Raw genomic sequence first — 72,089 nt, 5'->3', positions numbered from 1 at the left:
TGCAGTATTTGTCCTATTGTGACTGGTTTATTTCACTTAGCATAATCTCTCCAGGTTCACTGCTATAACTCAACAGCAAAACAAACAAACAAAACTAATAAAGACCTTAAATAGACATTTCTCCAAAAAAGGACACAGAAATGACCAATAGATATATGAAAGGATGTTCAACATTACTAATCACCAGGGAAAGACAAATCAAAACCACAGTGAGATATCATCTCATACCAGTTAAGTCGGCTATTACTAAAACAACAAGACAGCAAGTATTAATAAGGATGTGGAGAAACTGGAACCCTTTTCATGTTTAAGGGCTCTTTTTATTGTGAATGATCTATGTATGTCTTCTTCCAATTTCTACTAGATTTTTAAAATTTTTCCCTCTAAGTTTAAGAGTTTATTATGTATTAGGGATATTAATCCTGTATATGCAATATATATTAAAAATATTTTCTCCAAGCTTATCAAATGCCTTTGATTTGGTTTACAATTTTTTCATGCATTTAAAAACATTTTGTATAGACAAAGTCACCCATTTTTTCTTATTGCCTGTCATTTTACAATTGTTGGACTACTAGTATATACTCTGTTGGACAGAAGACAGGGTACTATGCTTGACAGCTTAACCAAAACTGTTAGGTAGAAAAAGAGCAAGTACCCAAATAAAAATATGCTGGGCAGACAATAGCAGCGAATAACTGCAAATTATACAGAATAATCCCAGACTGGGGAGCTCCTGCTTATCTCTTCCTTTCTAACCCACACCCATTCTAGTCTCTGTGCTTATTCCACTCTTCACAAATGCAGGTTTCTCAAACCAACCTCCCTTTGTGCCAAATGGCAACATAGTATTTACACAGCTGTACAAAGAGATTCTTCAGTCCCTAGAGCAAAACTTCAACAGAGAACAAAACCAACTCAGAATTTATGTTGCTGCTTTAATACTCGAAGTGTTACAAAAACAAACAGCCAGTGAAACCACAGCTTTTGTTCTTTCTCAGTATCCATGACATGAAACTTCTGTCAATGCCAAATCATCTAGGCCCCATTCTCATGTCCCTTGCACACTTTTATGATCTCAAAAATTGCCTCCAGGAGAGAAGATGGCACAAGATCAGTTTGACATCTGAAAGTTGGAAGAGATATCAGGGTTACAATGGCTAATGCATTCTGAAAAGTGAAATAGTGTGTGTGTGTGTGTGTGTGTGTGTGTGTGTGTGTGAAAACTTGACCTTTCAATATTTTGACTTGTTCGCATTTCTTCTTGCCCTTCGTCTCTAGAAAATAAGACGATAAACAAAAACAATGAGTAATGAGTGTGCAATACAGCAAGGCAGATAAGATATTTAATAGAAAATTCACAACTTATAATCAGCAATATGCCCATTACAGTAAACCAAAGTAGGAATAGATTGGTTTTCACCTTGCAGCTTTTCAAATCTGATAAAAAGGAAAATTAGGTTGCACATTAATTTTTAGTAAGAAATTGCCATAAAATGATATTTTTCTTTGTTCATATAGTTTTCATTTTACCTTAACGTAAATGCCAAAGTTTTTCGTGAAAGCCAATATTCTTTATTTAATCTAATGGAATTTTACATCACTTTATTCCATTTTTACACTGTTGATATCAATCAGCATCTGTCTGTAGTTTGCATTCGAAAAGAAAGAAACAGGGACGCCTGTGTGGCTCAGCTGGTTGAGCGTCTGGCTCTTGGCTTCAGCCCAGGTCATGATGTCAGGGTAGTGGGATGGAGCCCCACGTTGGGCTCCGTGTTTAGTGGGGAGTCTGCCTGAGATTCTCTTCCTCTGCCCCTCACCCTCTCGCTCTCTCTCTCTCTAAAATAAATAAATACATCTTTAAAAAAAAAATGGCAGAGGAATTGAGTAGACATCCTTCCAAAGAAGACATACAAATGGCCAACAGGTACATGTAAAAATGCTCAACATCACTCATCATCAGGAAACTGCAAATAGATAGAGAAAACAGATTGGTAGTTTCCAGTGGCGGGGGGCTGGAGTTGTTCTGAGGGGCAATGGGTGAATGTAATCAAAAGGTACAAACCTCTGGTTACAAGATGAATACGTTCTGAGGATGGAATGTACAGGATTGTGACCATAGTTAATAATACTGTACTACATATTTCAAAGTTACTAAGAGTACATTTTAAAAATTCTCATCACGGGGCGCCTGGGTGGCTCAGTCATTAAGCGTCTGCCTTTGGCTCAGGGCATGATCCTGGCATTCTGGGATCGAGCCCCACATCAGGCTCCTCCACTGGAAGCCAGCTTCTTCCTCTCCCACTCCCCCTGCTTGTGTCCCCTCTCTCGCTGGCTGTCTCTCTCTCTGTCAAATAAATAAAAACTCTTTAAAAAAAAATTTGTCTTTAAATAAATAAATAAATAAATAAAATAAAAATTCTCATCACAAGAAAAAATATAACTATATAAGGTGATAGATGTTAACTAACTTGTAGTGATCACTTCACAATATATACATGTCAAATCATTATGATTTACACCTAAAACGAATGCAATGCTATATAACCATTGTATCTCAATAAAACTGGAAATAGAAAAGCAAACACTATTTTTAGTAAGCATTACAGGTCATGATGGAAACTTGGTCATAATCAGAGGCTGTTTTTGTCAATATATTACATCCTGTATGATTGGATGAATCTTTGAGACCTGAATCAAACCCTTGAATTCACTAAAATAGATGTTATTGCTGAGGACACATCAGCTGTCAAGGTTGAAGAGAAATCACCATCATCACATCCACAGCCAACTAGATCCCTCCCAAATAAGGATTTCCACACTTTCTTGTCTCAAATCCCAAATCTTCCAATACTAGCTGTGTGTGATAAAAGGCATGTAAAGGCTTTTACTCTCTGAACCTCGGTTCCTCACCTAAATAATGCCGAAAATAATTAAAGCCTCTTAATTTTGTCATGAGGAGGAAACGATAACTTTCATCAGATACTTTTGGTTTGACTTATACTTCATTGTCCATTCCTTTTCATATCTTTATCATTTCTATCTCCTCTCTCCAATTCCTTAATATTGGATTGCCCCAGAGTTCAGTCTTTTCTTCTCTTATTATTCCCTTGGTGATTTCATCCAATATGATTACTTGAAATACCACCTAGATCAGCACTATCCAGCAGAACTTTCTTCCATGGTGGAAATATTCTATATGTGTATTATCCAATACAGTAACCACTAACCTCGTGAGGCTGCTTGAGCACTTTCAATATGCCAGTGCACGTGGCGAGAAGCTGTTGTGTTGGACAGTGCAGATCTGCATAATGACTCCCAATGTATTATTCCAGATCATATATCTGTCAGCCTACTTGAAATTTCCGATTGGAGATAGCAAATATACATCTCAAATTCTGCATGTCCAAAACTGAAATAATCTTCCCTCTCACTGCCCCTGAAGTGATACAAGTTCACTTTCCAGTAAGCTAAGACACAAAATTTGGAGTCATCTTTTACCCCTCTTGTTCTCTCATACACCAAAGTATATCCAGGTTCTGACCACTTTGCACCATCCTCTCTGATATCGTCAGGGTTTAAAGTCACTATCGTCTTCCAAGAAGACTACTGTGATCAAATCCAATCTGCAATCCCCTCCCCCTACCTACAGCTATTCTTAACTTAGTATGCAAAACTATCCTATTAAAATATGTCAGATCATGGCACTCCTCTGTTCAATACTGTGCAGTGACTCCTTGTTTCAGAACAAAGCCATATTTTTTACACTGGCTTCTAGTTTCTGTATGGTCTTTGATATTCTACTAACACAAGCCAATTTATTCACTGTGTTCCAGACATACTGTCTTTTTGTTTTCTTAAACATAACAGGACACACCATTCTTAGCACATTACCTGTAGTAAGCCTGAAATGATCTTATCCCAGATATCCACTTGAATAATGCCTTCATGTCCTTCCAGTTTTTGCTTAAATGTCTCATTTTAATAAAACCCAACTAACCATCCTATTTAATACTGCAAATTATCCTCTCACTTCTGACAATATTGATCTCTGTTACCATGCTTTATTTTTTTTTAACCTTTATCAGTTAACATCAGCCAAGGTTGGTAGAAAGCCAATGGTATGATCAAATGAAGGAGACTGGAGGTGTCACTAGGCAAATAAAAGGAAAATTAATAATGGTGAAGCATACTGGAGCTAGAACATCAGGATTCTGGCACCACTCTAGGCTAAAAGGGCAAGGGAAGGAACAGCAGTTTTCTTGACCCTGAGAAACCTATAGGAGTTCTACAGAGGTTGCGTTAGTTGCTAGAAAGCCCAGCGATTATCAACACTTAGACCAGTAGGAAGACAGAAAAACTTTCATGCTCCTACCAGTCTCTGATCTCTTTTCATTTCTTCTTATTGGGTGAACTTAACTGGAGGCCAGAAGACAACAGAGCCTTTGATTCATCTGTAAAAGTCAGACTCTCAGAGCTCTGGGAAGGAAGAGGAAAAGATGAAATAAATTTAGAGAAGCAAACAGAATGTCAATCACATTCACTTCTAATGTACTATATATTTTACTTATGTGCTATTGTTATTTCTTTTTCTTGTTTATCATCTGTATTCAATCTTAAAATATAAACTATACAGGGCAGGAATCTTTGCTTTGTTCACAAATACATCCCAAACACAGAGGACACTGTGGGCTCATAGTAGGTGTTCAATAAATTTTTTATTTTTTTGGTTTTGTTTGTTTGGGGTTTTTTTTTAAAGATTTTTATTTATTTGACAGAGATAGAGACAGCCAGAGAGAGAGGGAACACAAGCAGGGGGAGTGGGAGAGGAAGAAGCAGGCTTCCAGCGGAGGAGCCTGACGTGGGGCTCGATCCCAGAACGCCGGGATCACGCCCTGAGCCGAAGGCAGACGCCCAATGATTGAGCCACCCAGGCGCCCCTCAATAAATATTTTTGAATGATTGAACACCTAGAAATGAAAACATCTAGAAATTTCCTAAAATATGGTAAAAGCTTAAAATTCTGTTTTTCCCCTTCCCCCATTGTCTAATACTTCATCTGCCAAATATCCTTACCTGATATTTACAGTTAGTTATGAAGACATATAAATTTTACCTGTGTAATAACTTATGCATCTAATTCCTCTTTTCCACCCCTCCTGCTCCTTCCATTTTCCTAGGCCCTCAGGATATCATCCCTGTGTCATAATAGCTTCCTAACTGGACTCTCTACCTCTTGCCCTCATCCCTTTAGCCCGTCTTAATAAATCTGCCTGGAATTCAATGCAAAAGAAAAAAACAGAAGGGAAAAGCATCAAAATTCAATTATTTTTAAAAAATTGTTGAACTCATGATAGATATAATTGAAAACTTAAAAATAGAAAAATGCACTAGGAAGAATAAATGTCAAATACAACTTTTACAAAGAGATAATATCTACATGATAATGGAAAATTCACATCGATTAGTAATGAGAGCTTTAATCCAGGGAGAAATCAATGGACAAAATTCAAGAATATATATATACACAAATTTATATATAAATTTATATATGTAAATATATATAAATTGACAACTAAATGCACTTATCAATAAATATTTATATTTACACATATATTTATATAAAATTTATATATATATGTTCATATATTTTATATATATATATATATATATATAAGTTTACACCTAAATGCACTTATCCAATAAATATTTTCACTCTTCAACCTTGAAGAGCACTGGTTGTCCTTTGCCTTTATATTTTCCCCTGTCTGTATCTTCCTTCTCCTCCTGCCTTATTTCTCAACCCTCTGTTTTTGGCCCTCTCTCATTCTATATAATCTCCCTTGTTGATGCCATCCATTCAAATATTTTAAATACCATATATATAATTAACTTTAAAGTCTTTAGTTCTCTCCTGAGTCTGTCAACATGTAAAACTCAATATGGCCAAAGTTCCTTTCACTTCCTCCCTGAACTATCATCATAAGTGCAGGTTTCTCTACCTCCAGTAATCAGTCACTCTCAAATCTCTCCTCCTTAAGGCTGACAAAAGATTTTTTCTAAAGTAGAAATGGCATTGCATCTCACATTTGCTTCAAACCCTTCAATGACACAATGGTTGCCTCCACGACAAAATCTAATTCCCAAACTGGGCATCCAAGACCCTTCATTATCTGCCCCATCTTAGCCTTAAAGCTGAGCTTCCTTCACACTGACTTCCAGTTGGTTCTCTTGACCAGCAGTTCCCAGGACTTACCAGACCTCCATGCCTTTGCGCCTGCTCTTCCCTTTGACTGTAATTTCTTCTGCTTTCACACACTTGGTTATAATCTACACATTCTCAAGATTCTGTAACAGCGTTGCTTCTTTCATATATTGAAAAAAACTTCTGAGCTATGAGGAATTCACCGTTGTCATTTCCTCACTGTACTCAGCTGCTATGGCAACTGTTACCCACTTGTTTTATTTCCTGTCTAGCTCCACTAAAATATAAATTTCTTTAGGCAAGGGATCATCTCTATGCTGTGCTGCTTTTAGAAGAAGGAAAAAATCACATGTTACCTCACTCGTCTCCGTTGTTTTAATAGCAGAAAAACTTGGAAACTCTCTAAATAAGCATCAAACAATAGAACAAGTCTTAAGATGTAACACATTCACCAAAAGAAGATAGCCACTAATATGATGACTTATGAAAATTATTCATCATGGAAAATACACATAACATCAATTTTGGCGTAAAATGGAAAACATAATTCTATCCACATCTTGGTTAACACTATATAGTATTGGTATGAAGAGAGAGTCTATATGAAAAACGTGAAAACATTTTCTGTAATTGAGCACTGATATTTTAGACAACTTCTGTCTTTCTTCTTTATGTGTGAGTTGTTATTTTATTCTATTTGCTTGATAAAATAAAGAAAAAAATGCTGAAGACCACAAAAACATTTCATGCGGGTAGAGCAGGGAGAGAGGGATTACAAAATGTCTTTTTGTCTGTAAAGACACCATCTTCCTCAGATGGCAGTTCTAAAAGCATTTTTCAAGTTCCTAAAAGTCAGCGAACCCAGGAAAATTACTTACTGCTCTCCAAAGCCACACATTCAATGGTAGATTGCCCTTTCAATATCCAAAATCCATAATGTCTTGGTGTCCTCTCCCCACAACTACACAGAGCCAGGAAAAGAAAAGAAAATCCGTTTTGAAAGTTCTGGTGTAAACTCTCCAATCCAGAACACACTTGGGCATCTGTTTCATATTGATAAGTTACTCTCTTAAAAATATCCTTCCTTCCCTCATTACTGTCCAAAAAGATTAGCACAGGAAACATTTTCTGAGGTGCTGAGCAGAAAGATATTGACTGAGTCAAGTTGGCCCCAGGTCTGTGTCTCATGTTTCTGCTGCCACAGCCATCCCAGCTCCTGCCCAGGCTACCAGCAGGAGCAGAGCTGGGAAAATTGTATCTTTGGCAGCCATCCCATGGGGTGAAATCTAATACACTCTCTAGAGTGGATAGGAAGCCACAATTAACTCTGTGCCACTGACTTGTCATTGCTTTTCACCAGCTCGTTTAGAGAATTAAAGCTCTTTACCGTACCAAAGAACAGCATTTGTTTTGTCCAACAACTATTTGTCAAGAACTCACTGTGTGCAAGGCCTTATGCTGAACATTGATTATTCCATTTCGTTGAAATGAGAGGGCAGGAGTCAATGGCTGCTGAATACCCTGTACGTTGCCAAACGACTTCTTAATATGCAGGCAGAGAGCTCTTCCTGGAATGTCAGAGCTCAAGCACTCCCACACAGCTACTCTCTGCCCCAAGGTAAAGCCTTTCTGGGCAAATGATGTTTTTGGCTCAGTGCTTTCCACTCGGAGGAACACAGGGATCCCGTGAGCAGGTGGGATTCTCTCTAAGCTCAACTCCACTTTCACCTGACTCACATAATGGGCTTCTTTCCATTTGCACAGGAGGTTGGCAACCAAGCATACACACGCGCACGCACACACACGCACACACCTGGATCTAGGTTATTTCCAAATAATATCTTTCACAAATACAGGTCCATCTTTTTCCCCCGGAAGTGTCTTCTACAGTTTCCATTAGGAAATTGTTTCTACCTCACCCAAATCTTCACAGTACCATGCAAGTATATTTGTTCTTTTTATGCCTTTAGTCAACAGTACATGTTGATCATCACAATTCTTGCTGTGAAAGCCATTTATACCCTTCAGTGCAGCTAGCTATAAAGTCTTTCATTAGCCACTTTTTGTCCAGGCTAAATACTTACACATTCCAATTCTAATTTTCAGTCTTTTGGTCTTCTCTGGGCTCCTTCTGCTTTAGGTTCTCCTTAAATTCACCATGATAGAGTAAAACTCATCAGACTGAGAGTCACAAAAGCCAAGTTCTGATAAGAGTTTTGATACAGGGGCGCCTGGGTGGCACAGCGGTTAGGCGTCTGCCTTCGGCTCAGGGCGTGATCCCGGCGTTATGGGATCGAGCCCCACATCAGGCTCCTCCGCTGTGAGCCTGCTTCTTCCTCTCCCACTCCCCCTGCTTGTGTTCCCTCTCTCGCTGGCTGTCTCTATCTCTGTCGAATAAATAAATAAAATATTTTAAAAAAAAAAGAGTTTTGATACAAATTTGGTATTTGGCAATTTAAAACCTCTTTGACCTCAGCTTTCCTACCTGCTAAGTAAAGGAAGACTCCTGAGATTATTTTAACTCAATCTTCTCATTGGCTGTAAATACCAAGGAGGCTATGTATCTACCCATAGATAGTGAGTTCTAAGACCAATAATTTAGCCATCTCCTAACTAATACCAAATTCCCTTAGCAAAATCCAGTACCTCTATGCTCAAATAAGACTTCAAAGTCATTACCTCTGGAAGAGAAAGAAGTAAAGTTGGCTTCAATTCACACTTGGAAACATATGACTCATTACACCACCTTCTTTAAGAGCAGTCTGAGAAAGCTACAAGGCCAACCCAAGATTGTACCAAGATTGTACTTGGTACATTATAGATACTCAAATAAATACTTGCTCATGAGTAATGAACCCAAAAGAGGGGCAAAAGACAAGGGAATGATGGCAATGAATGAAAATAAGCTTATAAGGAAGTTGGCATAACAGATGTCTCTGTTCACTGATGTATGCCAATGACTTGGAAGGGGCCCTGTTGAATGAATAAAAGAAATACAAAGATAAAGATTTTAAATGGAAATTTCTAGAACTTTCCAATTTTGTTAAGGGGATGCCTTGCTCCTACTAAACCTTTTCCTCTCCCAGAAATAGAGTCATAAAACTTCTAAATAAAGAGACTTCTATAAAAAAATCGAATTGTCTGATCTAAACAATTTACAGTGACAAATACGTGCTGCCTAGACTAGGGCCCCACTTTAGATTGCCAAATAGCTAAGTGAAACTGGATATTCAGAGGTTTGAAAGATAAGGCACCAAATAGTCTCCTCACAACAGTAAAATTCAAAACAATAGCACTAATACAGACAGGTATTAGTGATAAGATATCATCACAGAGCAAAGTTTTGCTATAAAAGATTGGTTTTGAGTATAAGGTAAATGGAACTTTTCAGTTGCCATAATAAAAGAGACCTATTTCTAGCTTTTAAACATGAAGCAAGGTCAACAAATTCTTTGAAATAAGTTTAACCCCTGACCGAGCTTGTCAGAGATAATTTATATGAAACGCCCCAGGAATAAAAGTTTACTGCCCTAAGAAATAATAGGTAATTTTTATTTCTTGACTTCAATTGGAATGGCAAAAAATCGAGTGCAGTTTAAAGGGTTAAAAGTGTGTATTTCCTTGGAACAATCACATGATGCTATTTGTCTTAGTAAATATCAAACTGGGATCATTTGGGGGATGTTTTATATTTTTTGGCCTCCTATAAACCTGTGGTCAGGTAAACACAAGTGCATAGCAGGGTAGGCGTCTGCTAACTGGTAATTATAGAACTGCTATAGGGCTCAGGTAGGATCCCAAGATGAAGTCAGAGAGCTTAATTTTTATATGAGAGAGGTCCACTACATGTTGAATTTTGTTGTTGCAAGGACAGTATACAAAGAGCTGTGTAAGCCTGGAAATTGGAAACAAGATTTTTCATTAGAATCTTGGTTTGACCAGGAGGCATCTTGAACAGCATTTTTGAAGAACAGTATTCCTTTTCCGTGGCCTAAAACATTTTTGTTTACTTTTTCCGATGGTAACTAAGTAGGTCTGCCTAATTGAATGTGGGGCTTGATCCCACATTCTGTCCTCCATGTATGGGAACATTGTACTGTCATCATGGGGCCACACTTTGATAGGCACAAGTACTTCCGTGTCAATGGCTTCATCATGTCCAACTCCCTTAGCATGATGGCCTGCTTGAGTTATCCTGGTGGCTACACAGGCCCTGCAGCATCTTTTCACTCCCTTGCTATTGGTTAGCACATATGTATGACAATGTGATAGGAAAAAACATAAGAATAGAAGGGGAATATAATAGAAAAGTCAAGAAAATAGGTTATAAGACTACACAGAAATGCAATCGCCATCAAGACTTGTGGGCCTTACCAAAACAGAAAGCAGACTTCAGGTACTCACCAAAGGTGCTAACTGGCCCTAAACCACATCAGTCATCAGAAATAGGAAAGGAGAACTTGGAAGAACAATAAGAGGACAATATTCTGTCATTAGGATTATAAACATAAGACATCCAGAAGCTACAGAGGTGCTCTTTGTTAATTCTTTCCATTTCTCCAAAATGCCCATGAGGTTGAGAAGAGCTTTGTAGAAATATGTAGAAACTCTGACATTCCCTTCCTTCTGCATACACTGGCTGGAAGGCATCATGGAACCACATATACTCCTCACCTGTCCATGCACCCTGTTACCTGTATGCCATGTCCATATTGAGTTAGCTAAATAGGTATTCACATCCACCTAAATGTAAAAAATGCAAGGATACCTGGGTGGCTCGGTCAGTTAAGTGTCAGCTCTTGATTTCAGTTCAGGTCATGATCTCAGGGTCATAGAATCAAGCCCTGTGTCAGGCTCTGTGCTTGGTGTGGAGCCTGCTTAAGATTCTCTCTCTCTCTCACCTCCTGCCCCTCCCCCACTCCCACTCCCCCCTACACATGCTGTCTCTCTCTCTCTTTCTCTCATTCTGACTATTAAAAAAAAAAAGAAAAAAAAGCAGCCAAGCTATAGCAAAGCAACCTTTAGTGTGGGCGCTAGAACCAGACTGCCTGGGTTTGAATCCACTTACTAGCCATGTATCTTTGAATAAGTTCTTTGAACTTCTTTAAGCTTTAGTTTCCTCAACTATACAACCTTCCTTACAGAGTTCAGTAGAGTATTTTGCAAGCAGTAGATTCCTAACTTCTAACTGTTACTGTCATTGATGAAATGTTCTCACTGTATGCAGACATTACCATACCTTCTAAGACTTTTAAAAGTAGTTGAATCAATGGAGTGCCTGGGTGCAGTCTGATTAAGCCTTGGACTCTTGGTTTCAGCTTAGGTCCTGATTTCAGGGTTGTAAGATCAAGCCCTGCATCAGGCTTGCTCAGTATAGAGTCTGCTTAAGATTCTCTCTCCCACGGGGTGCCTGGGTGGCTCAGTCAGTTAAGCGTTTGCCGTTGGCTCAGGTCATGATCCCACGGTCCTGGGATCAAGCTCCACATTGAGCTCCTTGCTCAGCAGGGAGTCTGTTTCTCCCTCTCCCCCTCCTCCCCACCCCTGCACTCGAGATCTCTCTTTCAAATAAGTGAATAAAATTAAAAAAAAAATGACTCTCTTTCCCTCTGCCCTTCCCCCACACTCTTTCTGTCAAATAAATAAAAAAAAGGGGAGGTGAATCAAAACTGAGAAGGGTTCAGATAAAATCTGCCTCACTGACATTGTGAAAGTGAGACTAAATATAATCTAGTATTTTTTAAATTGTAGCTATTTAGAGCTAGGGAAAAAAAAGAAAAAGAAAATAGAGGACTTTAGGGGCATGTAAAAACTGATTTTCCCTGAACTAAGGAAAAAGAATGTTAAGTCAGAAGCTGAGTTTGTGTCACTCAGTAATAACAACACTTTCAGACTCTCTTAGGCAAATCATTTGAATTATCTAGAATACAAACCATTTGAAAGAAAAATATCTTTGGGGCACCTGGGTGGCTCAGTTGGTTGACCATCTGACTCTTGGTTTTGGCTCAGGTCATGATCTTAGGGTCATGGGGCGGGATCAAGCCCTGAGGCAGGCTCTATGCTCCACGGGGAGTCTACTCGAGATTCTCTCTCCCTCTGCCTCTGCCCTTCCCCCAGCTCTGGAGAGCACACACACTCTCTAAATAAATAAATAAATAAATAAGTACTTAAAAAAAAAAGAAAAAGAAAAATATCTTCATATTCACCTAAAGAGATAGTTTGAGAACAAAATGAAGTGTATGACATTTATCAGAATGAACAATGCTTTAAAAACTCACAGTAGAAATATTATGAAAGCCTTTCATTGATGATTAGGCAAAGAAAAGAAAAACACAAGCAAGTGATTTCAGAAGGGAAGATACATAAATCTGCCAGGTCACAGAAGAAACCCTGCTGGTTTTCCATTGCTTATCATTTGCAAGTCATTTTGGATTGGGAGACCTTCTATTTTTTTGAGCCACATGGAAGCATCACTTTGGCATTAACACTATGCAAATTTGATCTCATCTAGGTGTGCCACACTAATTGCCACAGTTGTAGGCTTTTGGTGTTTTGTGCAAAATGATTATTGCTTTGCTTGCTTCCATAATTACATGTTTTCCAGATTGTAATTTCAGAGTTTATTGAGTAAAATTGTACATAAAAACAAACCTAGTGCATTCATCCTTCAAGAAAAACAGAACAAGGGAGAACAACAAAGGACTCAGAAGATGTTGATGGACCCCTGAGGTGGGAACAAGAGAAATCTAAAGCAAAATGGTTTTGCTTTACAGTAAATGACTAACCTGGCACAGTGATTCTTACTCGGATGTCCTGGAAATGCAATGAAGCTTTCCAGGTTTCTCATCTATTCTCGGTGCTTATTTGTGGATATACACTGGCCACAGTACTCTCTGGTTCAAGAAATAGTGGAAGACGGGAAGGATAACAACACATTTCTGGAAATAAACCAGAAGAAATCAATAAACAATCAGGAAATAGCTTTAGGTTATTTGAGACTATCAAATCATTTGATTATAATACTTCACACTCCTGGTCAAGACGCATAATATTAGAACTCCAGTTCATCTTCAATAATAAAAAAAAAACGTAAAATAGAAAATGTAATCCTATGTTGAGCAGATCAATGAGCCATTCTGCTATGCTAAACTGTACGTTTAGCTACGTAAATAATAATATTTTGTTAGGGAGCTGAGCATTCGCCACAGTCAATAAACTCGGTGACCCTACTATCTAGTCATTTCATAAATACATTCTGAGCACATCATTCCCCTTTAAGAAATGATTATGGTATTGAAATATTTCATGGATCTCTGTCATTTTTTTATTCTTCTCATAAAAATCTTCGGAGGCTAATACGGTCAGTAAATCCCTTGTATTTACTATCCACTGTGTGAAAACGCTACCTATCCATTGTTACTGCAGTGTTTGCAGGTCTTTTACCAGCTGCTGAGTTTTCCTGCGGCTGGCCCCGGCCGATGTCGGGCTCCATGGCTCGGTCACTACCATCCCAAATCCAGATCCTCACTGCCTCAGTGGGACTCCCACAAGATATGACGCAGGATTCAAATCAGCCAATGTGTGGTTATGACCGCAGCTAGGGCTTCCGTTCTAAACACTCACCTGCTCCTTACCCACCCAAACCGAAGAGCACAGAATTCCAAAAGCCCTGCGTCCCGACCCAGAGATAGTCAAGCTGCCCTCCTTGCTTCCTCCCACTGAGGCTTCACGCTGGCCCAGGTTATCCCTCCATTAAGCCCTGCCTGGCAAAAGACACACTCAGAACTCACCACTGCCACAGAAAGACAGCGTCAAAAATGTAGGAGCAAGTAGCCTTTTCTCATCTCTTCACAAAGGCAGAGGCCTCTAGAGCGCCAGCGCGTAGCATATGTTCTTCTTGGAACCCTGCTTTCTACGTAATTTGTAGGTAACTCTGGCCTTCTGTTTTGCTGTACTGACCTTTCCAGAATCACTTAGGGAGAGCAGGCATTCCGATTTGAACTCACAAATACTGTCCCCACCACATACAAGCTGTGTGACTTTTCAAAAATCATTAAGCTTCTTTGCTGTAATTTCTTTACCTGTAAAAAGGGGACGAGAATAGCATAACCACTCACAGGGTTGTTGTAAAGAATAAATAAGCACTTAACACTAAGCATGGTGCCTAAGAGATAGTAAGCAAATCTCAATGCTGCTGGTGCTTTTAAAAATGACACTGAGTACTTAGATGCCAGGTACAGTGCCAGGCACTTGAGATTTACAGACGACAAAACAGTCTCAACCTCTCAAGGACTTATAGTCTAGCACAGGTGTAAGCAAACATTTCCTGTTAAAGGTCAGATAGTAAATCTTTGGGCTTTGCAGTCCATACGGTCTTTGTTACAACTACTCAGTCTGCCACTGCAGCACAGAGACAACAATAGACAATACATAAACAGATGCATAGAGCTGTGTTTCAATAAAACTTTATTTAAAAAAACAAGGAGTGGGCATGGTTTGCCCTGCAGACCAACCCCTAGTCTGGAGGGAAGACACAATTAAAAAACAACAAACTTAGCGCTACAATGCAAATATGCACAGGTCTCAGGGAGCTATAGGGGAAAGGCTACCTCATCTAGTTTGTCATTAGTTATTCATACCATTGGTAAGCACTTCCAGCAAGGTGGCAGAAAGAACGAGAAATTTAATGGGAGTAAAAAAATCTAAAATTAATGGATAGATGGATTGGATGAAAGTTTCAATTTTCTGAGCTTCCTCTGCCTTATATCACCCTTGCTTTCAGAAAGTTAAGCTGAAGATATCAACTTTATCATTATGCCAATTCATTCAGCTGGCAACCTATATTCTTCAGAGAGATTGAAGACAAATATCATAAAAGATACTATCCATTTGCCACGATTGCCAAAATTCAGTCTATTCCTGGTGGATCAAGATCACAAGGTCTTGAAAACTAACTACAATAGAGGGTTTTGCTATTTGTAGACTTGAGTTTGGGCTATAGTAGGATCTAGTCCAAATATGTTCAGGAAGAAATGTAATAATGCTACCAGAAAGTATAAAAATATTTTGAAGATCCTTACATGCAAGGCCATTTATTTTTTTTTTAAGTGAGAATCTTTGGCTCACTGAAATGAGTATTTCAGAGAGAATAAGATTTGAAATGCAATTCACAATGGTAAATACAATTGCTGGCTGCTCTTGGCTTCAGGTAATTATACTGGAAAATAGTTTGTCCCAGCAGCTGTCAGAGTTGTCTGAAGTGTGGGCATAGGAGACTTTTGCATAAAGCTGTGTACACACAACCCAGACGCCGCATTCTAGTCTCCAGCTGCATGCACTCCCGGTCCTCCACCCTGAGCCTAAGGAGCTCGGGAGCAACGATCGAGTCTCAATTGCAATGAAAAAAATATATATGGTATTTACTCCTTATTTTGTATTTTCCTATACTGCAGGTGAAACTGCAGCTACTTTCAGGAAGATAGAGCCAAGGCCTGGAACTTACAGGCAGTTTGTCCTGGGAGAAACTGGACATTTGCTTTTCTTCTTTCTCTTTCCATCCCTATCTCAGAGGACTGGTCAATTCATTGCTAGCTAATGCCCTTCATTTAAGGGAAGACAAGGGAAATGAAATAAAATTAAGTCAGAATCAATCTCACTTTAGCTACTTGCTAATCACTCTAATAAAGTTTGCTAATAGAGAACACAGAAATTATTGCCTAAATGCACATGCTTAATGCCTCTGGACTTCATTGCCCATGTTAGCTCGGCATCTCTGAGTAATACCATCATAAACTGGATATCAAACTTTACTTCCGCAGAAGTTTCGGGAGGTGAATGGGAGCTTTGAGGATCACCTGCATCTTCTGGGGGAACATACACAGAAGGTTTTTAAAGGCACGGACTATCAAAATTACCTACCAGGCCTCAGTATACCCATTGCTGAGGGATTCGTTACAACCTTCTGAAATGAGGGTTAAACAGACAAACCAAAAAAATGTGTAAAAACTCTTCATTTATTTTTCATGTCCCGAATCTCTTTGGAAAGAAGTTAGCATGACTATAAAAAAAAAAAAAAAAGTAAGAATTTAAATAAGCCATTCCATAGATGTAAAATGATATCTCTTATTTTGTCTTCTGCTAAGTTCCTTCGGACCCATCATAACTCTAGGAAAAAATATGAGCAAGATTTCTAAAGCTGATAACAATATTGATATACTAGTGGCCATTGTGTCAACTCTTCTTTTTTTTTTAAGGGTTAAAGTGATTTTTAATCCATACCATAGAGAAGGTGGTAGAGAGAAAATAAAATTGGTTAGGGATGTAGGAATACTTTTGTGAAGAAGATAAATCAGAAAACCTGTCAACTTTACCCAATTCTTTCTCCTGGGATTGTTTCCTTTCCTAAATATTGTTACTGCTTGAGCTCACAATTTCATATTCTCTGCTTCCTTATGCTTCTCTCCTACCATCAAATCTAACAGATAATAACATCCTTCTTACTAACAGGAAAAAACCCGCCACAACATTTAAATTAGGAACCAGAGATATATCAACTCTGTTGACAGAAATTCTCCTACTAAATAATGATGCCAATAACTACTCATTGAATCTAAGTCCAGAAATCTGCTAGGAGTGAATTTTTTTCCATACTAATGTTGCAGAGGATCTCGAATGATATTTTAATTCCTTATGCTAAAACAACCCTTCATCCTTGTCTCTGTAACATCAACACTGATAATTAAATACCAGTTTTCAGCTTATTGTGACTGTCCTCACATGCACCTGCACACGAAGGACCCTTGGCTTTACTTCCACAGGTGGGAGACCCTCACTAGAAATCACATCCCACCATTCTCCACCTGAAGACAATTATCAGCCAACAGAGGCACAAGCAAGAGTAATGCTCCCCAGGCAGGAGGTTCTTTTATTATTCATAGAGACTTGGAATTCAATTTCAGGTTTGCTGCTACTGGGAGGATTCAATAAACAAACAAACCAAAGCAAAGAAAAAACAAAACAAAAACAGAACATAAACAAATACCCATTATTGACTCAAATTCCCATTCTCATCTCTCTGCTTGTAGAAAGAAGGAGAAGTAGAGATGAGACAGAACACTAAGCGGAGGCATGAGATTATAAGGATTCCAAGATCTGTGTTGGGACAGAGGAAAGAACATAAGCAATGCATTAGAAACAACAGAGAACTAGATGACACAGAGCACGAAACAAATCCAGGTTAGCTGAGCCTGGGGGAAAGAAGCGGGCAAGACTAGAGATGACCCATGAAAGGAAGTGGACAGGTCCTCTCTGTGAAGAAGTTGATAGTTACCCTGAGGGCAATGGGAAGCGATTAAGCGGGGAAGCGGTATGACTGGACAGGCCTTTTGGAAGTCTCACTCTGACCTCAGACAGAAGAGAATGTTGAGCAGGGGCACATCAGCTCGTGAACAGAACCATTAACAGAATAGCAGAGTCACACCTCCGGTCCTCTCCCTCTGATTCCTAGAGAGAGAGATTTAGATAGAATACTGATCCAGAAAAGTTATGCCCAGAGAAGCACTCCATGCTGACTAAATAAATAAATAAATAATGTGTCTTGTTTGTGCTCTGAAGCATGTGAAATAGCTAAACATTTCTCCATCTATGGCACAGTAAAGACCTACAGCTGCTCAGACTGGATGGAAAAAGGAGGCGTTATCAAAACCTCACAGGATTTAAGGCACTTGAAAGGAGGGTGCAGGAGAAGAGCCCAAGGGGCGGCTGGAAGAGGAAAGAAGAGAGGAGGAGATCAGAAGAGGAAGAGATTCTCACATTTCCATCTGAAGCTAAGTCTATGTGAACTGAAAGGTGACCATGGAAGAAATATGAAGAAATGCTGTGGCTTGTCCTATGGATCTTTGTTTATTCCAGTTTGACTAACATTAAGACTTCCTTCCTAAAAGTGCACTGTATCTGTTCTCTCTTCCAAACTTTGTATGCTTAAGAGAGGAGTTACATAGTAATCTTGAGAGAAATGGTGGAACTCAGATTAGGGTAATAGTAGGGAAAAGGAAGGATGTGAATATATTTTAAAATATTTTTGAAATTTTTGAAAATAAATTTCATAGATCTTGGTAATTAATTGAATGTGTGGAGTATGAGAGAAAGAAGAGGTTTGTGACATAAACTAAGGGTTGGATGTTAGTACCATTCAGTAGAAAAGGTAAAATGGCAAATTTGATGAGTTAAATTTTTGGAAGGAGATAATGAAATTTTCCTTCATTATACTACAATAGCAGGACCTGTGAGACAACAAAATCAAGATACCCAAGGGGTAATTTGATATATGAGATGGTGTCTAGGTGTAAAGATTCAGATAAAAGTATAATTTAAGAAACAATCAAATATATAAAGAGCTGAATGGTAGATATGAGATTAGGGATTGCAAAGCCTTTGGAATGGCTTTGTTTACTCGGGGAGGTTGAGTGGAATGAGGAGAAGAGAGGGGAGGGGAGAAAGTGGAATGGGAGGGGAGAGAAATGGAAACCTACAGAAGAACCCTGAAAAACATCAACATTTTAGGGATTGGCAGAGGAAGGAGAAACGTACTAAGGGCCAAAGAAATAGGCACCACAGAGAAGTAAGTAGTAGGGAAGCCAGGTGGCATGATATCCCAGGAGGCGGGGAAAAGGCTTTGTAAGAAGGAGAAACTAGTTGGCCTTGTGGAAAGCTGCTGAGAGGTCATATAAGATTAAGGACTAACTCTCTATTGAGTGTATCAAAAAAGAGGTCATTGATCTTAGCAAGAGAAATTTCAGTCAACTTATAGGAACAGAAGTCGTATTGTGGGAGGTTGAGGAAGAGCGAGTGAGAGATAAGGGAATAGCAATTACCAGGAACTACTTCTCCGGGCACTTTGCAGGCTCTTGGGTGCCTGGTGCGTATACAAGCACACACCGAATGATTAACAAACAGGATAATGTTATATTGTCTTTCGAGCTATTACACATGTGTTCTCTACTTTATAACAAATATAAAGCAGATGAAAACCTCAAAAGAAAAGAGAATGTCCAGTAAATGTCTGGTTAATCACGCCGATGGAGAAACTCATTTTTAAAATAAACAATCACATTTCCAAAGTCCTCACAAGGCTATAGAAGTAGAGGAGGAGAAGGAAGGTGGAAGAAGTGAGAAGGCTGACTTTCTCCTCCCTTTTAGACCAATATTTGGCTTCCCTCCCCTCTCAGCATAGTTGCAGGTGGGGGATAAAAGAACCTAACTCCCCGAAGCCTCACATCCCAGTCTGCAATCTGGATGCATTCATTCAAGATTTAAGGCGGGGCTTAGAGAACTCCTCAGCATCACACCCCGAGGGGTCTCCAGCCTTGTTGTTCTCAGATACCATGAAAACAAGCAAGGATCTATGGGTCCCTCCTCTCGTATCACAATGATTTATGCTTTCTGGAGAGACCATGATTTGAAAAAGCATAAGACGAAATAAGTAAAGACACACCAACGTGGGAAGGTTCATAGAATACTCTATTTTAAAAGGTTCATAAATACTCCCCTCTGATTGTCTGCAGTAGAATGGAAGACTAGTCATCCTGTCAGCATTTATATCCCTACTGTCTTTATGGCTGCCCCTGCTCCAGTAATAGGCTGCCCAAGATTCCCACTTAGGATGGAACAAAGAGAGACTTTTACATTCAAACAGACTAGACTGGAATCACATATACTTCTGTTTTTCTGTCTACATGGATTCTTTTCCTCCCCATCACCAGCTTGCAATTTTGTCCGCACAAGGCCAAGCATCTTGGGGATGAACGGGAGATTCGGTCAGCCACCGCCCTGCTGTGTTTACACTGTGAGTCCCAGCAAGCATCTGGACCAGCAGCGGAAACCTGCCCTTCTCCATCTTTTGCTGTTTGCTACGCAGGCGCAGCCCCTGTCTGTTTTGAAACAAAACTAATGAGTTTCATTTTTCTTGTTTCTCTCTAAAATGTATATGATCCTGACCCTAGGCAAATTGGAATGCAGTTTGAAAGAAAAAAGAAAGATTTGTTCTAGTTTTTGTTTGTTTTTTTCTATCTCCCCATTGTACTATTCTTCTATCTGTAGACATGACATCACTACAAAACTCTCTCTTCCCTGGGAGGAGAGTGTTTGGGTTTCTCATGATAAATGTGTGAAGAAGGGCAGAGATTCTGCTCTTATGATATAAAATCTTAAGTTTGGAGAACTTAAGTGATTAGCCCCAAACTGCAAAGTTATAAGTGGCAGAATTGAAATAAAAACACAAGAGAAACAGAGGAGGCCAGCTGTAATTTCTTTTCCCCACAACAAATCCAAGAATTTCAGGAAAGGAACGTGGAGAGGATCTTTCCAACAAAGATTTGTTAACTTTCCAATTAACAAAAAGGAAGAGAGGCTCTAACAGGTATTTTTAGATTACAGACCGACACTTGAAATTTTTACTGATATTCTTTATATTAGCAAAATACAAGAGACCACAACAAATAAGAGAAAAACTTTTAGGTAAATTTTTGCACAGAGACAAAATGAAATATGTAAAGTTGCTCAAATTGGGGATATAATCATCGTTTTTAATATGAAGAATTACGTAAATCATGTTAGTGGATGCAGCAATGTATGAAATGGTGTTTTTGATGTGGTTTCAAATCTGTAGGAACTACAGATACCCAGGAAAAAGGAGGGAAGGAAATATACCAAAATACAAAAAACAGTTCAGGCTGAGCGATAGCATCATGAACCACTTTTATTTTTCTTTTTACACTTTTTGTATTTTCTAAATTTTATAGAATAAACAGTTCCTGCTCTGTATACACCCAGATTTGCTGTCCCCCAGGCCACTTTGGGACTGAAGCACTGATGTTCCTTTTCCTGCCCCCAGCTACTGGGATAGTAGGTGGCCCACAGTTCTCAGGTGAGTGCTTCTCTGGAATCTGCCCTGGTCTGAAAACAGCTGCCTCACCCAGAGTTGCCTTTTGCCCAGGGACAGATGACATTTAATGACTGACCTACTAGGGCGTATGAAAGCCTAGATCCTCACTGTGATTCACCTCGGAAGCGCCATCCCAACTCCAGAGCTCCCCATAAGATCAGCCGAGAATTTCTATAATGGCATCACATTTCCACTTCTGCCTCTGCACCATCCTTCTCACTTCGACCCAGTAGAAACATTGACCCCAGCAAAACAGCCTACTACACTTGTGCGTGAAGATCTCCTCAGCATCTATTTCGTGGGAGAACCCAATGTGCCATGGTTGGTGCCAGGAGTGACTCAAAGAAATGATCTACCAAATGGGATTTGGCTGCCAAATCACCTGCTGATGAGTTAGGAATAAAAACTTTATTCCTGGTGGTATATGGAACACTGACAGCTGCTAGCATGCAGTAGTGGGGTAATGACTAAAACTTTAAGAGTGAATTGAAAGGATACGGGTAGAAGAGAATACATTGGTGGGTACAGTAGCTCAGCCCTTAAGATATACGGAAGGAATAATTATAAAGATTATGAAATCAGTTGGCTGTCACTGGAAGTAATCAATTGCTTTGGTCTGAGAAATAGGCATATAGCTGGACCTATGAGAGTAAGTATGAGGGTGAAGACTTTTTTTTTTTTTTTTAAGATTTTATTTATTTATTTGCCAGAGAGAGAGACAGCCAGCAAGAGAGGGAACACAAGCAGGGGGAGTGGGAGAGGGAGAAGCAGGCTCCCAGAGGAGGAGGGAGCCCAATGTGGGGCTCGATCCCAGGACCCTGGGATCGTTACATAGATGCTTAACGACTGAGCCACCCAGGCGCCCTGAGGGTGAAGACTTTTGATCCCATGTTAACACCCATCAGAGAGCATCCACCTCAGAAGAGGCATTAAACAGCCAAATAGAAAAATGTGACCAGGTGACATCAACTGGCTTCTGTCATCAACCACCTAGTGTTGGCACAGAGGATGCATGAATGGAGTAGCCCCAGTCGCAAGGATGGAGGTGATGCATGGGCCCAATAGCACAAGCTCCCACTCACCAAGGCTAATTAGCCACTGCAGCTGCTGAATGTCCAACATGCTAACAAGGAGACCAAATCTGAATCCTTCATATTTCCCCACCCCTCAAGAAGACTATCTAGCCTCTTGGCAAGTTGATCAGATTGAATTTTTTTTTTTTTTCACATTGGAAGAGGCAACAACTGAACTTGAGTGGAATCAGCATTCATACCACGAGTTTTGCCTTTCCTGTCTGCAGGGCCTACCTAGTCACACTCTCCAAGAGCTTACACAGTGTTTGATTCACTGACACAGGATCCCATGAACTTTTTGGTGATTATAAGACCAAATAATCCACTGGTACTCTCACTTACTGTGTCATCTGGAAGTTGCTGACCTAGCAGGACAATGGAATGGCCTGATGGGAAACAGCTAAAAGACCAGCTTGTAAATAATACCCTGGGAAAATAAGGGATCTTCTTCCAGAATGTTGTATAACACCCTAAATTAATGACTTTTTAATGGTTCTGTCTTCCCAGTAGGTAGAACATATGAATCTAACCAAAGGGTCAGAATTTGAGTGGCCCAGCTTACCCTCACTTTCAATGACCCAAGTGAGGAATATGTGCTTCCCTTTTCCTTAATGCTAGACTGTGCAGGTTAAAAACTGCTGATTCCCAGGTAGGAATGCTTCCACCATGGGATGCAGCAGAAGTGCCATTGAACTTTAAGCTATGGATGCTGCCCTTGACTTTACACTTCTTGTACTAAGAGACCAGTTGGCAAGGAAAGGAGTTACATCTCAGCAAGAGTGACTGGCCTAATCATGAGGAAGAAGTAAGACCATAAAGGCATAGAACATGTTGGCACCCCAATGACTTACATAATTTTGATTGTAATGGGCAAATTCACAGCCACAGACTATGAAGAGCATGTTATCCAGGGCTTAGATCCACTAAGATTAGGGTCTGAGTCATCCCAGCAAGTGAGTCATCTAGACCAAGAGTTGCTGGCCAAAGGTAAGTGGAATCTAGAATAATGAATAGAAGACAGAAATGTTATGTGGTAGCCTTGAGACCAGAAGAAGCAGCTAGAGCTACTGCTCATCCCACTAACCTTTACTCTCATAATTTTTCTAGGAAAAGTCCATTAGGATCCAGGAGGAGCTCCTCTCTGAAGGTCATATATGAAGCTCGTGGATCTGAACAGTATAAATGGGAGGTGTTGTGGATGCCATGGCACCACGGCCAGATCAACCTTCAGGACTGGTTTCATCACTCATTCCCCCACCTCCTGAGTGTTGGCAGCTGATGGCTCTCGTCTGAATTTATCTTTTGGAATCACTCTGGGATGAAGAAGGCTATCTAAGCTATAGAGGGACCCCCTGTCCTAGGTCACTCCCCCCAACCCCCAATTTCCAGAGGCAGCTCACATGCAAATTTTGGTCAATGTGGGACTATAAGGACCTAGATCTTTTTGCCTCCGTGGTGGGTCAAATCCATAGGGCCGTTCCACTCCAGATCTTCCTGGTTCAGCACAGACCTTCATTGTGACTACATCCAGTTCAATTTCTCCCTCTGCCCGTCCTAATTTCCTTCACTGTCTCACAGGTATGGGCCCAAGAGCACTCCCAATAAATTTCCCATGCAGAAAATCTCAATCTGAATATTTTCCCCAGGGAATCCAACCTGCAACATGAAGTATTACTTTAGAAAAATATAAATTTAAAATTTTGTTGAAAGTATGCTGCTACATCTAGCCTCCTCTTTATGTAAAACATCCTCATCCAGGATACTTTAAGCCCCAAGGCCACTTCAGGGTGGAATATTGAAGAGAGGGGTTGAGCAAGGTGGGCTGATTTAAGATGAATGAATGACTTCTGAGTCAGATGCAAAAAGCTAAGAGAACCACTTTAAGATTTGAAACCAATGAAGTTCATACTCATAGTAGGAAAAATGAAGATAATCTGTGAAATGTGCATGACAGTGGAGTTTAATTAAATAATTATTTTTTTCATGCTGAGCAGGACTTTACTAGATGATAACTTCTTGACTTTATAAGACTTTGTCACGCTAAGAAGGAACAGGGAGGGGGTATAGTAAGAACAAGCTCATTAACAGAACAGGTGGGTAGGCAGCTAGCTGAGTAAGCAGGGACTAATGCAACCAGGTGTCTTTGGTTTGAATTCTTACCTTATGTTTCTTCAAGACAATTTGCATTTTGGAGATTTGTAAGTTTTTTATGTCTTTAGTAAATTTTAAATAACTTTTTCAGATTCCAAATAAATTACAAGAATGTTTCACTTGTAACAAACGTTGATCTCTCTATATCTAAATATGATTGTTTTATATATTTTAATTTGATTTGTGGCACTAAAAATTTACTACCAGTACTCGATGTTTTAGAGCATTTTAAGGGAAACATGTTCTCTTTTTCATTCGAGGTGAGGTTAAGTGAGTCCATAGATACAGAGAGGGCAGTGTGATGTAGTAAGGGAAAGCATGGGCTGGAACTGAAAAATTTGCCTTCATGTCCATTTGTGAAGCCTTGGGTAAGGCAGTCTACCTCTCTAGAACTCTGTTTCTTCATCTATGAACCAGATGAATAGGACTGGATGATTTCAAGATTCCTTCCCCTAAGATACTATGAGTGTGGTGTTACAAAGTCAAATGTCATGCTAGAAAAGCTTACCAACCTAATTTGTGTATATGCAACATTACGTGGGGTTTTTTTTAGAAGAAGCACTCACTGTAAAGAAAACAAATTAACGTAACACATGAGATATAGAACACAAAGGAGATTAACATTTTGATACAATCAGTAGACAGCTACAAGTTTAAAAGTGCAAGCTTGGTAAAGAACCACGTGGGTTGCTGTTGGCCTCCTCACAGAAAGACTCAGGTGGTATGCAGCACGCCATCTTTTTGACGAAGGCCACAAACAGCTGCAGGCACTGCTATGCCTCAAATTCCTAGAGTCTGGACATAAGAATCCCTCCCTCTCTATCACCACCAGGGAAATAGGCATCACTGATTCATGGTCCTCAGGTTTCTCCTACTTCCGGACTCCTTTATTCATCCTAGTTCCCTACTGAAGCACACAACCCTGAAGTTCAATGACAAAGGAAATAGACATTACAGAAGTGGCAAGGGACGGTTTTCTGGATGAGTGAAGAGATTTTGGCTTCAGAGAATCCAAAAGCCATGCCTCAGACAACTCAGGAAGACCGTGGTTCAAATTTTCAGGATCCATGACAGATTTTTAGCAGTACATAGCAAAGATGCTTTCCTATCTCATACCCTACCCGCGAATTTTAAAAATGTATCACTTTACTGACTAAAAATTGACAAAATGTGAGCCATCTGTTCTTCAGTGTCCCCACATTAGCGCAACTGGCCAGGGTCTCTCTTTCAGGATATTTAGTGACATATTCAGAATTGCACTTAGCAAAGAGGAATTGTTTGTCTTCCGTGTCCTTTCCTCTGCTCCCGACGTTAGCTACCCCAAATCCTCCCGCAGTCCGTCTCTTCCCCTACTCAAATCCTCCTCTTAAATTAACCCTCCTGATATTCTCAATATATAAGGTGTTGATGTATCTAACTGAGAATCGGAAGGCCTATCACATTTTAGCATTGATCAAAGAGCTTAAAACAAACAGATGAGACCCCATTCGGTAGAAGAGAGTGTTTACAGGGGTTATGTTTTACTGTTGTGAGAGCCCTGAAATTGGTCACAGGCAATCACCAACTAAACTTACGGACCTCCTTTCGACCATTTACAGCCCTTCTTCTTCTTTCAATCATAATGGGAATTCCATTCCTTTCCATATCAAAGGTGTTTTTAGAATCTAAGAAATTTTACAAACAGGAACCAATCTCCCATTTGCTTCCTGTAAGACACAGTAAAGAGTGAAGTCTTCTGTAGACATCGAGGGAGAGTGGTAGATCACAGACATTGTGAAGAGAACTCAATGAAATTGACTTGATGGGTAGAATAATAAAATACTGGTAGACAGCCTCTCATCTGGACAGGAAATTTAACAGGTGTAGAGAAAAAGCTGGAAAGGAAGCTGCCAAATGAGATAACAGAATAACCCAACTACCTTCAAGTCCTCACAATTTCAAGCTGACTTTGAAGGCACGAGAGGAAAGAATAGAAAAGAATTTTTAAATTTCCCTCATATAAGCATGAATAAATGGACTAGTTAGAGAAAAACTCCAGACCAGAACAGTAACAGTTTAAGTTTCCTGACAATACCTGGAACAATGACAAAAGAACGTAAGCTTTAAGTTTATTACAGCTCTCAACGTGTACTCATATTAAGCCTTCCGAGAGTGAATAGCACTTAGTACCCACATATGAAAATGTCTCCTTTTTTTTTTTTTCTTCTGCTCATTGCATAGCCAAAGCGGTCATTGTCTGCAGGGGTACAAATGGCATGGCTTTTAGAGCCAGCTTTTACATCCGCACTGTCTCCATGGCTAGAATTTGGGGCAGAGCCTACAAAGCACGAACAAGGTCAGCCATCCCACCCAACAGCTTCGGTGATTAGCAAATCTCTATTCAAACAAACACATAGCAGCAACTTGGTCAACAGAGTCCTTGACAGAATCACCTCCAAGGGAAAATTCTATCAGTTAGTTAGGAAGCCTCTAGCTAAACTCAAAATATGTGTTATTCTCTTACCAATAAAAGGTGATATTATAGATTAACTTCCTAAAGCAAAAATTTATTTAAATATAGCAGGAGATTTTCCTGGAAGTCAAATTATTAAGGTAATAATTCTTTTTTTTTTTTTAATGTCTGAATATATGCTGTCATCGGTGTCACCCAAATTGTGTTCTACTAAACAGACGTTCTATAGGGGGAACGATAGTTTCCATGGTCAAATAAGTCTGGGATATATCCCCCTCTGGGTTATTCAAAATCCTTATTAGAATATTGATTAACTTTAGGGAAGATTTAAAAAAAAATTTAAGGATTTGCTTGAACATCTGGAAACAGATGCATGTTCTTTGGAAAACTTGGCAATACAGGATCACTCACAGTTAAAAAAAAAAAAAGATTTTTTTTCCCCTCAGATAACTGCATTCTCTTCATTTTGTTAAAATGTTTTATTCCTCAAGTTCAAAACATGAACCTTCATTTCCAAGATTTTTGTAATTTAAATAAAGAATTGTGATAATAGATTCAAGTTGGAGGCAACCATGCAAATCTGAGGCCAAACGCAACTGGAAGAAGGAAAGGGCTCCCAGCAAGAGCCCTAGAAGTGATCACCTCAGAGTGATGATAACTTCTCATTTCCTTAGCTAGAAAATGGAAGGATAGGTTATAACAAACCAATTCCAAATAACTTACTAAAAAATAGAAGCCACTTAAAATGGTTGAAACTACCCTAGCGCCTTGCTGCTAGTGACGAAATTACCACAATAATTTCTTTTATAAAACTTCCTATTTGCTCATTCAACCATGGCTATATGCTAATTGATTTGAGAGATAAGGTTAAAACTTAGCTCAGTGATTAATTGATTTTCAAGTTCTTAGTAATTTATTACTAATTCAATGGCCAAATGAATTTTCTCTGGTTTATATTTGATTTATTTTTGAAGGCAGAGTATTTTTAAAATAATATTTCTTCAAAGAAAGAAGTGAAAATTATTCATATCTTTTTAAAACTTTGAAAACAAAGATGAATTAAATTAAAATTTCAGAAATTCAAAAAGTATACTACATAATTCTTTTCTTTAAAATGAAATAGATACAACTATGGAGAGATTTAAGATAATTATCCTTTTATTTTGTAAGAAGAATAGCTATAGAGAATTTATCATGAAGCTAAAAAATACCCAAGATAAGTTGTAAAAGGCCACTGCTTTTCAATTAAAGGAGGTTCTTTAAACTTACCTTTAGAACATGTCATTGGAATCATATGCTATTCCACTAAAATCATAAACTGAATAATTTAGCTTTCACATGTTTCATGTGGATCACCTATGAAGTTACACAATGAATTTAATATTTTAAAATAACTATTTTCAAAACAAAATGTTAAATTCACACAATACTCTTAAAAACTAACACAAAATCAGTTTTCTAGGAAACCAACATAATGCATTTAATGATGGGTATTGCAGTCTTTATATTTCTTTCTCTTTTTCCCCTTAAATTCTACTTAATTTGATGACTTTTGAAATAATCAGCTACTAACCTAGAATAGACCCATTATGCTTCACATTTAGTGAACATTATTACAAACAATGATAAAAATCATTGTGAATAATCCTATTAGAAACTCCATGCTTTTTTACAAGTAATATAAATCTCTCTATACTTTCAGGCTACTTATTCACATGATAATGTGGTTTGGATATTTTTCCATATCTGTGAAAAACATCTACCTCATTTTTAATAAAAATTATATTGTATATTCTATTAATTGTGTGAATCATAACTGACAGATATTTAGATTGTTTACAGATTTGTGTGTGAGTGGTTGTTACAAATGGGTTGTGATGAGCGTGCTAGTAAACTATCTCTTTATGTTTTTGTTCGTATTTCTGAAGGGTTGAAATACTTTTTCTTATTAATTTATGAATCCTTTACGAAAAATAAAATTAGCCTGTTCTTATATGCTTTTCCAATTACTTTTCCCCATGGTTGTCATTCATGCTTTGACTTTATAGTTTTTTGTGTTGACTGAATGATTGAATCTTTATGCTCTTAAATTGATCAGTCTCCCTTCACAACTTCCAAATTTTGCATTATGCTTAGAAGGCCTACATATAGCAATATTCTAATGTTTTACTCCATTGCTTTTATGATTTTATTTTATGTGATACTGTTTGATTCATCTGCAACTCATGTTAGTGTAAGAAGTGAGATAGAGATCTCACTTTCGTTCTCCAAATGTCAAACCAATTTATTAAACATTACTTATTACCTAATCCATTCTCTCCACCATTTATTTGAATTCTACCCTTATCATATATGAAATATTCATATATTTTCACGTCTACTTCCACACTTTGCAGTCTACTCTTAAATCAGTAACAAACTCCATTTCTCTAGATTTATGACGTATGTTAATATTGGGTAGGGTTTTTTATCCCCACATTACTCTGTCTTATTTACAAACTTTCATTTTAATCTTACTATTTATTTTTCCAAATGAAATTTGGTATCATACTGTGAATATCTTAAAAGCAATCTTACTGCTATTTTGAAAGGAGTATGTTAAATGTATACATTTGAGAAAAATACACATTTTTATACCATACATAATTCTTGTCCAAAGCATGTCTTTCTCTTTATTTAATACTACTTTACTACCCTTAGAAAAGATTGAAAGTTTTTGTTTGTCCATTTTTTCTAAGACAGAGAGAGAGTATGTCGGTGGCAGGGGGAGAGGGGATGAGGGAGAGGAAGAGAGGGAATTTTAAGCAGGCTCCAATGCCCAGTCTGGAGCCTGGTGTGGGGCTGGATCTCACAACCCTGAGATCATGACCTGAACCAAAATCAAGTCAGATGCTTAACAGAGTGAGCCACCCAGAAACCCCTAAAGTTTTTTTTAACATAAATTCTGCAAGTTGATTACTACCCCCAGACATTGTATGTTGTTTTATTCCATTATTTTTTTATTTTTAATGTTAATGACATATTTTATTTAACTCAATATATTAAAATACTTCAACATGTAATCAATATAAAATACAGTAAATGATATTAAAAATGTTTTTTTCATAGTAAGTCTCCAAAAGCTAGCCTGTATTTTACAGTTATAGCACATCTCAGTTTGAACTTGCCACACTTGCAGTGTTCAAAAGCCGTATCTAGTTAGTGGCGATCGTATTGGACAACACAGTGCAGACAATTCTCCTTTACAATTGAGCATGGAATGTTGCTATGCAGAAGTCTGAGGTCCGTCTGATTTTTTTCTCTCTTTGGAGGTGACGAGCTTCTTCTGAGGCCTGAATAATTAATTCTTCATTCTTAAAATTCATTAACATAACAGATATATATCAGTGTAAAGAGTTCTATGCCTCATTTTCATGTTAATTCACTGTGCAGGTGTAGCTTTTCATTTTAGGGATATCTTCTTGCAAAACATCTTTGTAATACTACTTTTCTTGTGCCACTTGTTATTTAGAATATATTGAAGCTATGTTTTTTTCCATATTGATAGCTTTTGTATATAGGAAACTTTGGTTGTTTATTTTTAATCTGCTATTTTACTAAATTGTTTTTATAGTAGTTCTTAGCTTATTCTTTTGGGGTCTATTGCTATCTTTTTCAAAGTAAAAATTTGGCCCATACTTTCCAATATTTGTAAGCTTAATTTTATTTTTTTTCCTAATTTTACTGGCTGTACTTCCAGAAAAATAATAAATGATAACAGTGTAAAAAGGTATCTTCATATTTCTCCCCACCGCAGCAGAAATATCTTAGTGTTTCAATATCAGGCCTGATGTTTGCTTTTGAATTAAGACAAGTATTTATGTCATGCTAAGGAAGCTTCTATTTCCATTTTAAGAGTTTTTATTTTTATTTTTTAAAGATTTTATTTATTTATTTGACAGAGATAGAGACAGCCAGCGAGAGAGGGAACACAAGCAGGGAGAGTGGGAGAGGAAGAAGCAGGCTCATAGCAGAGGAGCCTGATGTGGGGCTCGATCCCATAACGCCGGGATCATGCCCTGAGCTGAAGGCAGACGCTTAACCGCTGTGCCACCCAGGCGCCCCTCCATTTTAAGAGTTTTTAAAGTGCTTTGTTTTTTGAGAGAGAGGGAGCAAGCATGAGCCATGGGGGAGGGGGAGACGAACAGGGAAAGAGAGAATCTTAAGCAGGCTCCATGCCAAGCACAGAGCCCAATGTGAGGCTCCATCTCACAACCCTGAGATCATGGCCTGAGCCGAAATCAAGAGTCGGGTGCTTAACCGACTGAGCCACCTAGGTGTCCCACGAGTTTTTAAAGTTTTATATTTAAAAATAAATATTGCTGTAAAACAACTGTATCTATTAAATTGATCATACCATTTCCCTCCATCGTTTATTATGGTAAATTATATCACCAGTTTTCCAAATATTAAGGCGTCTTTCATACAGCTCTATTCTATTGTCAATAATTTGTATCCCATTTTTGCTTTCATGGGTTAAAATAGTCTGCCTTTGTTTCTCCCTTTCTGTTACCATTAATCAGATTTTGATATCAGTTTAAACTTTCCTTTTTTATCTGATATAAATTTGACAGAATTAGAATTATTTCTTTCATTCTAAAGTATTTGAAAGACTTCATCTGTAAAATCTTCTGAGTGTGATGTTTGTAGGGAATAACAAGCACTTTCCTCAATTTTCATCTGAATTTTTGGGTCATTTAGTTTTTCCACATCTTTTTGAGTAAATTCTGATAACTTACGAAAAGTTTTCTTTTATTAGTAAAACTTTCAATTTTATCTAGGTTTTCAAGTAGAATTGGAGAATATTGTAAGAATTTCACTTTTAACTAATTTGATTTCTTCTTTATGTGCAGTTGTTTGTTTATCTCCTCACTTTCATTTCACATTTAATCTGCTTTATCTGTTCTACGAACCAGGCTTTGAATTTATTTATAGGCTCTGCTCCGTTATGTATAAACCTCTGCTTTCGTTTTGTTAAATCATTCCTTCTACTTCCCTTAGTTCTTACCGATCTTTTTCAGAAACTTGATTTGGGTAATTAACGTACTTAGCGTTAATTTTTCTTACGTAAGAGTGTAGGACTATGGGAATTGTGCTGTATGTAATGTATCCACGAGGTTATATCCCATAAGTTCTGAGGCTTATTGCTTTCATTTTCATTATTTTATAAACATTGCAGAATCAACGTTTTGATTTTTTAACAATGAGTTATTTAAGCACAGAAATTCCATGAATTGTTCTCGAAACATCTGTTACATTTTGTTGGATTGATTTTCTATTTCAAGACGGTTATATTGTAGCTTTGATTTAAATAGCTCAAATACCCAAACCAAACTCTTTTTGAACCATCACTGATTTTCACGTAGCATGCACATACCTTGGAGCTGTAAAGTTTCTCTCCTGTAAAATGAAAATGATAATACTAACCTCATTGGTATTCTCTGTAGACCTTATTTAAAACTGAAGCCCCACAGATAGTGCTCCATACCCACTTATTGCACTGTTCCCTAGAGCATTTTTCACCATCTAAAAATTAAACATATATTTTATTTATATGTTTACTCGCATTTGTGTCTCTCCCAACTATTATATAAGTTCCACCGGATTTAAGAACAGAGTGACATATTTATGCTTCCTAATTAAACTTAATATCATTCTGTCAGATGTCTCAAAATGTTGGCATCTTATTAAGATTGTGTTATGTAGCTTAATTCAAGATTTGGAATCTTCGAAATCTGAATACACATTTCAGATAATCAATGTGTGTGTGCGTGTGTGTATAGTGAACAAATTTTGATCGAGGAATCAGAAAGAAAACTTCTGTGAAAGCAGAGCATGGTGCCCACCGCACTCAGATATAAAAGGTCCGTTAGTATACAACCTGACCTATGGGCTATTCGTCTCACCCCCGTGAAGAGCAGTTACTCAACATAAGTTGGTTTCCTTTCTATCAGTCAAAGAAATGAAGCGGCCTCAAGAGGCTCCCATCTCTGAAACAGTTTTATGTCTATGTATTCATTATAGCACTCAAAAGGAGATAAACAGAATTCTTTCAAGAAAAATTTCTCTGACCAGTCAAATTTTGTTTTGACCTGGAGCAAGTCTCTTGCAGAGCCTCATAAACACATGCATAAATTAATCACTGAACCAACCAAATCAATCAGATCAAGTTCTATTATCTGGTCATTTTACTTAAGAAAGTGGGAAGTCACTGAGATGACTAAGGTTACGATGAATGAAATAAGAGTATCTACACATATTACCTGGGGATTTGCTTCTAGTTATTATCAGTGTTGTGTATGTGAACTCAAGTGAAATTTCTCTATTAAAGCGAGATTTGCTGGATTCGTTTGATTTGAAGTAATACAAGCCTCTTGTAGAATTAGTGTGTTTATAAACCCTCCGAGCTGAAATACACAGAGATCGGAATGATGCTAATCATCTATTCGGACAGGTTTTAAGCAGAGGTTTCTTGATGCAGGCTCTCGATCCTCTCAGATTCTCAGAAGGTGGTCAGATTATGTGGAGTTAATTCGAACTAACCAAACTCAGAAACCAACTGTGGTGATAGGGGAAAATATTTCACTTCGGATAGGACTTTTCTATCTCAACAGCGCCGCGGCCACAAACCAAAAACTTTTATGGTCTTCAGTAACACCGTGTTTTCTCTGGGTTCAAGCAACTGATTCTTTCCACACCCATGTACGTTTTACATTTATTGTTCATCCATTGTTGATTAGGTTGTGAAGCAACATGTTTCCTAACTGGATTCAGGAGACATCTGAGCAGGACTCATGAACAAAATATTTTGCAAAGTGATCTACTCTAAATTTACTCATTTATTCATTTCTGTTATTTGCCTGTTCGCTCATTTATTGAACATTAAATGTCTGTTCTACAACAGGACTTGTGCCAGGCACTGATGAAAGAACAGTAACACACAATCCCTGTTGAAGAAGGTCACAGTCTGGAGGGGAAGACAGACCTATAAAAAGATAAGTCACAATATGGTGTGACAAATGCTTTGACAGGGTGCTACAGATCATATTGTAGCCGTCTCATCTAATCACATTTTTATTCATTTCACTTGTTTCCATTTAAGAGGCTTTCGGGGGGGAGAGATGAGGAACAAGGGTGAAACTACCTAAACGCTAACTCTAACCTGTATTACAAAAATGCACCTTTTTAGGAGAGGAGAACTATCATCCACACATTTTACATACAGCTACAGCGAATCGTTCTTCCTCTCGGCCAATAATAACCCAAACGTAAAAATGAACCCGAAAGCAGACAAGCTCATGTTCAATGGGCTGTATCTCCAGGTCTCTGTCACCCAACTGGAGGTCCCCAGGATCTTGAATAGCTCCTGGTTGCAACCAGGATTCACACCCTCATGAAAAGAGCCAAATTATTCTGTGGAATTAGGTAAAATGAACTGGCCAGTCCAGCTGTGTTTAACACCAAAGGCTGGTTAACACTCTAAGGCCTCAATGCCAAAGATTGAGGGGCTGTCCAAATCCTCCAGGATCTGTCTTAAGTAGTATATAGCATCCAGAAAGATGTGAGGACAAGAAAATAAATAAATGGTTATTAAAAGGCCAAACCTTGTGAACCACAGTTGACAGCAGATTTTAACTGACCAGGAGGCCAGGGTTCAAAATTTGCCCAGACAAAGCAAGTAACCAAATACTAGAGTAAGAACTCCAAAGGCAAGATTTGATGGAATGGTAAAGCACATTTCATAGCTGCGAGTATATTTGGGCTGAAAACTAACCTTCTGCGTATCTTTCTGACCTAGACGTAAATGAGCAGGTTCATTTGAAAAGGTGTTGTTCTACCAAGTTTCTTACCAGGTAAGCATTTTGAAATTGCTCTCCAAAGAGAACAAGAATGATGTATTATAGAAACAAACATTTTGAAGTTCTTATTAGACATAACCTTTTTTTCCCCCTGCTTGAGCATAGTTCAGAATTATGCACCATTATTGTTCAATAACTACTAAAAAGAACAGAGCAGCAATAATTCTTTTGAATTTCAGAGCTTCAAAGTAACATTTCTTCCCACCATCATTAGAGATACTTACTCATCAGCAGACTGTGTCCTCATTCTAAAAGATTGCCTTTGTAAGCACAAGAGTTCCCAAAGGAGAGTATCAATGGTTATTGACTTCAAACCACTGACGCAGCAAATGACATTCATCTGTTAAGAAGGGAAGGTCGAGAGATTGGCACAAGGTCAGTTTCGCTTCACAACTTAACGTTATGTACCCTTTGCCGTCACTTTACTTCCATTTACCCTAAGAGATTGACTAGCGGCCTTTCTCATAAACTTTCAATAATAATTGGGAAGCTAACTTATTTTCCAATTTGTGTCAGTTTAAGAATTCTTATTAATGATGCTGAATTTCTAGAAAATAATATGTATTTCCTGGAAAAGATGGAAAAGTATTATTCCTAGTTATTTAAGCTTAGCTGTATCACTCAAATTTAAGTAACTCTTATTATTCTTTGAAGAACAGAATGTTGAATAAATGGAAAAATGCTAATTATACAATGTTGCATTTAAAATGGAAATTATTTTAGTTTATCTTCAGTAGGCTAATTTTTAAATTCTTTGGATGACTTCTAGGAGAATAAAAACATAGAGCTTTCTCTGCAGCTGCATTAACTCTTCCTAGACACTTGAGTCCCATTATTAAAGCTATTCATTGACATAGTCATACTTGCCTGAAATTTGGATTTTTTGGATAAGAAAGGAAAAAAAGAGTACTGCATATAATTTTTAAAAATTCTTCACTTATACGAGAGATACCTTTTCCCATTTAAAAACAGCCATCTCAAAAAAAAAAAAAAAAAGAGGGGCGCCTGGGTGGCACAGCGGTTAAGCGTCTGCCTTCGGCTCAGGGCACGATCCCGGCATTATGGGATCGAGCCCCACATCAGGCTCCTCCGCTGTGAGCCCGCTTCTTCCTCTCCCACTCCCCCTGCTTGTGTTCCCTCTCTCGCTGGCTGTCTCTCTCTCTGTCGAATAAATAAATAAATTCTTTAAAAAAAAAAAATAGCCATCTCTTCCATAGCTGGGTTCATAAACATAACTGTTCTCTAAAATGAAATGTTTAATGGAAGCACTCATCTGAAAATTTTCAAACACAAGACTACTAGTTCCTTAAGGAAGTAATTTTGTCTTAACTGCTTTAGTCCATAATCCAGCACAGTTCCTGGCATGTAGTTGGATGCTCAAAAACTCTTTTTTAAGTAAATGAGTCAAAATGATGTTCTTTTTGTCCAATGATTTTGACATAATGGATTATAATAGCCAGCAGTTACTGAGGGTTTGTTATATGCCAGGCACTGTGACCACTTATTAAATATTAACTATTTTAATTCTCAGTCCTATAACAGCTGGACTATTATTATCCCCATTTTATAGATGGGGAAACTGAAGTATACAGAGAGGTTAAGAAACTTGCTCAAGATACATAACTCCCATTTAGGTAGAGCTAGGATTCAAACTAGGCAAATTGCCCCCCAGCCTCCTCACATAACCATGACATTACCCTATCTCTCTGAACTGGTAAGATCAAAAATTGAAGCAGATTCCAAATATTTTCAATTGTAGCTGGTTGCCCATTAAAAAGATTTCATGTGGGTCCATTTTGTTCTTGCCATCTTAAAATAATTTAAAACTAGGACATAGTATACCCTGGAGTTGGCTTAAAATAAACAAAATATTAAATCGGTCAAAAGTAGTTATTTGAAATTTAAAATGTTTGAATACTTTTTAATAGTATTTACTAAATTCATCTTGACTTTTGTTTTGTCCTAAAAATAATCAAGCCATTTTCTTTACTAAATTGTTTTTACATATCATTTTCTGAAGACAAACAAAAGCAGAATGCATCATAGAACTGAGGAAATAAAATGTACTGTCATATCTACAGAAATGTGAAGGAACAGAAGAGTTTTTGACTTGAATTACATGGATTCAGTCCACTAATTTACTTAATATATATAGACAATGAAAATTGAGATAAATTACAGGTAGAAAGTGCAATGGAGAAAATTGTGTGCAGAGGTCATGGTGGAGAGTAAAGTGAGGTCACTTAAGTTATGTGGCTGGATTAGATTTTAGTCCCCACCCTTATCTGGACGGAGGCTTTGGATCCTACCCATTAATTTTCGTGAGGTGAAGGGTGTTTGCCAAAAGACAGCTTTGGATGCACTGGAGCCTGGAAAAGAGATGAGAAATAGGAGACTCTGTGCCACCTTGACCCCAATGAGCTCCAAGAAAAACACTTGAGCCAAAGGCGAGCAGGGGCTTTTTCTCCATTTCTCTGATGAAAACATCTGGCACACTGAGGACTCTTCTAATGCCCCCTGGATTGGCAGATTTTGAGGCTCATTTCCTACAGTCAGGCCAAGAGCCTTAAAAAAGAGAAGAAGCAGAAGATGCTGTGGATAATAGTGATTAATGTTTATGGAACACTTAATACACGTCAGCATTCTCCAACTACTCCAGATGCTTTCTCTCACTTAATCTTGAAACAATGGATAAAGAAAATGTGGTTCATATATACAATGGAATATTACTCAGCCATCAAAAAGGATGAATACCCACTATTTGCATTGACATGGATGGAACTGGAGCGGATTATGCTAAATGAAATAAGTCAAGCAGAAAAAGACAATTATATGTGGAGCATAAGGAATAGCGCAGAAGACCACAGGGGAGAGGAGGGAAAAATGAATGGGAAGAAAACAGAGAGGGAGACAAACCATGAAAGACTATGGACTCTGGGAACCAAACTGAGGGTTACAGAAGGGAGGGGGGTAGGGGGATGGGGTAACTGGGTGATGGGCATTAAGGAGGGCATGTGTGGTGATGAGTACTGGGTGTTATATGCTACTAATGAATCATTGAACACTACATCAAAAATTGATGATGTACTATTTACTGGCTAATTGAACATAATAATAAAAAAAAAATAATAAAATAAAAATAAAACATTAAAAAAAAGAATGAATGAATGAACCATAAGACTTTCTAAAGCAAAATTGGTCCCCTAGTCAATACTTTTTACCTCCTTTCTCCTTCAGCATCCAAAATGTCTTCAACTGGATAATTTTTCAAATAAATCATATGCTCTGATTCCCAATGGTTATTAAATAATGCATGTATATTGTTAAAAGTTTAAGAAATGCTAAAGAGCAAAAGGCAGAAAAAATATACCAGAACCCTCCCACCCAGAGGTAATCATTGGTAACATTTTGGAATATGTGTGTATGACTTTTAAAGTTTATTATGGAAAAATTGATTTTGTTTTGCTTTGTACTATACATAGTCCTTGGCAACCAGTTGAATTAAACTTCACATATCATGGGGGAAAAAAAAAGAAAAGAAACAATCCTCACTTCCCAGATAACAAGCTAAAGTTTAGAAAAGTTAAGCAACTTGCCCAAGATCACACAGCATGTCTACAGCAGCACCAGGATTCGAACCCAGGTAGTTTAGTTCCAGAGCCCGCTCTCTTAAAAAGGGAAATCTGGAGGGAGAATGGACCCCTGGTAGACATGGATTTTATGATTCCACATAAAAATACTTCCTAACAATTTCCAAGAATACTTTCAGGGGTAGTGGAGTAGCAGCGGTAAGGGAATTTTCTGGAATGCTGACATCCTGCTTGAGCAGATAGGACAATGTGCCAGCAGGATTTGAGCATAAATTCTAATGTGAACTCATTATTTCCACAGACTAATGAGGTCTAGCAGTATTTGGACAATACACATTTCATGTATTTTATATTTTGGGAGAAGAAAGCGTTTAGACATTGGCAGAAATTAGTCAATACTGCTGCACATGTTCAAAATTTCAGTAGTGAAGTAGCAGGCTAGCTAGAAAACTAAACAATATGATTCATCTAGACTAAGGCTTTGGCTTGAAAGTCAGGGGACCAAGTGCTTATTCAATAAAGCACTTGTACAAACATAATGAGAAGATCTAACATAGAATGTCCAGTGAATTTCAGTTAGCCACTGACATGAAAAGGAATAAGGCAGTCTGTAGCAAGTCTGACCAGATTATGCTCAAAAAATTCCATCTGTAAATCATTTTTCACTTGGGAAACATATCCCTTAAAGAAAATATTAAAAATGGTGATTGGATATTGGGCCTGGTCATCTACAGAAATCTATTTAACTTATAAAAAAGTATTTGAAATTCAGTTTTGGAAGCACTTTGAAGTGTACTGCCATTACAAGTCTTTCCTTTTCACCTTAAATCATTTTTGGAACAAGGCAGGACTTAAGTAGGTATAAATAAGTATGATTTCTGTGGGAGAATGTATGGGGAAATCCAACTTAGTGATGCTGCAAACACATTTTGGCCCATCTTTTAAGCAGTGAGTCTGGAGATTTTCCTGCTCATAAGTGAAGGTAGGGAAGCTCGTGGGGCAATGACTGAAGCGAAACAGAAATCTTTTGCCTTTGTATGTGTGTGTGTGTGTTTTATATAAAGATTTTATTTATTTATTTGACAGAGAGAGAGAGACAGCCAGTGAGAGAGGGAACACAAGCAGGGGGAGTGGGAGAGGAAGAAGCAGGCTCCCGGCAGAGGAGCCTGATGGGGCTCGATCTGAGAACCCTGGGGTCAGGCCCTGAGCCGAAGGCAGACGCTTAATGACTGAGCCACCCAGGCACCTCTTTGTGTGTTAAAAAGAGGAAAGCAGCCTGCTTAGCCACGTTCTACAGTCAAATATTAAGACTATCCTAATAAGAGTGTAGATTTGGAGAGAGGCAGATTTTAAATGACAGACTATCAGCGCCTGGATCAAACTGGCCTGAAGCTATTACTTTCGTACATTTCAGTTCTGTGACAGTAAATTAAATACCGAGTTTTGTTTCTCAGTTTGCTCTGAGTCATTTAATTTGCATTTGAAAGTCTGGAGGAATAGTGAGGCTCTAAGGGTGCAAAGAACTGGGTGGGAACTTCTGTTGGGGTGAAGAACAGGGATGGTATGGAGAGGGAGAGCAGTATACTGGGTGATAATTCAGCCTTTCAGATGGTCCTTGGAGGCAGGAAAGAGGAGCAACAGGAGCTAGAAGATTGCACTTAGCGATACATAGAGTCTCCTTATCAGACATCCCTCGCTTTTCCCCTTTTCACCCCTGGGATTTCCCAGGAAAAACTGGCACTGGAAAGAAAAGAGAACAGGACTAGTTCAGGAATCAGTATGCTGTAGGCAGGGGTGATGGGGGTTTCTCCAAACACTGGGGCAAAGTTTGCAGCTGCAGCAGTAGAGTAGACGAAGACTGGTAAGAAAAGTTCCTCTTGCAGCTCTATCCTTTGCAGATACTTTTATTATAAGGCTGCATGGAAATAGATTATTGGTAACTCAAGAACTGAAAGAAAAAAAAAGGCATATGTGCAACCCTATTAGATGGTCACATTACAAAAATAAACTCTTCGCTCAAGATGATTTAAATATCTAAAGAAAACAAGAGGATCTCAAGACCCAATTTTTTGAGACTTTAGGTAACCTCATTTTGTGTCACTGACACAGCCCAATAGTCTACAGAAAACATGTGAACTACACAGAGGGGAACCCTTACTTTCCAAAACTCAAGAAGTAAATAAAGATCTTCTCGTGGATTTATTAAAATCCAACAGGAAGTCGTTAACTATAAGCATGGAAGAACGTATGTCAACAGCAGACATACATTTGCAACACTATTAACGGTCCTATACCAGTTTTTTTGGGAAGTATTTCCAACTACAACAAAGTAGCCTGGGGATAGGTAGGGACGTTACTCTGTAGTGCAGGCTTTAGGAATATCCAGCAAAGAGCAGAAATTTAAGGAAAGTTGGAAAATTCTTGAGGAACTTCATAATGATGGCTAAAGATAAAATTACTACCTTTGTGTTACAATAACCCGTGGAGGCATTTTTCAAAACCAGAGAAAAAGTGAAATAGCCAAGAGGAGCATCTATAAACGTTTTTTAAAAATGCAAACAGAAAAATAGGAGAGAAAATACAATAAAAAGGATAATTCCCAGGATTGAATTTAATAGCTTACCAAATCTACTGAATTTACTAATAGGGCTTTACTTTTCTAGTAAGAATGGGAATCACCTGCAATTACAAATTAAATCTCAATATAGAGACATTGCAGCATTTAAAAGAGAAAACACGTGATACGTATGAAGATGAGAAGTCCATGTGCCTCTGTGTTTAAGTGTTAATTTGATTTGGGAAACTTTTATGCACTTAATAATTACCCCCTTTCTCCTCGTTAATTGGTTCCCTACCCCCACCAGCACCTCCCAACAGAGGAGTAAAATGAATTTCTTTAGCGCTATGTTTAGAATTGTTAACACCTCCTATGAAGTTATATTCTTTGGGTGGTAGAGAAGAATCCCTGGCTTAAGGCAAATAATATTTTATCAGATTCCAGGCATGGTTTTGGGTTAAGTCAAACCTGTTAAGCTTACTACAAAAAAAACTAAAATAGCAGAAGGGGGAAAAATATTAGCAAATTATTTGAAAAGAGATAAGAAAGCTGAACTCAGGGCTATATAGTAGTAATTCCAAAGACTATACTTTTACCACCTTAAAGGTTGGTAAATCTTTAAAAACTACTTCAGGTGATGTCAGCAAGATGGCAGAATAAGAATTTTATGTTGTCGTTTTGCCACAGTGCATCAGTTTTCACCAACACCCCAGATGTGAGTATCTTTGTGGGAGAAGTTCAGCAGAGAAGTTCCAGCACATCACTGGAGCAAAAAGTCACAGAGCAGACTCATTGAAGAAGGAAAAAGGAACAATTTCACTTTAGCTATAATCACTCTTCCTCTAAAGTGGCACAGCTCAATGCCAGGAAAGACTCCCTCAGTCCTTCATCCCTCCCGTGGTAGAATGTGAGAGGCTACTGAGTGCCCAGGTTTCCTAGTTGTGTGGGACACTGCCTAAGTGACCCACCTCTTTCTCGTCCTACCCGGAATTCTGAGGGGATCAGCATGGTTGAGTGGCTGGGAGACCCTGGGATCATGGAAGCGTGGAAGGGACTTAGAGCGATCAGAGCTTGTAGCTTGACAGCCATGTATCCCACTACAGCTTCGTAGACTTCATCAAGAAGCCTGCCCGTGAGCCACTGAGGATGCTTTACTTATGGACCCCCCAACTGGCCAGTGGGTACCCTCAATGCTCTTCATCACACCTCACCTTCCTCCCAAGGCCCGTGGCCATTTCCTTGAGTGCACTCCTGCAGACAGTGAATGTGATCCTTTGTAAATAGCTAGGGAGCATGAATAGAAAGCCAGCCTGACTGCAGGATGGGGAGTAGATGCGCAAACTTGAGTATTTCAGGGCACTGCTTTAGGAAAAACAAATGGGAGGGTCTCAGCATGGAAACTTAATAGGATGGCAAGACAACTCAAATAGGCTTGAGGGATCTTTTCAGAGTTAATGAAAATATTCTAAATAATATATAATAATATAATATTCTAAAATTGTGGGGATGGTTGAACAACTCCGTAACATTACTAAGAGTCATTGAATTGCACACTTAAAATGGGTGAATATTTTGGTATGCAAATTGCTCCTCAATAAAGTTATTTAAAAATCAACTGATTGACTTCAAATACATAAATATTCCATTTACACTAAAAAGACAATGCATAAAGTAATTTGTGATTTTTTTTTAAAGATTTTATTTATTTATTTGACAGAGAGAGACAGCCAGCGAGAGAGGGAACACAGGCAGGGGGAGTGGGAGAGGAAGAAGCAGGCTCCTACCGGAGGAGCCTGATGCGGGGCTCGAGCCCAGAACCCTGGGACCACACCCTGAGCTGAAAGCAGACGCCCCTAATTTGTGATTTTTTAAGGGTGGAGAAAAGAGGGTTAGGGGTTTTAGACTTTTGTTAGTAGGAACTCTATATGCAAATGTGTGCCTCATTTCACAGATTGAGAAATTGAGGATGACTCTGGGAGAATCCCGTGTGTGCCAACCTATTCCAATGAGACCTTGATCGGTGCCAGCATTACCGGACAGAGAAAGCCAAGAAAAGAATCACTGTGGGAAGCACAAGGCAGAGATTAGAGGCAGCCATTTTAGTTTTGTTTCAAATCAGCACACATTTGGATGTTTTTAATACCGAACATTTTATTAAATGCAAGCAGCTCACTGGGCCAGAGAGAATCCTGAACTATTTGTGGCCTCCAGCTCCCTGGTCTGAAAAATTGGAGTGAATATCCGTTCATTCTAGGTGAGGCTTAAGAACTTCTCTGAATTTATGAAATTGGAAACAGATACTTGAATCGCTTGATAGCATTATTCATCCATAACGTGGACATAAGTGTTTTCGGTATATTTTCCCTTGAAGTTGAGTAATGTAAAAGTGAATCCCTAGCATATTCTAGACAGACTCACCTGTTTATGAACCTGAGACATTCTGTGAGCTTGTTTCAATTACCTTAGCTCCAAGGCCCACCGACTCTGCGCTTTTTCTAACGGTAGCAGCATCATGTCCAGAACCCGAAATTCTGCTTTTCTGGGATGTCCTGACGGCAGAGAGTACGAAGAAATGACTTCTCTGGAATAGTTCCAGGACAGCATGCTGTCAGGGCAATCCGAGGATGATCTGCACAGTCCAGTGAAGGCTGCATAATAAATAGCCGAGGTGCTATTTTTAACTCACTCTCGTGAGTTACACCACTGGCCCTGGTAAGCTATTACAATGTGCTCAGATACATATTAAAAGTGATTAACTAAGTGTCATGGACCTGGTGACATAATATCATATCTTCAAGTTTGAAGGTTGAGTGCTGCTTCCAGAGTTCTTGCTTATAGTGCTGTTTATTCATTCTCGAATCACCTCCGTTACTTGGAGAGATGACAGAAGGAAAGCAGAGGGAAAGCAAGTCACTCAGATCAATGCCAGGTGCCCAAGTCAGTACAAAGCAAGTGACTGCCAAGGCTTCTAGAGATTCACTGTGATAAAAATGAAAGCGCCTTTGTTTCCACTCTAAACATTTCACTGATCTATGCTTCTCTTGCACCTAAAATAGCTTGGTAATATTTATTTCTTTCAGAGACTTTCCTCCCATGGCTATTAAAATAGAGCTGCACTTAAAAATCAATACGAAGTTCATTATCTGAGAGATAAATGGTCAGGGGCATGAAATCATGAATGAGTAAAACTGTTAATATGTTACACTCCTCCTGTGCTCCCAGCCACTCTAACGTCTTTATTTTGAGTTTCCCTCATCCCTAGAACCTCTCCCCCTCCTACTTCATATTCTCCCTTCAAGCTGGACAAATTTCAAACATGAGCCAAGTGGATGAGCCGTTTTAAGCACGTGTGCATTCCCAGTTCCCCTGAAAGAACTCATACCTCCGAACAGTGGTGAAGGAAGGAGGCAATGAAATACCCAAGTGGTGTCAGAAGGAAAGGGTCGAAAGTGTCGTGCAGAGGTGTGAAGGCCTCTGTCATCACCTGGAGTCTACTTCACGGCTCTCTCACAGGTCTTCAGTTCGGGGATTGACTGGAGTTGTCACAGCACTCAGTGATCCATGCTTCTCTTCATTGATCATTTACCAGCCTTTATAAGACTCTCTAAATTACCATTTCTGAACTGCTTAGGAGATATCAAACCACCTGAAGTTGTGGGAACAAGGATATCCTTGCAACGTTGTGCCTTTGGGCTAAAGCAAACCTCTAGGACAGGTTTATTTCAACCCCTCGGCCCACTCAAAGCCTAATGCGTCCTGGGTGCAAGTCCAGCCTAACAACAAGGAGTTCTCTGTGTGCTCTGAAGTTCCCTTCATTGACCTGAACATGTGAAGCTGCTAAAGGGAAGCCAGAAATCTCTTAGTGCTGGCTGGGTGCCCACCAGGTGTGCACTGAGGTCCTAGCACGATTAGTCCAGTCCCAACTGGCATTAGTCAAGTAGGTTTAAATACTTTGACCTGGAGTAAAAGGAAGTAAACTCGGGTATTTGGATTTCTAAGAAAGAAAACCCTATGATATTTGCAGAGGCAGGAAGTGACGAGTACTAACTCTGAAATCATACTGGATTAAATCCCAGCTCCCCAGTTTTATGAGCTTGAGCAACTGTCTAACCTTTCAACACCTCAGCTTGCTCAGCTATAATACTGTGGTAATACAAAACTCTCCTTCATAGAGTCATTTTGATGATTCGATGAGACTGTGTATGTAAACTGCTTATCCTAGAGCCCGGCACATAATAATTTCTCAATAAATTCTTGTATGTATTAGCGTGAGTATGAATATTTGTGTCATTTGTATTACTTGGTGATGGTTGAAAGTATGAGAGTCAAGATTCCAAAGAACAGATCAATAGCTCCTCTGTGGATTCTATGGACTGCATCTCGGATAAAGCCCGTGTGCATCACTGGGAAATCAATCCTATTGCCATGCAGCCTGCAGCTTGACTAACTGCCCTCTGAGAAAAGTTTCTGTCCTCCAGCCATCCGTAGCCAGTTCCCTGCAGCCCTCTAGGGAGAAGTTTTGAGATGCATTGGTTCACCTAGAATATTCCAAATGGAGTAAAAGAGCATGAAAGTGGTGCTTCTTAGCTAAGACAGGGCAACAACCTAAGTGTCCATCAACAGACGAACAGATACAGAAGACTTGCAATGTGTATATATAGACACATATTGTACTGTTTCTAAGAGTTCATTTTTTTTAGATTCCACATATAAGAGAGATCATACAGTATTTGTCTTTCTCGGACTTATCTCACCTATCATAATGCCTTCAGAATCTACCCATGTCTCTGCAAATGGCAGGATTTCTTTCTTTCTCGTGGTTGAATAACATTCCGTCGTGTATGTATATACACAACCACATCTTCTTTATCCATTTATCCATTGATGGACAGTTAGGTTGTTTCTATATCTTGGCTATTGTGAATAATGCTGCAATAAACATAAAAGTGAAGATATCTTTTTTTTTTTAAGATTTTATATATTTATTTGACAGAGAGAGACAGTGAGAGAGGTAACACAAGCAAGGGGAGTGTGAGAAGGAGAACCAGGTTTCCCGCCCAGCAGGGAACCCGATGTGGGGCTCGATCCCAGGTCCCTGGGATCATGACCTGAGCCGAAGGCAGATGCTTAACGGCTGAGCCACCCAGGCGCCCCTGAAGATATCTTTTTGATATCCTCCTTATATCCTTTGGATATAAGTGGGATCGCTGGATAATATTGTATTTTATTTTTAATTTTTTGAGGAACCTCTATACTGCTTTCCAGAGTGCCCACCAACATGCACAGAGTGTTGCCCTTCTCCAAAACCTAACACTTATTATCTCTTGTCTTTTTGATAATAACCATTCCAACAGGTGTGAAGTAATACCTCATTATGGCCTTTTAAAAATATTTTTTAAAGAATTTATTTACTTGTCAGAGAGAGAGAGAGAACAAGCAGGGGGAGCAGCAGGCAGAAAGAGAAGCAGGCTCCCCACAGAGCAAGGGCCCTGATGTGGGACTCCACCCCAGGACCCTTGGATCATGACCTGAGCAGAAGGCAGATGCTTAACAGACTGAGCCACCCAGGCGTCCCTCATTATGGTTTTGATTTGTGTTTCCCTCATGATTAATGAGGATGAGCATCTTCTCATGTACCTGTTGGTCATTTGATGTCTTTGGGAAAATGTCTATTCATTCGCTCTACACATTTTTTAACCAGATATTTTTGTTATTGAGTTGTATGAATTCTTGCTATATTTGGATACTAATCCCTTATCAGATATATGCTTGTGCAAATATTTTCTCCCAGACGATAGGTTGTCTTTTCATTTGTTCATCGTTTCTTTTGCTGTGCAGAAGCTTTTTGGTTTGAGATAGTCCTACTTGTTGATTTTTACCTTTGTTGCTAATACTTTTGGTATCATACTCAAAAAATTATTGCCAAGACCAATGTCAAAGAGACTTTTCCCTGTTTTCTACTAGGAGTTTTACAGTTTCAGATCTTATATTTAGGTCCTTAATCTATTTCAAATTCATTTTTGTGAGCAGTATAAAATAGGGGTCCGATTTTATTCTTCTTCTAGTTTTCCCAACATCATTTGTTGAAGAAACAACCCTTTCCCCATTTAGTATTCTTGGCTCCCTCGTCAGATATTTGTTGACCATATAGGTGGGGGGTTATTTCTGAGCATCTATTCTGTTCCATGTGTCTATTTTTATGCCACTATCATAGTGTTTTGATTACTATAGCTTGTAATATAATTTGAAATCAGAAGTGTGATGCCTCCAGCTATGTTCTTCTTTCTCAGGGTTTCTTTGTCTATTTCGGGTCTTTTGTGGTTTCATACAAATTTTAGGATTGTTTTTCCTATTTCTGTGAAAAATACCATCAGAATTCTGTTAGAGATTACATTGAATCTAGAGACGGCCTTGGGTAGTATAGACATTTTAACAATTTTAATTCTTCTGACCTATGAACACAGGGTATCTTTCCATTTGTTTATGTCTTCTTCAGTTTCTTTCATCAAAGTCTTATCATTTGCTTTGCACAAATCTGACATTCCTTGATTAAATTTATCTCTAAGTGTTTTATTCTTTTATTTATTTATTTATTATTTTTTGCTGGTCTCTGAATGATATTGTTTTCTTCATGTCTTTTTCAGATAGTTTGTTGTTAGTGTAGAGAAATACAACTGATTTTTCTTATATTGATTTTATGTCCAGGAACTTTTCATTGTATATTTTTTATATTTATAAGATCAAGTCATCTGCGAATAAACACAATTTTACTTTTTTCTTTCTGATTTAGATTCCTTTAATTTCTTTATTTTGCTTGATTGCTCTAGATGGGATTTCCAGTGCTATGTTGAATAGGGGTGTGTGTGTGTGTGTGTGTGTGTGTGTGTGTGTGTCTAGTGAGAATATTTAAGATCTACTCTCAGCAATTTTCAAGTGTTGTCACAGTAGTTGACACAGTATTGTCAACTAAAGTCACCATGCTATACATAGATTTCCAGAAACTCATTCACTTATAACTGGAAGTTTGTATGCTTTGACCACCTTCGCCCATTTGACCTACCCCACCCCCTAACTCTTGCCCCTGGCAACGACCAATCTACTCTCTGTTTCTGTGAGTTCTTTTTTTTTTTTTTTACTCCACATATAAGTGAGCTCATACAGTATCTGTCTTTCTCTGTCTGTATCCTGCAACTTTATTGAACTCATTTATTAGTTCTAACAGTTTTTTGGTTGATTCTTTAGGGTTTTCTATATAGAAGATCATGTCATCTCATAATAGAGGTAATTTTACTTCTTCCTCTCTGATTTCAAGGCCTTTTATTTCTTTTTCTTGCTTGCTTGTTCTGGCTAGGACTTCCAATATTATGTTGAATAGGAGGGATGAAAGTGGGCATCCTTGTCTTGTTCCTGATCTTAGAGGAAACACTTCGATCTTTCACTACTGAATATGATGTTAGCTGTGGCATATCACATATGACCTTTATTATGTTGAGGAATATTCCCTCTATCTCCAGTTTATTGAGAGTTTTTATCATGAAAGGATATTAAATTTTGTCAAATGTTTTTTCTGCATCTATGGGGGTTGATCACATAAGTTTTATCTTTCGTTCTATTAATTCTATTAACTAACAAATTGATTTGCATATGTTGAACAATACTTACATCCCAAAATGAATCCCACTTGATCATGGTGTATGATCCTTTCAATGTGCTGTTTAATTTGGTTTGCTAGCATTGTGTTGAGAGTTTTTGCATCTATATTAATCAGGGATATTGGCCTGTAGTTTTGACTTTGTCTTATTTGACTGTTGTATCAAGGTAACTCTGGCCTACTGAAATAAGTATGGAAGTGTTCCCTCCTCTTCAATTTTTTGTAAGAGTTTGAGAAGGACTGGCATTAATTCTTCTTTGACTGTTTGGTAAAATTTACCAGTAAAACCATCTGGTCTTGGGTGAGCATCAGGATTTGAAAAGTTCCCTAAGTGATACAAATATGCAACCAGGGTAGAGAACCACTATTTGAGAGCCTTCATATCTCTCTTCAGAATAAAACAGTGCCTCTCCCCACTTCTTCCTTTACCCTACTGCTAGAGAATCTTTCTAAAATAAAAATCTGTTTTTGACATTTCCTTAGTTTTACTGTGTCCCTCTGGCTCCCCATACATCCCAAATATGGATATTCTTCATTATCCATCTCCCCAACTATACCTCCTCCACTTCCCCATCATACCACCACACTGGGTAGCCATACTAACCTAAGTGGCATTTCTCAGGTGAGCCTCAGACTTCCATGCCTGATATATCCTATTTCTTCGGTCTAGAATACATGGTCCCACTGGTGCATTTGACTAACTCTAACTTCTCCTTCAAGATTCATTTTCCTCTACATAGAGAGATGCCTGAGAATGAGAGGAAGGAAATGGTCTGTAATTGTATCTAACAGGTTCTATTTCATTTATATTTTAATAAAATCCTAACAAAGATCCAACTTGGTCACCATCTCTACTGGCCCCCTCTTCAGTACTCTCTGAGCACAGTGTAAAAAAAAAATTTTTTTTTAAGATTTTTTATTTATTCATTTGACAGAGATAGAGACAGCCAGCGAGAGAGGGAACACAAGCAGGGGGAGTGGGAGACGGAGAAGCAGGCTTCCAGTGGAGGAGTTTGATGTGGGGCTCAATCCCATAACTCCGGGATCACGCCCTGAGCCGAAGGCAGACGCTTAATGACTGAGCCACCCAGGGGCCCCTAAAAATTTTTTCAATAAATCAATCAAGCTGCATAGTACCTTAAACCTAACCTTGTAAAGTTAGGATCAGGGTCTAATTCATCTTCTTACCTGTAACAGAATCAGAATCTAAGGTATATAGCTGCTGTAGAAAAATATAACTTTGTCTATCGAATGAATGAATAAAGCAAGCACAGGAGTCTACAAGGACCTCATTCCACTCCTGGCAAGATCTCTTTCCATCCATGGTATGCTTCTGTGACATAACACTGTACCCAGCTTTAGATCAGGACTTTGAAAGCACGTGTGGTATCAGAATCACTGTGGGGTAAGGAATAGAGTCCTCAAATCTAGAGATTTCAATCCATCTATGGCAGTTGAGGGCAAAGTAAACTAAAGCCTCGGGTGTCTTCATGAAGGCCTCCTCTAGAAAGTGAGAGGAGACTTGTGTACCTACCTCAGAATGAAATATATAGATTTTTTTTTTAATTACTCACTTTCTTCTCAGAATTAGAGACTTGCCACAGGGTATTTCCTGCTATATTCCTGCCTGCCTTTTATAATCAGCCTGAAGTTGTGGAGATCATTGCCCTCCAATCAACTAGTAACCTCCAATCAACTAATAAAGCCCATATCCAGATAGTGTGATCACACCAGCCCCCTTAGGACTCATGGGTACACAATGGGAAATTAAGCAGACCAGTGACCATTTTCAGACCATATCTACACTTTTTCTCTCCTGAGTGAATAGCTCCTCTGAGACTTATAAGCATAGCTAAAAGTGACTCATGTTAAATAGAGAAGTTTCTTTTAAAATGAGAATGTAGAAAGGCATTATTAGTTTCCTTCTCAGTGAATAACAGTGAACATTTTATCCTAACCACTAAGAATCAAAGCCCAAAATACATCTGTCTCTTAGGAGAAAAGCCACTGACAAATCACTGGATAAGTTTTATACTTTAAGGGTGATAATTTCACATTAGAAATTTTGTTCCTTTATCCTTTTATCCAAATTCCTTTAATCCAAAGTAGGCACTGTTTCCAATCAACTTAAAGTCAAATATCTCAGCATCAACCTTGAATTCCTTGAATTAAATAGGACCTTTCTTCAAAGGATAGTCCTCGTCTATGATTTATTAGACCCAAATCTGTTCCATCACTTCTCTTACACTTGCAAGAATCCTTCCCCCAAGAAAATCAGTGGACACTGAAATCTCGACCACAGGGCCAATGCACTTTACACTCGTTCTATCCCTGTTAGAAGGGCAGGAAGTAGAGGCTGGGTGCCATGTGGTCAGGGCCAAAGCTCTAGGCTGAGCACTTGCCTCTAGAGCTCTGTCTCTCCTGGATTGTGAGTCATGGTTAATGATAGCATCTTTTCTTCATAACATACATGGCAAGAAGCCAGAACTCTCTAGTAATTCGCATTTTACATGAAGACACAGCCCAGCAAAGTCAGAAGGGACTGTGTGCTGAAGGGACATCAGGAGACTCCCATCAAGAGAAAAACAGGCCAGTGGCCCACTACCAGACCCAGTTTCTCACTACCAGACCCTTTTGACAAGTCCGCCCATGAATAAACAGTCTATGCACTGGGGCTGCTGAATGGCCAGAAAAAGACACAGAGCTACCACCTGCTGACCTCAAATCATCACTGACTCTGAATGCTTGAAAAAGTAACATCCATCCAACTTGACTCAATCCAGTGTTGAGTAGGAGAAAGAGCATGGGTTTTGGAGCTTATGACCTTAGGTCCAAATCCTAGTTTTGTACTTTTTATTGCTTTTCATTTTAGGTATATCTATTCATCTTTATATGTCTAGGCTTCAAGTCTATAAAGTGAGGTCTAAATGAAATGAAATATATAGACTGCCTAGGATAAACAGCAGTCACACATTCCATGTGTGGGAACCTCATTTCATATCCAAACTTGCTCACACTCCTGGCACAGGAATATCACAACCCTGTGTCTGTCTATAAACATGAGTGTGTTCATATATACCCAAATAATCAATTTCAGATTTTCTTCCGAATCCCTGCAAATCACAAATCATCAGTGAAGCCATCATGGAAGCCCAGAAGACATGCTGCAGCAAAGCTCACACGTTCCCTTTATACACAAACTCAAATACAGTTCATTACAATACCGGGCCTGTATGGAGAACAAAGACTGGATGACGCATATTTTCTTTGTAGGCCAGTGACATAGCTCTTTCTTTAAGATTTTATGTATTTATTAGAGAGAGAGAGAGAGAGAGAGAGAGCACAAGCAGGAGGAGCAGCAGAGGGAGAGCGAGAAGGAGAAGTAGGCTCTCTGCTGAGCAGGGAGCCCGACGCAGAGCTTGATCCCAGGACCCTGGAATCATGACCTGAGCTGAGGGCAGAAGTGTAATGGACTGAACCAGCCAGGCATCCCAGTGACAGAGCTCTTAAAACAAATTATATTTTCCTGCCAAACACCAAAAGACAAAAAACAAAATTTATAGGTTGACCTGAGTCCATTCCCTGAATTGTTCCTCTGGGTTCTTCCTCCTCAACTAAGGTTCCGGTTGGGAGTCATTTCATGTGGGAAATCCCTGGGCCGCTACCTCAGCTACAGAGAGATTCCAGTGGCAATGGCAGGAGCAATGGCACCACCCTGGGGCTGTTATTCATACATGTGTATTGTGCCCCTGCCCATTCTTTGGATATGAACCATTATGGGATGTTTGTATTTATGGGTCTACTTAATGTGTGGGCTTAGATTGTTTGACTGACAGTAGCCTCACGAATATCTCCTAAACACTCAAATCATATGCCAAATAAACATATTACTCTTGCACGTTAAGGAGGAGGTGGTATGGTTCTAGACACAGATCAAGATATTTTCACAAGGGCTTGGCTGGGGTGCAGAGGATGGCAAAGACTGTCACACATCTGAAGAGGCTGTGTTTACTATTGGCACGTGTCCTATGGCTCCTTGTATATGCCTCAGAAGGAAGTACGGCCAGCAGGCCTTTCTTTGCGTTCACATGAAAACGAGACAGTGAGTGGCAAAGGCCAGGCATCTCACATCGCAGGAGCTCGTGTCACAGTCTGCTCTGCTCTTGGACTGAGTTGATACCATCCAAGATGCCGGTTCTCATCGTGGCCCCTTCCCTTCAGATCCGTGAGTGGTCACCTTGTGGACTTCTACTATGGAAAAGCTATGTGATAGAAGCCCAGTTAATAAGGGAAGAGAGAGACAGACGAGGAAAACCTTCGAAGGAAGAGTTTGAAGACTAGTGCTCAATAGACAATCTGGTGACCACGCAGCTTTGCTGTGCTTTTGCGTTTTTCCTTAACTGTGAAAGCATGCCGAGTGGGAGGTGCTAGCCGGGGTCAAACTGTAGCATCGACTTGCCTCAGCAAAGTTGTAAAGTTTCTCCCCTTCCTAACGAGTACAGAGGAACCTGAGAGAGGAAAACGGGAAAGGCAGGGAGAGGAAAGGAAGGAGAGGAGGAGCTGAGGAAGGGTTCTCCAATAGTTAAGTGCTGTCTGAAGTCAGTACAGCTCTCTGCAAGTCATGATGGAAGAAAAACTCTTATGCTTCATTTAATTTCCAGTTTATTTTCATTCTAACAGTCCGTTGTTACTTTTAAGAAAGACTACTCCATTCTGTTTATGACAATGCATTTCTGGGTACAAGTTAAACTTAGAAGTCCTGATCGAAGCTTTGGGAACTGAGCTTGCAGGGGGGTCCCAGCATGGATTCCTTTATGAGGTCTGGGAGGGCCACTTTTACAACCATCTATGTCATATTGATGCCTCGTCCTTAGAATCCCACGAGAAGAGAAACAGCTGAGAAAGGAATAAAGCTGGTGGTTGTTGACTTAATGGGAAGCCAGGGAATGTGGCTCTCCACCCATCTTCACGAGCTTGAGTGCAGCGCTGTAACAAAGCAGTGGGTAGGAGCAACCAGGAGAGCTCATCTTGCCTTCCAGACTAGATATCACCAAGTCTGCAAACAACAGAAGTGATATTAATCTTTTATATCGACATGGGACTTTACAGTACACAAAGAACATTTTGTATATATATATAGAGAGAGACGTATTTATATATACATGGATAATATATAAATATACATAAATATATGTATATATGTATATGTGTGTATGTATGTACATATATATATGTATGTGTGTGTATATATGTATACACATATTTATCCCCATAAAAACTCTTGGAACTAGGGATCTGTATTCCTTATTGTACAGATAACAAAGATGGGGCTCAAATAGGTAAAGTGATTTGTCTGATGTCAGAGAGATAGTAAGAGGTAAGGCTGGGACAGGAACTCAGATCCGATATCAAGTCCAATGCACTTTGCATTTGCATTATACCAGGGAAACTGAGGCATTGAAAGAGGTTATCCAAGGGAACGTGATTGGTTGGAAGCAGAACTCAAACTAAACAGATTCCTCTGAGATGATAGATTTTAGGGAGGGAGAATGGGATTGATTGGTAAGGTTTGGTGGGCATTCCCCACTCCATGACACACTCACCTTTTGGAAATCAAAAGGAACATAGGCTTAGAATAGGAGAAAGAAGAGAAAATGCAACTGGTCACTCATGTCCTCCCCACAGCTTCTTCATATAGCCATAAGGAAAGTTCTTCCCAGGATTTTTGTCATCTCACAGGTTAAGTTTGAACAGCACAGTCAAAAGGTTCAAGGTGAAATTGAGCTTACCCATGATAGTTTCAGCCTGATCCTTCCTCGCCAGCACCAGAAAGGGGTGGGGGTGGAGGGGACACCTCAGCCACTGAGGCAGGGAGTGTCACAGAAGTCCCTTGGCTTATAAACTCCTGCCGGCAATCATAGCATTTATAATGCACACCCACTGCAGCTACTAGAAATAAATTTAGTATATGTGGGGGGTGGGGGTGGTGCCTGGAAGACTTCCATTTAATTTATGAGGCTTCATGGCTAGCCACACTCATAACTAAGGTGCTATTTCTGGGATCTGACCAATTTAATTTTGTGGTTTCCAGGTTTCTTTCATTTTGGGGAAAAGTAGTTGCAGCCTTATTTGGAGTTTCCAAATTTAAAGCTGAATCCAAGTTTTTACTCTATCCTTCTATAAATGGAATCCTAATCCTTGTGAGGGCCTAGGGAAAATGTGTAAGCACGAGACTCATCTTTTTACACATTTCTACTTCCCCTCTATAAAATGGGAACAATGGTACCCACTGTAACTACCTGGCAGGTTGGGGGAGGGGCGGCATCTGCATATCACTGAATCTCACCCTTCAGGTGAGAAGAGCTTACAAAAGAGAATCTCAGACTCTTACTTTAGGAAGCTGGAAGGCTTCCCTGAGACAGAGTTGCCTAGTGGTAAAAAGCCCTGTGTGGAGAATTTATTTCTCTGATTTTTAGTTTCTTTGCCTATGTAAATGAAGCGATAGTATCTTCCTCCTAGGACTGTTGAGAGGATTAATTAAAATTATTTACGTTAACTATAGAGGACCTTGAACATTCTAAGTGTCCACTAAAGTTTAGCTATTGTCACTGTTATTAATATCACTGTTACATGGCTGCTGTGAGGAAAAGATAACGAGAGTTTACATTCATAAGAAAAAATGCACTGTGAAGCTTTGGTATATAAAAAATAAAAGCAACTGCCCATCTAGAAGATATGTTAGGGGACCATCATAATCTGATTGTAATAAACTTAAATTTTCTATACTTCAGCTCCCCTTGAAGCAAAGAATTTCATGTTTGCTTTAGGCCAGTGAAGAGACTGCTTTGTTGTGGAGGCCAAGATTGCAGAAAAAGCGCCTGGCTCCCTGGAGAGAACTTCCTGGTGATTATCTGCAAGGAAACAATGAGAGGGTCCTGCTCAATAGCTTAAGAAGGGAAACTGTGGCTATTGAAGAGCTAGTGACTTGGTTTGAGAGTCACTGTGAAGATTTAACAGGCTCAGCAGCAGTGGCGTCCCACTTGGGCCCTGGTCCTGTGAAAATGTAACCGGAGCAAGGGAAGAGTGGGCCCAAGGTGACTTGCCCAGAGTCTCTCAGCTAAGAGGGCACAAGGTCAGGAAGTAATAATGGAAGTGCTTTGGTTTCAGAACCTTCTGAGCAATACTACTGCTACTTGGACTTTCAAAACATTCTTTATGCTTTTGTCATTTTTTTAGTAGAAAAATATGGGGAAAGTAAAGTTCTAATGCCATCTTCCAGAAGAAAGGGTGGAAATTGGCTATTATCCTGTTGTGAACCTGGGGTGTCCTCATCATGCAGGAATTGCTTCAGAGAATAATTCTACCACTTGCAGGCATCCTTCAAGGGTGCCTCTCTCAGCGGGCTGTGTGACAATCCTATCAGAAGGAGGCTGAAGACTTGGTGTCATTTTGAAGTTTGGTCTCTTCAGTTCCAAGAGTTTCCTGAGGAAAGATGGTTCTACTAAGAGTTTCAAACTATAAACAAAAGATTTAATTCATCCCAAAGTGTGGAGTTATAGACCGCTATGCCCAGCACTGTGGTATCCCAACAGTGACAGCATGGCTGACTAATGAATAAATATTCTATTGTTGTTCACAGTTTCTGTTGTAACATCACTTCCTCAAGAGGGGATTTTTGTGTCTCAAAAAACTATTTAGGAAAGAACACATGATCTTGGTTGCCTATTTACAGTGGGAAGTCATTCTAGAATCATTACCGTCTCCCTGCAAGTTCCACTCTCCCTCCCCAGGGAAGCAAAAGAATAGATTTTTCAACACGAAGTCTCCGTGGAAAACTTTTCAATGATTTCCTGTCTTATTTTCTGATGCATCAGAGCAAAAGAATGTATAAAACTGTATTGATTAGGCTCAAGCATAAAGTATGCAGCAAACTTTATCACCATTTTCAAAACTGACAAAATCAAAGCAGCTTGTAAACGGACTTCACTGAGTTCAGAAAAACCTCGACATTTCCCCCACTAAAGAAACTTGTATTGTTTCCCTCCCGTGTGACGGAGGGCTTATGTTTGACAAGTTTCAAAGAGATCACCTCACCTCGCATTTTCCCTTCGGAGAACCGCAAAGGGAAGCGGCAGGCACAGCACGGTGGGTGGGGTAATTGTGACATCCCTCCCCATCCCAGGGCCATACCCAGGGACCATGCCCGGGCCACGGTCTAGGGCTTCCAGAAACCATGGAGCATCAGTCAGTGCAGGCTGGGCAAACGCGCTCCCTATTTGCAGAGCCTGCAGCGCGATGCTGTGCCACGTTCTGATTGGTTCATGTGGCAAGAACAGCATGATCTGCAGAGCATCCCATGTCAGGGCATGGCCTCTCGTGCTGCAGGTCTGTGTGCACGCTGCCCACCGGCTGGGAAACTCCGAAGAGTCTCTCTCCGTGCTAGCCTCTTAGCTCGGGTGCTGCTAAGCTAAAGAAAACCCTCGATTACATTAGAGCTCTCTTTTCCTCTCTGCCAGGTGCTAAGCAGTTATAGCTGCTGCTGCTTTTCCTGGCAAGTCTGCACCCACGGACAGAAACTCACCCCCTGAAATTCCATCTCCTCAAGAACAAAGCGATTTCTCTCTATAAATATTAGTGCTGCTTCTAGAAATATAGATTGTTTCACTGAGAAAGGGAGTCTCACATCACATCCCAGAGACCCTTGGGTTCTCCTGGAATTTCAAGAGCATTTTATGAACTAATAGGTTCCAGTTTGTGTCGCAGTATTTCATTCAGCACTTAAATCTGTCCCTTGCCTTCACAGCCATGTACTGCTTTACAGTCTAATTTCACACTCTCCTACTTTCATTGCCCTTCTTCTCCAATCACTCCATTATTTATTTAACCCTGATACAATCCTCAGGAGTCAGGCAAGCATTGTCCTCATTTTTGAGGCAGGAAAATGGAGCGGAGTGTACATGTGGGTAAGTGTATGTGTGTATGAGAAGAGAGGAGGATGCCTGTGTTCATTCACAGAACCAACTCAGAACATGGAACCAAAATACACAGCTTCCTCAAGTGGTCATTTACTATGTCCCTCTGCTGATACATAAATATATATATATGTGAATATATATGTGCGCATGTATATATGTATATATAATATGTGTGCATATGTATGTGTGTGTGTGTGCACATATACACACACACACTGCTCACCTATAAATGGTAAGCTATGAAAAATAGAAACTAAAAAAAAACTTATTCCATCTGGCTGCATACCTTGGAAACTCACCAGAGACGTATATAGTTCTATGAAGATAAACATTTTTCCTAAACCTTCTTTATTCCTTGTTTTCTTCAAGGACGTTAATGGGTGAAGAGCAAATTGATAACAAGTCATTGTAGGATTCTATTGTTCCATCATTAATTCTCCTGTGGTTTAAGCTTAGTGGTGTGTTCTTTTCCTCTGTTTCTTTTTTTTCCTTTGAAATTTCAGAGATAGAACAAGATGGAGCGGGGACGCTATCGCATTTCAAAGAGTCACTTGGCTTAATAATTCAGTCAAACACCTTCTTCATCTCCCCTCTTATCCTCAAATCCAGATAAATCCTATTGTACAAAATAATTAAACTAATTATGCCTCCATCCTATAATTACTTGGACTTAAAGACTTGATTTGTTTTTAATTTCTTGAAACTATCTGAGCTAAAAGTTATATGTGATATATGAATCAGTACATATTTCAGTGTTACTTTTTCTTTGACCTTTGCTCCCCGTGACAGGCAGATATTAGCAGCTAATAGTGTTGAGTGAATTCAGTCATGCACAATGTATCATAGAAGCAGCAAGGCTACATCCAAGGAAGTGAAATGACACTGGATGACAAGAACCTTCTCGAACAATGCAAAGAAAGTAGATGAAGGATACTCTTAAAGTAAACTAGGTACCTTCATTTCGATTCCATGAAAATGGCCACCTTTATTTTCATTACCCTATATCTGTGTCACCTTTATCTGTGCTGCCTCTATTTTCATTAAGAAGAGAAGTACAGGAAGGGATGGCAGTATTAGAAATGAAGGAGGAATTTGAGAATGGCCAGATCCAGGGACAAAGCTGCAGTCTGCAGGGGACAAGTGGTTACCTCTGGTAGAAAAGCAGAGGTGGGGGGCGCCTGGGTAGCGCAGTCGTTAGGCGGCTGCCTTTGGCTCAGGGCGTGATCCCGGCGTTACGGGATCGAGTCCCACATCGGGCTCCTCCGCTGGGAGCCTGCTTCTTCCTCTCCCACTCCCCCTGCTCGTGTTCCCTCTCTCGCTGGCTGTCTCTCTCTGTCAAGTAAATAAATAAAATCTTTAAAAAAAAAAAAAAAGCAGAGGTGGGATGAGAGAAAACCACAGGAAAGTTACAAAGTGTTAGTAATGTTCTAGTCCTTGGGGAGGATGATGGGATCGTGGATAAAAATATATATAACTGGCTTATTACATAAATTTTTGTATTATCAAATATTAAATTCCAAATTATGTCAGCTCCATCACAACTGACAGAAATGGGAAGTCAGTCTTCTACGTAAAGTTCTACTACTTTTAAAAAGTTATTATTATGTTTTAGCTGGGATTATAAAGTGGAGGATTCTTGAGAACAAAGAAGTTAGGGCAGGGCTAAAACATCCTAGTCTCCCTCTGACACTGTAACAGAAAGTATTTTTCCAAATATGTATGATAGGCATTTCATCTGTTTCACCCAGACGGCCCTTTTATATGGTTTCTTACTCCTTCCTTTCTGTTATTACTTCTACTAGCCTGTTTCAATGCCAAAAATTTTACGCATTAGAAACTAGGGCATTTTTCCCCATCTGTTATATACGAGAGTATTCCATCTGTTGCATCCACGTGTTGAGAACAATATAGCTCTCAACAATTTCATCTGAGTTCATCTAACACAACCTTTCTGATACCTAGCTGAAGACTCTTTAGAAATGGAACTTGAGACAAGTTTTTTGTTTGCAGACAAGGGGGAAATGGAAAGTTAATAAATAAATCCAAAACTGAGGCATTGTCCTGGAAAACAATATTGAATTATGGAATCTGTCAAGTCAATATGAGCTCTGGGATTTGGGAAAAGCAAGATATCCCTAAATCATTGAAACCAGAGATGTGGTTTTTGGTCCTTTCTCATCCTATAAAGTATACTACTAGCCTTCATTTGGTGGGCCCATTGTTGAGGAGTGACAGAAGCAAAATCATGCCTAAGCATGAAAAACACCAACACTGAACAACCACAAATAAGGTGGTCAGCAAACTTACTTCAAGACAACAGTAAAACTCTCTCCTAGGACAGCTGGGGATTCCTGAGCTCAGGAGAAAGTGGATTTAGGCATTTTTAGAGGAGCATGAAGATGGTAGGAACAATCTCTTCTAGAGCAAACTCTTCAAAGTTGCCTCACCATGTTAGAGAACATCATGAAACTATCCAATCTCCCCTTCTGGTTGAGGCAAGACTTGAGGATAAAATCTAGGTTGGGGCATCCAAGGGCCAGGGACAAGGCATATGAATGATCAGGACTAATTCTCAGCTTACAGATGGAGCAAGAGAGAACTAGGTTTCCATCATAAATAGAGATAGCTTTAGTGAGATCATGTGTAACTGTCAAGATCCCAGAAGGAAAAAACTCCAACTCAAATGGCACAAGCAGTTTTAATGAAAGGAATATTCATAGACATGTAGGCACCACTAAAACCAAAGGATGTTGAGGTACTCAGAGACTACCGATAGCTAGAAGACATTACTGACCAAGACTGAGAGGAACAAAAGGAAGAAAGAGTGTTACGGAAGCTCATTGGAACTGGATCCTCCCCAACAGTATACGAGCTGTATTGATGACATGATACAGCTACTTCTAGAAATACAGCTTTACCTAGAAATGAAGGAATACAGCTACTTCCTTCCCCTAATGGGAAGGAAGCTGGGGGGAAGGGTGGACATTTGACCACTGACTAGACCAGCTACTATTAATCATCATTGACATGGACACAGGGTCTTTACTTGAGCATCATGGACTTTCCTTCTCAAAATTCCTTTTCAAAATTCTCAAAGGAGACTTCTACACATGCTATTCTCTCTGCCTACCTACAACCCAGCCCTCCAACTCTTCTTTCAAACTCAACTAAATACCTCAGGGAACCCTTGACCTCCCTGATGAGATCATCTTTACCCCAACACATGCTGTTATAGAACCATGTACTTTATCTTCACAGCACTTTTCACTTTTCACATCTGCAATTTAATATTTAATTGCATGATTCTTCAATTAATGTTTGTCTTCCCCACCATACAATAAATCCTATGAGAACAGAAATCATGTCGGTTTTTGCTCACCGTTGCATCTCTAGTGCTTAATATATGGCAGGAACTCAGGAGATATATATATTTTTTTTTAAAGATTTATTTATTTATTTATTTAACAGAGACAGCCAGCAAGAGAGGGAACACAAGCAGGGGGAGTGGAAGAGAAAGAAGCAGACTCCCAGCGGAGGAGCCCGATGTGGGGCTCGATCCCAGAACACCGGGATCACGCCCTGAGCCGAAGGCAGACACTTAAGGACTGCGCCACCCAGGCGCCCCATCAGGAGATATTTTTTGAGCAAATAACATTTTTTAAAAATCAGAAATAAATATCCCTAACTCATGCAGTTGGATAGCTTAGCCAAGGGCTGGCTCCATAAGTGAACAAATAATATCTAAGCTGTGCCTTTTTATATTGTGCAAAAAGAAAATGTGACATTCCAGGTGCACCATGTTAAAGAGAAATTGCATTTGACACCTGTTAAAAATGGTAAGACAGATTTTATACAAGCTACTGCAGTAGGAGAAAGATACTTCAGTACAGAATTCAGCTAAAATCCAAGTTAAGGAAGACTGTTCAAGGATATTTCTATAGGGGGTCAGGATTAATTCAAAGGAGGAAAGATATTGAACTCAAATCTGTTAAAACAAAAGTCAGGAGAACTTTTAAGTACTGGGGTGAGCTAGTGGGGAGGTACTGGAGGATATGGGGGGAGGGATGTTCAAAGTGATTGGCCATCAGTGTTTGCCAATTGCCACTAATCAAAGTTAGGCTCCTACCTTCCCACAAGGACTGGGAGACAGGGCCATTGTGTGTCTTGATTACATTTCAAAAGGCTGGCTCCCAGACCCTGGAGAAAGATATTCCTAGATTGTAGAAGATTTACATCTCAAAGCAGCAGAGAAAGAATCTACAATTGCAAGTTTCTTAAAGTAAATGCTCAAAGAAAACAGTGGCCAGGGGCCTATGGTCAGGAACTTTTGCAGGTCTTAAGCAAAATAACCTATAAGCACGAAGACTCTCAGAACTAGTACACATTCTTATTCAGCGTGAGAAGTACCTGGTACAAGTGAGTGGGAGGAAAAGATTATATGATGATAGCAAAAAGCCCCTTAAAGAAAGAAAATAATCTGTCTCTGTGGTTTCCAATTACATCCTCTTAGCTATTGCACTGAAAATAGAATCATGCTTGGTAATTATGGAAGAGATATCTTGGAAGCAGGAGGTATTTACGCTAAATGCCAAGTCAGCAGGCGAAGGCATAGGGAAATTATTCCACCCCCTTCTGCTGACTTCCACCCCAGAGTCAGACATGCTGACTGCATACCTCCCCGCTCCCCAGCATGGGAATCCCAGGGACTGCAGGGGGTCAGAAGCAAGCCCACAGTTCACTGCAGACCAGGAACACAGAGAGAAAACATTGCATCAGGTAACAAAAGAGGAAAAGCTTTAAAGAAACCAAATGCAACTAACAATATAGGTCATTAGCTGCTCAGACCCTTGTGAAATCCTTGCTGTGGTTAAAGTTTCTTCTATAAAGTAACTAGTGGGATAAAGTAGCATATACGGAATGGGCATGGAGAAGCAAAACTGGTGTGGATTGAGTCTAAAGCCCACATTGAGTCTATAGAGCGCATTGCTCTCCTAGCCATCCAGAATGTTCACTCAGCTATGGGGACTCCAAGTGGAGCCATGTCCCTCAGCTGCACCCTCAGCCCTCCCGGGACTGGCCGCCCGACCCTCGGCACTAGCCCTTCTGCACCTGCAGCTGTTCACCAGATTCCTGCTTTCCACGTGAAGAGAGCAAGCCTGTTCATTAGTCTTGGTGCTCTGAGCTTTTGCTTATTTCGACCAATTAGCTCCCTGCCTCTGGTGAGAAAAGGGCATGAGGCCCAGGCTCGCTCCTCTCTTCTGCCCTCTCCCTCTTTCGGAAAATGGACACCTAATTTCTTTTCTTTCCTCCCCTTTTATTGTTCGCAGAGCTGTAGAGATTGACATGGCTGACGATTCAGCAATTTTGATGTCCTGGAAAATTCAATGAAGAGGAGAGGGAGACAATACTATTTATTAAGGTGACTTCAGCTTCGGTAAAATCGCGGGTCTGCAGTGCAAGGTTCATTTGATCGCTCAAATGATCGCCAGCCTCAAAGCAGAGCTGGTGTTCTGGAGGGTCTGTGGCTCCCCCGCCTCCCAGTGTGACTTTGCCTCCCAGCGACTCTTCCTGCAATAGGCAGTGAGTTTTCCCGTCTCCCTGCCCGCCCTCCATTGCTCCAGCTCTGGATGAAGCCCATTAACTCCTCCTTTGACTCCCAGCCCGATCAGCGAGTTAACGATCGAGCCGCAGGGAACCCTGGTTGCCTCAAACCTCACCTCCGCTGACAGCAGGGGGGTGTAGGGCACCCCTTAGCACATGATAAATCCTGCGGTTCCATAAGGGACAGCTCATCTTCAGGCTTTAGAACTTCCAAAGATTTTAAAGAGATTGCATCAGCATCTCCTAAAATCCCTTTTGTTTCACTGACAGCTTTAAAAGATCGTCTTCCCTGGCTGCAAAATTACGGATGTCATTTTTGATGATCAATGTTATTTGTCATCCCAGAGGATGATTTCTGGTGAGAATTACAAAGATGCCTTTACGAGACGGGGCCAGGAGCCCAGAGTAAATCAGCGGATGGTTTTATGGCGGCCCAAGTGACAGAGCTGAAGTAATCGCGTGGAAAGTGACACCAGACTCTAAATAACACTCCCTTCCACATCGCCTCTGACCTACAGCTCATTCGTTCGTGTTGCCTCTAACCAAATATGTCTTCAGCCCGAAGTGTGGGAGACTACTCCGTGAATCGTTATCTGATGGACAATGGCCTTCAGCCCTGCTCTACCAGTAACCAGCTGTGTGACTTATTCCACATCAATTAAGCGCTCTGAGCCTCAGTTTCCACAAGCGTAAGGTGATCTCTATTTTAGTGCAAAGGTTCTGTGTTGCTGTGGTATGTCCTTCATGAGAAAAATCTGTATGGTTCACTAACCATATCCTTCATTACCAAAATGAAGGCTGGCTGAGCAGCTCACCTGCTGCAAATCTACAATGTTACAAACTATACAGGAATACTCTGGAAAACATTACCCCATGATCAGTTTAAGCAACTATTCCCTGCCTACTTAAGGAAGACTGACAAACACTAATTACTCTCATTGCATTAATTTGGTTTCCCAGACCTCCTCTGATACCCAGAAATCAAAGGCTAACCCCCAAGCTAGAGCGTTTTTGGAGGAAACCCACAAATGAAGTTTCTAGGGCCCAACTTCACATAGCTACCGAAATAATAGTTTTTTGACTTTCCCTTTATACAATGAGAATGTACAATTGGGTATGAGGAAATGGGTCAGACTTATCACATCCCTGTGCAGGCCTTCCTGTGACATTTGGGGGGCCTGGAACAAAGGTACAAATGAAGATCCACCTACTATTTTGTCAGTGTTTATGATTTCAGAGCCCTAGCTAGCTTGGGGCTCACAGCTGGGGCCTCTCTACCCAGACTAAAAGCTGCCCTGTGTCTACGTGACCCGCGTGATCCTTGGTGGATCAAACGAAGCTAGAGCGCGTTCCCCAAGTTTGCTTCACTCGCACTGTGTATGTTAATCTGGGTCCGCCAAGAAACAAAGAGACGCCAAGACAAGACTTAAGGTGCAACAAAGTTATTAATGGGATTCTTGGGAGAAAAAAAATGGGAAGAAATCAGGAGAGGCCAGAACTTTTGGACAGCAGTGCAGGTCTGACTCCAAGCAAGGAACAGAGGGAGGAAAGAAGTTTGGGGAGAAGTGTCTTACACAGCAGGGCAATTCTATGCAAAGCCAGGGTGAGGTTACTGGGTGGAGCTTAAGACAGCCTCTGTCAAAGAGCAGCGTCTCCCAGGAGTGCACCTGCCTGACTATTCCTACCACACTCAGTCCCTGGCTGGGAGCAGTGTGGGAAGCGCGGCATGGGTGTAAAGGTTCTGACGGATTTCAGAGAGCAGCACCTGGAGCCGAAGTTCAAGTCTATCCTCTGAAGTCACAGTTCCGAGTGGCTGCCATAGTGTTTTATTCACATCGACCTTCTCTATGTACTAACGTGCACATGAAGCCATTTCTCAGGATTGCCAAACAAGCTCCTGGTAGTGTGCGGTATAAACTCTTTTAGCTTTTGAAAGTCAGCGATGCAACCGAGTGGCTAAATACCTGTTTCCAGAAGATGGCCTACCCCTATTTAGGTTGCAGGTGTATCTATCCAAGGAATAAAAATCTCAAGAAGGAGTGCTACTGGCCACATTGGCCAGAGTCCTGCTGTCCCACTCCCCTCTCTGTCCTGCGGTGACCAGGTGGCTCTCCTTTGGTGAGGACATGGGCTCTGACTCATAGCTCATATCTCCACCCACTTTGATATGTCATCAGTGCCCTTGTGAAAATAAGAGCCCTAATGTACGTATTGAATGAAGTTTCTATTACTGAAAAACCCAAATTACCACAAACCTAGTGGCTCAAAACAACACCCACCTATTATCTCACAGCTTCTAAGGTCAGCACAGTGTGGTTTGGTTCTCTGCATAGGGTCTCACAAGGGCAAAATCAGGGTGTCAGATAAGCTGGGTTCTTAACTAGAGGCTTAGGGTCAGAAGCCACTTTCAGGCTCATTCAGAAAATTGGCAGAATTCAGTTCCCTGCCGTGGTAAAGGTGAGGTCCCCATTCCCTTGCTAGTTGTCAGTTGGGGGTTACTTTGGGTTCCTAAATGCTACTTGCCTTCCTCACTACACGGAGCCCTCCAACGTCAAAGTCAGCAATTGTGCATCAAGTCTCCCTCATGCTTCAAATCTCTGCATCTCCTTCTATTGCTTGCCAAAGAAAACTCTCCTCTTTTAAAGGTCTCATGTAATGAGATTAGGCCCAACCAGATAATCTAGGAAATCTCTGTTTCTTAAGGTCCACTAATAATCAGTCATCTGAATTACATCTTCAAAGTCCCTTTTGATCCACAACATACCGTACTCATCATACTCATATCCAATTCACAGTCACGGGGACTAAGGCAGAAAATCTTGGGAAAGGTGCATTTTTAAAATTCTACCTACAGTGGGTATCTGGACCTAAACATCCTCTAAAATTATCTTCTTTGATAAAAACCTTGCTGACATAACTCTTAAAAAAGGGATGAGAACATTGGACAGTTTGAAGCCTACAGACATGCCTGCCAAGGTGCTGGACAGGGACTGCTCCAGCCAGCACACGCTCCCAAAGAGACTAGAATCCCCACCGACTCTGTAACTCCACCAAATGCATCTAGACGCATCAATAAAACCACTTCACAAGACGCTCTGCTAAGCAGAGAGAAATGCGATGATAGAGGATTACACTTTCAAGATTGCAACTTTAGGGGAATTTAAAGAAGCCAGTCAATTTGATAAATAAGGAAAAATCATGACAATTCAGGAATATGGAAAATAGTGCAATGCAAGCATTTCCCCACAGCACTGACAGCACACAGACACAGAAGAAAGCTACTAAAGACGGAGCAGACCCAAATAGAACCTACTTATATAAAAATAAAAGGCAATCCAGTGTCATAAAATAATGTTATAAATTTAAGAGCTAAACAGTGGGAAAATGTATCTAATAAAATAACAGATAAAATGTAAGTGATGTTTATCTTCTATCTCGTTGGCAAAAGGCTTTTTAAGATCAAAAGCAGAGAAGTCAGAAAGGAGCATGATGTATTTACTACATACATTTTAAAACTCCTATACAGGGGCGCCTGGGTGGCTCCGTCGTTAAGCGTCTGCCTTCGGCTCAGGGCGTGATCCCGGAGTTCTGGGGTCGAGCCCCACGTCAGGCTCCTGGGAGCCTGCTTCTTCCTCTCCCACTCCCCCTGCTTCTGTTCCCTCTCTCGCTGGCTGTCTCTCTCTCTGTTGAGTGAATAAATAAAATCTTAAAAAAAAAAAAGAAAAACACCTCCTATACAGCTAAAAGCAACCACAAAGAAAATTAAAATGCAATGAGAATTATGAGGAAATAAAATATATGTATTTTATTGTATGATCTATAACAGTGGCTAATAAGTTTAATATATAAAAGCTCATGTAGATTAATAATCAAATTAATAAAACAATAGGAAAATGATCAGAGCACCCAGACTAGCAATGTACAAAGGAAGAAATACAAACAACTATAAATTATATGAAAAAAATCTATTTCATCAGTAACCAAAGGAAATATGAAAATAATATAAACAATAAAATGCCATTTACTACCTATCAAATTGATAATTAACTATACACACGCCCACACACATATAGTTACCAGTGTTGACCAGGGTGTGAGGAAGTCAATGCTTTCATGTGGTGCTAAAGTGAATATATATTGATTCCGTCTTCCTATAAAACATTTTTGAAATAAAACCTTAAATGTGTACATACTCTTTCTTCCAAAACATTTACTTCCAGGAGTTTATTATAAGGAAATAATCAAGGATGTGCATAAATATTTATCTACAGAAGTCTTCATCCAAGCATTAGTCATTACACTAAAAAATCTGGCACAATTTCAGTGTCAAAAAATAGGGAATTGGTTAATAAATTATGATGCACTTCATGTAGCTATGAAAAATCATGCTCTAGAAGAATGTTAAATGGTGTGGAAATGTTGTGGTTCATTTTGTATTGTAGAAGGAATATAAGAAACATGCAAGAAAAAAGTATGTACTCATAATACCATTTTGTAAAGAAAGATGCATTATATGTAATAATAATGTTTCATATGGAAAATAGATTAAAAATGTAACACAATGATCATGGTTTTCATTGCTGGGGTTGGGATCATGGAAGTTTCTTGCGCTTTTGTGCATTTTTCCAAGTTTTCTATAATGAACATATTATCAAAATAAAAAATTAATTTTAAAAACAGTCAAAAATAAATGCCCAGAATGCTATAAACTAGGTGTCTCAATGTAATTGGAAATGAAGACAATTGTCTTTGTCCGTGTCATTGGACAGAAAGGAAGATGTAAATTCTCAACAAGTGACCCATGGAGTCTGGTTTCCGGGCATTTGCCCAAAAGCAACAGGTATGTCCATGGTGTCCAAGAGGAAGTGATAGTGATCCGTCAGCTCTTGAAGCTGCCTGTTGGCCTCACTGCCTCATAGGAATTTATTCTGGTCATTTTATGAACATCCTACTTTAGTTTGATTTTCCTTGCCTAACTTCTTTCTTTGGAAAATTGTGGTGCTTCTAAATCCTTTTCTTTGCCTGTGTCTCACTATAATCGTTACAAGACGATAAATTGGGGGCACTTGGGAGGTAAGCAATATCAAGAACTCAGGGCATTCATACTAAACTTGGAAATAATCTGAAAATAATGTGTCCAGGGAAAAGCATGGGGTTGAGAATGTCTGATTTCATGTAATTGCCTTTAAGTCACGTTCCAACACTCACCTGAGCCACATTTTTTCCTTTCAAGAGATTTTGCCTGGAAGCAGTTTCTCCAAACTGCCTGTGAACAAGGTTTTCACAGGGGCTCTAGCTATCAGCTGAGAGTCAGTTTGAACTACATGGGCACCAATTTCATGACTAATGCTAATAGTAGTATATAATAAGAATAAAAATTAACTTTAACTGAACATCTCTAAGTCCAAGAATTTTGCTTAGCTCGCCATAGGGATGATATAATTTAATTCTCCTAAAACTCTGAAAATTAAATGCTATTATTGTCCAACTTCAAAAATGAAGAAACTGAATTCTGTAAAGCTCAAATCTAACCATTAGCAGTCTTCTTAAATGCAAATCCTCTAGAAAAAAAATTAAGCCTTTTTTATTGGAGAGTTTTCTACTACCTGGTTTGTGTTTCCTTGCCTGTCTTTGGACCCCACAAGCTCCAAGACCTATGGAATTAAATGAAGTCACATCAGGCATTTTCAGTCAGTGTACCTGGCTTGTCATCCCTCATACTCGACTGGGTGCCTCTGTAGTCTCACCTGATAACTTCTGGGAGACTCAAGTGTCCCAGCAGGGGCTCGCTCTGAAGTCTGCTCACCCTGCAGTCTTTCTCTTCTTCCTTTCGTCTCTCTGTGGATGTCTGCTGGCCCCAGAGCTACTTTGCCCCTGCAGCTGCTCTGCCCACAATTTCTATGTGTTCCCCAAGTTGAAAGACCTTCCATGCTGCCTTCACTTCAAGCCTAAAGGGGCTGAATCATGGTGTGTTTTGCACAATTATGGAAGACAGCGTTCTCTTGTTAAGGCTCAGATGTAGACCTTCGGAGTTCCCGCACTGAGAGAGGCAGATGCTCACGCCCCTCTCCACTTTCCCTTGCACAACACTCCTTCCGGTCAGGCCCCCTCCCACCTACCTGGCAGGCTGAGCAGCTCCTTCAGAATGGCCCAAGCACTGCTAGAGCGCCAGGTCACCGGATATGGCCAGACCGAACCTGGGCTCATGTTCAACTACAGCCCTTCTCATCAAAAGTAAAAACACCCATCTCTTTAAAGCCAAAGGCATGCCATTATATAGATGAAAATATCTGGGGAAAAGGACTGTGGCTCAAGTATCAAATTCTTCTGGCAATTAAAAGTGAAGACCGTATGAGACCTAGTTTATTGTATCAACTCCACCTGGTTTCATTGTGGACAATTTCCGTTTTACCAGTCATCTCACTTTGTATTCCACTCACTTTCATTGACATTTATTTCATATTCAAAGGTGTGATTAAAAGGGTAAAAGGACGCTGCAGGAAGGGCATTATATAAATGTTGTGAATTCATTGATTTGACTCTTCCAAAGCAGTAGGTGGCATTGAAAATGGTACTATAATTGAATTTTAATCATTGAAATATTTGCACCTAATGCCTTTTCCCTTTTTACAACTGAAGAGCAAATGTAATGTTTGTGTTTAAGAGAAATCGTGTGTCTTTAATTCAGAATTCACATAACTGGTGAGTTAGGGATTTCAAAACATATCCAAGAGTATTTGGAATTTTAAGAAAATTAAAATCAAAGCCATCCTGGAACTTATAGACTATTGATCTGGCTCAGAGTAACAAACTAGGATTCACAGGTCAAACTGGGCCCACTGCCTATTTTTGCACAACCCACAAGCTAGGAACAATGTTTAATTTTAATTTTAATTTTTAAATATTTATTATTTTATGTATGTATTATTTTATTTATAATTTTCATTTTTAAATATCTAGCTAAAAACAAAGATTTTTGCGGGACGCATGGCTGGCGTAGACAGTTAAGCGTTGGACTCTTGATTTCGGCTCAGGTCGTGATCTCAGGGGCATGGGGGGATCTCCATGTTCAGTGGGGAGTCCGCCTGAGATTCTCTCTCTCCCTCTCCTTCTGCCCCTCCCCCTGCTCGCTTGCACATACTCTCTCTCTCTCAAAAAAGGAATAAATAATTTTTTTTAAATTCTAAATTTTTAGAAAACTTTGGCAGATAGATAGAAGCAAGGGAAAATACATAACAATGCTAGAAATAGCATCAACTTTGGATCTTGACAAAAACTGGGAGTAAAACCTAGCTTTATCACTAGCTATGCAACTTTAAACACATCACTTAGTCTCTCTGAGTCTGATTTCTCAACTGCAAAATGGAAATGAAAATACCCACCTCATTAAAGTCAGAGTGAGGATTATTAATAATGTAAGTAAACTGCCCTATTTCCATGACTGGAGTCCACTAGCTTTTCAGTGAATAATATATAGAGTGCTGTGGTTTGGGTCAGGCCTCTTCAGCAACACACACTCCTGAGAGAGGTCTTCAAAAAGAAGCTCAGATTAAAAGGGTAAACTTCTGAGTTGCTTACGTGCAAAAACTTGCAAGACCTTTTACTATCACCATCCACCCACATGTACAGGCATGTACTCTGGGGCAGTCACCTTGAAGAATATAGGAAGAAAGCTTTCAAGAATTTCAGAATCTAAAGAGAAAAGCAAAGTCAAGAAAGAATAACCAATGCAAAAAATGTCTCCAAAGGTGGCAGGCTGGGAAAGCCTTCCAATGGCTAAGACTCTGAGCTCTGGAATTAAAAAGACCAGGGTTGAGGCTTCATCTTTGTTACTGACTAGACATGTGTCATTGAGAGGTCACTGAAGCTGCTTTACTCTGTTCCCTCTTCTACAAACTGAGAGCCGTATCAGTACCTATCTCATTGAAACTTTGGAGGATTGAGAAAGATACTATGACATGCTTGAGATGGTGGCTGGCATATAGCAAGAATTTCATTTTTTCATTCATTCCACATATAGCAATGTGCACACCTGTGTACCAGACACTGTGGCCGATGTTAGGGAGAAACCAGTGACCAAGAGTTGTGGTATCTGTTGTAACTGATGGGGAAACAAGGCAGTATACAAGTAATTGAACACGTCAGTCAGTCATAAGTCATAAGAATTCTATAAGAAAACAAATAGTGCCAAAATTCAGAATAAAAGAGGGGTTTGTATTGGCCGAAATGTTCAATTAAGGCTTCCCTAAGAAGATGACATCTTTCTGAACCGAGGTAATAGGCCAGAGTATGGTTAGCAAGGGAGAAAGTAATAGAAGAGCAAGCCAGAGGGACAGGCGGGAGCTAGATGATGGAGATCTTCAAAACCATCATGAGGAGGTCAATTTCGTTCCTACTACAAAGGAAAACATTTAAATGACTTTAAACAGAGGAGTAATATGATGGGGTTTCTACTTTTAAAGGGCTTCCAAGTAAATGGAGGGGGCAAGAGGGGAAGCAGGGGGCCATTTTGGGAACCTGTGCAGGAGGCCAGGAAAAAGATTTGTCACTGTCATCTAAGGAGTTCCAGAGCAGAGGAGAGAGCCAAGATCATCTGAACAGTTGGAAGTGGCAGGATGTGCTGATGCATTAGATACGAAAGAGAGGGTGTATCAAGAAAATCTCCAGGTTTGAGAGGGTGGGTTCCCCTGCCATTTCCCCAAATTTGGAAGACTATAGGGAGAAACAGCTTTGAGGGTGAAAGTGAAGAGTTCCATTCAGGACATGTTTCTGAAGTTCACCATTTAGGGGCGGGGTGGAAGAAGAGATATCAGTTAAAGGGGCAGAAATAGAAGGAAATCCAAATAAGTGTGAAACTAGGAAGTCAAAAAAGGAAAGGCGAGGACTTCAAGAAGAAGATGGTGGCAAGTTGCATAAAACACCACCATCATCGTTATTCCTATTATGAAGGAAATATTGGTATGGGGTCTTATGTGTCTCCTCCTCTAAGCAGTCATAT

Source organism: Ursus arctos, unplaced genomic scaffold (assembly GCF_023065955.2).
Source record: "Ursus arctos isolate Adak ecotype North America unplaced genomic scaffold, UrsArc2.0 scaffold_8, whole genome shotgun sequence".
Taxonomy (NCBI): Eukaryota; Metazoa; Chordata; class Mammalia; order Carnivora; family Ursidae; genus Ursus; species Ursus arctos.
Note: the sequence above shows the minus strand (reverse complement) of the source record.